General features: G+C 36.7%; 6 protein-coding genes, 1 long non-coding RNA gene and 1 other non-coding gene across 15 annotated transcripts; 5 read left to right on the forward strand and 3 right to left on the reverse strand.

Annotated features, from left to right (window-relative positions):
* The first annotated feature begins 6,463 nt into the window (after window positions 1-6,463).
* On the forward strand, window positions 6,464-8,627 carry LOC148210584 (protein SLENDER RICE1-LIKE 1-like). The gene has a single exon (XM_088126131.1). The coding sequence runs from the start codon at window positions 6,736-6,738 to the stop codon at window positions 8,338-8,340; it is 1,605 nt and encodes a 534-aa protein (XP_087982257.1). The 5' UTR covers window positions 6,464-6,735; the 3' UTR covers window positions 8,341-8,627.
* A 3,682-nt stretch (window positions 8,628-12,309) lies between these two features.
* LOC111014477 (protein argonaute PNH1) lies at window positions 12,310-22,255 on the reverse strand. 8 transcript variants are annotated; one of them, XM_088125106.1, is made up of 23 exons: window positions 22,116-22,255; window positions 20,977-21,036; window positions 17,698-18,041; window positions 17,396-17,604; window positions 17,168-17,314; window positions 16,930-17,063; window positions 16,697-16,806; window positions 16,247-16,585; window positions 16,047-16,163; window positions 15,743-15,850; window positions 15,584-15,655; window positions 15,386-15,508; window positions 15,129-15,288; window positions 14,678-14,799; window positions 14,450-14,587; window positions 14,231-14,373; window positions 14,074-14,136; window positions 13,871-13,934; window positions 13,642-13,777; window positions 13,456-13,529; window positions 13,236-13,330; window positions 13,118-13,149; window positions 12,310-12,810 (listed from the first exon to the last, which is right to left on the reverse strand). In XM_088125106.1, exons 3-23 carry the CDS (start codon window positions 18,019-18,021, stop codon window positions 12,641-12,643), a joined length of 2,880 nt encoding a protein of 959 aa, XP_087981232.1. In that variant the 5' UTR covers window positions 18,022-18,041; window positions 20,977-21,036; window positions 22,116-22,255; the 3' UTR covers window positions 12,310-12,640. The 8 variants fall into 8 exon arrangements, with proteins under 8 accessions (XP_087981232.1, XP_087981230.1, XP_087981233.1 ...); XM_088125104.1 differs by having other exon boundaries at window positions 17,698-18,090; XM_088125107.1 differs by lacking the exon at window positions 22,116-22,255 and adding an exon at window positions 21,827-21,844.
* LOC111014478 (uncharacterized) lies at window positions 12,697-23,896 on the forward strand. The gene is made up of 2 exons (XR_002601833.2): window positions 12,697-12,834; window positions 23,614-23,896. It is a non-coding gene; the product is annotated as an uncharacterized LOC111014478 (long non-coding RNA).
* A 5,329-nt stretch (window positions 23,897-29,225) lies between these two features.
* Window positions 29,226-32,707, reverse strand: LOC111014432 (myb family transcription factor EFM). Its single transcript, XM_022289154.2, has 4 exons — window positions 32,286-32,707; window positions 30,982-31,527; window positions 30,423-30,499; window positions 29,226-29,966 (listed from the first exon to the last, which is right to left on the reverse strand). The coding sequence occupies exons 1-4, from the start codon at window positions 32,506-32,508 to the stop codon at window positions 29,451-29,453; spliced, it is 1,362 nt and encodes a 453-aa protein (XP_022144846.1). The 5' UTR covers window positions 32,509-32,707; the 3' UTR covers window positions 29,226-29,450.
* Window positions 32,708-40,172: 7,465 nt separating this feature from the next.
* LOC148210585 (U2 spliceosomal RNA) lies at window positions 40,173-40,367 on the forward strand. Its single transcript, XR_015792088.1, has one exon. It is a non-coding gene; the product is annotated as a U2 spliceosomal RNA (small nuclear RNA).
* Window positions 40,368-41,933: 1,566 nt separating this feature from the next.
* Window positions 41,934-50,505, forward strand: ABCG38 (pleiotropic drug resistance 10). Its single transcript, XM_022289239.2, has 25 exons — window positions 41,934-42,322; window positions 42,424-42,550; window positions 42,657-42,777; window positions 43,383-43,471; window positions 44,271-44,355; window positions 44,471-44,630; window positions 44,720-44,796; window positions 44,869-44,922; window positions 45,010-45,100; window positions 45,189-45,490; window positions 45,603-45,884; window positions 45,964-46,280; window positions 46,367-46,527; window positions 46,616-46,719; window positions 46,845-47,001; window positions 47,098-47,241; window positions 47,323-47,423; window positions 47,508-47,840; window positions 47,938-48,228; window positions 48,324-48,407; window positions 48,495-48,628; window positions 48,721-48,948; window positions 49,027-49,198; window positions 49,619-49,873; window positions 50,157-50,505. Exons 1-25 carry the CDS (start codon window positions 42,184-42,186, stop codon window positions 50,412-50,414), a joined length of 4,266 nt encoding a protein of 1,421 aa, XP_022144931.1. The 5' UTR covers window positions 41,934-42,183; the 3' UTR covers window positions 50,415-50,505.
* Window positions 50,506-50,519: 14 nt separating this feature from the next.
* CRR21 (Tetratricopeptide repeat (TPR)-like superfamily protein) lies at window positions 50,520-55,266 on the forward strand. Its single transcript, XM_022289240.2, is given in 2 exon segments — window positions 50,520-54,429; window positions 54,924-55,266. A coding segment is annotated over 1 exon segment (2,511 nt). The 5' UTR covers window positions 50,520-50,846; the 3' UTR covers window positions 53,358-54,429; window positions 54,924-55,266.
* A 2,089-nt stretch (window positions 55,267-57,355) lies between these two features.
* LOC111014490 (putative inactive receptor kinase At2g26730) lies at window positions 57,356-60,365 on the reverse strand. The gene is made up of 2 exons (XM_022289241.2): window positions 58,739-60,365; window positions 57,356-58,359 (listed from the first exon to the last, which is right to left on the reverse strand). Exons 1-2 carry the CDS (start codon window positions 60,039-60,041, stop codon window positions 57,692-57,694), a joined length of 1,971 nt encoding a protein of 656 aa, XP_022144933.2. The 5' UTR covers window positions 60,042-60,365; the 3' UTR covers window positions 57,356-57,691.
* Between the last annotated feature and the right edge of the window lie 583 nt (window positions 60,366-60,948).

Genomic DNA, 60,948 nt, shown 5'->3' on the forward strand with positions numbered 1-60,948 from the left:
GGGTCCATCCATGAGGACTCTGGAGCGCCGATCTCCATCAGATCTGGCTCTGAGATCGAGGGATTATCTAAGATCTCGACGGGGACCGACCTGGCCAGGTCGGTCTCGTACGCCGATGCTAACTTGGCCAAGACGTCAGCATTAGAATTTTCTGCTCGGGGAACCCGGCTTACTTCGTAAGTTCGAAACTGGGCGAGGTACGATCTGACCTTGCCCAAATACTTCTCCATTCGGGAGTCATTGGCTTGGTACTCTTCCTTGATCTGGCTTACAACCAGCTGGTAGTCGCTGAAGACCTTAACACAAGAGGCCCCCAATGCTATAGCGATTCGCAGGCCGGCAATAAATGCTTCATACTCAGCCTCGTTGTTAGAAGTCCGGAAGCCGAACCGCAAGGCATACTCAAATCGCTCGCCTCCTGGTCCGAGCAAGAGGACCCAGGCCCCGCACCCCTTCTCATTGGAGGATCCGTCGACATAGATTGTCCACGGTAGGTCGGACTCGCTCAGCTCAGAAGGTGGTGTGAGCTCGGCTATGAAATATGCCGCTGCTTGTCCTTTCAACGCAGTTCTGGGTTCGAACTGGATGTCGTACTCACTTAGCTCCATTGCCCACTTCATCAGACGTCCAGAAGCTTCTGGCTTATGGAAGATGTTTTTTAGGGGCAAGTTAGTGAGCACCACCACAATATGGACTTGGAAGTATGGTCTAAGCCGTCGAGCCGAGGTGACTAAAGCAAGAGCCAACTTTTCCATTTGAGGGTATCTGGTCTCGGCTTCGGTCATAGCCTTGCTTGTGTAGTAGACCGGGTTTTGCCGCGCTTCCTCTGTCCTGATTAGGGCCGAGCTGACGGCGCTGTCAGACACTGCTAAGTACAATTGGAGCTTGTCCCTCGACATGGGCTTGGCGAGCAAAGTTGCCGAACAGAGGTAGCTTTTCAACTGCTGGAAGGCTTGCTCGCACTCCACTGTCCATTCAAACGGCCCTTTCCTCCGTAGGACTTTGAAGAAAGGGAGGCACTTATCTGTCGATCTTGAAACAAACCGGTTCAGGGCCACAATCCTGCCATTGAGGCACTGAAGCTGCTTCAGCGTCTTAGGTGCCTCCATCTCGAGCACGGCTTTAATCTTTTCGGGATTGGCCTCGATTCCCCGGTTGTTCACCATGAAGCTAAGGAATTTTCCCGAAGAGACTCCAAAGGCACATTTAGCTGGGTTGAGCTTCATTTGATATGTCCTCAGAACCTCGAAGGCTTCGGTCAGATCGGAGAGATGCGACTTAGACCGCTTGCTCTTGACAAGCATATCGTCCACATACACTTCCATATTCCGGCCGATCTGCTTGGCGAACATTTTGTTCACCATTCTCTGCTAGGTCGCTCCTGCGTTCTTTAACCCGAAGGGCATGACCTTGTAACAGTACAGACCTTGGTTTGTTATGAATGTGGTATGACCTTGATCTGAGACATGCATCTTGATTTGGTTGTACCCAGAGTAGGCGTCCATGAAGGTGAGCAGTTCGTGCCCGGCTGTAGCGTCCACGAGCTGATCAATCCTCGGCAGTGGGAAGCAATCTTTCGGGCATGCCTTATTTAAGTTCGTAAAATCTACGCACATTCTCCACTTTCCGTTAGATTTTTTAACTAATACAACATTGGAGAGCCACTCGGGATATGAAATTTCTCTTATGTATTCAGCATTCAAAAGTTTGCTAACTTCCTCAACAATTACATCACTCCGCTCCTTGTTTATAGGTCTTCTTTTTTGTTTTACAGGTCGGAATTACGGATCTATGCTGAGGCGATGCGTCATAATTTTCGGGTCAATGCCAAACATGTTCTCATGGGACCACGCAAAGACATCCGAGTTGGATCTGAGGAAGTGGATTAGCTCCTCTCTGTCGGTGGCCCCCAGCTTGGTTCCTATGCTTACTTGCTTCTCGGGACTAAGCAGAGGAACAAGCTCGAGCTCCTCAGTGGGCGCGGCAAACTCCCTCATCGGCAGGTCGGCCTTGAACTCGAGTGTCCCATCTCTACTGGCGAGAGTTTCAAGGGCGCAGACCGATGAGCCTTTGAGTGCGGAGGCATAGCACTCCCTTGAAGCGGTCTGTTCTCCTCGGACCGTGCCCACGCCATTGGGGGTGGAATACTTCAAAACTTGATGAAGTGTCGAGGGAATGGCCCGGAATGAGTGGATGATGGGTCTCCCAAAGATGGCGTTATAGGCCGATCTACCGTCAATCACCATGAACTCAACTATTTGGGTGACCCGAGTTTGGTCCTGCCCAAGCGTGACCGGCATGTCGATGCAACCCTCTGGGATGACCGATTCTCCAGAGAACCCAACCAGTGGTGTCGGGCTTTTCTTCAATTGCGACCTCGTCCATCCCAGGGCGAGGTAGGTCAGTAAGGACAGGATGTTAGCATATGCGCCTCCGTCTACCAGCACCCTCCTGACCACCACATGATCAATCAAGGGAGCGATCACAAGTGCATCATTGTGGGGCAGGTGGACCTCCTTCAAGTCTGCACTGTCGAAGGTGATTGAGCAGGTCGGCCTCTGCTCCCTGATGATGCACATCTCGCGCCTGGTTGCACGAGCTAACTCCTTTCTTTTATGTCCGGACTGACCCCCGCTTGGCCCTCCGAAAATGGTATTGATGACCGCAGGTCGGTCAGTGCGCCGGGGCGGCGTCCTCGAACGCTTCCGCTCTTCCTTTTTCTCTGCCGAGCTGGTCCTGGGCTTTCCCACAAATTTCTTGAAGTAGCCATCTTGAATTAGATCCTCAATTTGGCGCTTCAACTCCTAGCAGTCCGACGTGTTATGCTCGTGCTCCCGATGGAAGCGGCAATACTTGTCCTTGTGCGCCTCTCCGGGGCTCCCCGAAGCTTCTCAGGACGTTTGAGTAGTTTTTCCGTTCCAGACTCCTCGATGTTCGTTAGGATCTCGAAAATTGGAATCGTGGTCGGGGTGAAGCGTTCGTAAGGTCGGCTCCTGGTAGGTCCGTTCTCCGCCCTCCGATACTCAGCTCGGCCGCTGGAAAAGGATCCCTTGTCCTTGAACTTGGGATCTGTTCTGGTCGGCCGGTTTTGGTTCGGAGGAGCTCATGTCCATCGATGACTTTCTTCACCTTCTGAAGCACCACGGCGAAGGTGGTCGGGGCCTCCTCTCCAAGTTTCACCGTGAGGGCCTCGTCGGCTAGACCGGTGAGAAAATAGCACATGACCGAGTCATCAGAGTAGTGTGCGACCTTCAACTGCTCCTCCTTGAATCTGGTGACATATTCTCGCAGCGTCTCACCCTTCTTCTGTCTGATGGTGGCGAGATGGGTCGCTGTCTTTTTGTCATAATGCCGAGAAGAGAACTGGGCAAGGAACTCCCTTCTCAGCTGAGAGTAGGTCGAGATCGACCTGGCTGGCAGTCTCCGATACCACAATCGCGCGCTGCCAGTAAGCGCGATCTGAAAAGCGCGGCATTTGATTGCGTCCGATGCCGCTTGGAAATCCATGAGGCCTTCAAAAACCTCAACATAATCCTTGGGGTTCTTCGACCCATCATAAGGCTTCACGGTAGGAGCTTTGAACTTCGGAGGGATCGGTGCTTCCAAAACGTCCGAGGTGAAGGGCGATTCTCCCAAGTCGCCATCGTTTAGTGAACCTTCTTTCTGCTCACATTTGGCCTTCAAGGCCTCCACCTGAGCGTCGAGCTGGCCCCTCAACTGGTCGAACTCCTCCCTTGTAATCACTCCTGCAGGAGTTACTGGGTTGCGAGAGGATTCAACCTGCTGGTTGGAGCTTCTGTGTGAGCGGGATGGTCACTGTCCTTTTCAGAGAGATGAGCCTCTCTTTCTGTTGAGGTGTTCACGGAGGTCTCCTTTCTGGCGAGTGTGTCTCTCGCTCTCGTTGTCTTCGGGATGTTCCTCCTCGACTGGGCCGAGGTGGAAACCCCTTTGCTCGCGTATGCCAACGCGCGTCACTCGGTTCTCAGATCGGGACGCTGCGCCTGCAGTTAATATCATTTCGTTATACATTTCCTCCATGGACCGCATTTTTGTGCGCATTGCCTCCATTTCTCTGTGGAGTGCGTCCAAGTTCTCGCTTGTCGGGGCCGGGGCTGGACCCCGGGCGCCCTTCTTAGAGGTTCCACCTCGGCCACGGGTTGCCTTGGATGTCCTTGGGGGGTGCGCAGGTGGTAGTACAGGCGCGGTGATTCGTGCTGACCTGCGGAGGGGTTTTGTTGCTAGGTCGTCGTGACCTTGCCCTTCTACCACTGCTGCACCGACCTCCCTCTGGTGGGCATCGCTAGCAGCTAGAGTCCTTCGGTCTGCCGTATTGGTCGAGTTTGCTGGTTGAACCATTTTCGCTCGCGTATTGGTTTAAAAGGATTGGGATGACTTAGATTGTCGTTCCCACAGACGGCGCCAAATGTTTATGCAAGAATATGCACAACAGTGTATTTCAGATTGCAGCTCGAACTCGGCCTCCAGACCGATCTGAATACTTGGCCGGACCTGCACAAAAAGGTGAGCACTCCGACGATCAAGTCAGTATAGGTCGGATTCCCAGTTTAGTTCGAGGTCAGAAATCATCGTACCTGATCGTGGAGTGAGGTCCTCTACTTATGGGTGGTAGTCCCGCTAATCTCGCGATGGTTACACCCGGTAATCTCGGGACCGTCAGTTACACCCGATAATCACGCCGCTGACAGTAGCTCACATTGGCCCCTACCGAGCTTCTCAGTAGATCGGACCTCGGCCAGGTTCACCTCGGCCCTCATACTTAGCATCTGTCAACGCTAGTGGTGGTGATCTCGGCGGTCCGAGCTGGGTATAACTCATGAGTCATCTTGGAGCACCAATAGGGGTCCTCCACGTATCCAGGGTATTCTCTTCCCTAAACACATCGGGTCAAATTCAGACCACCTAATTCAATTGGCCTCGTCATCTTACGTTTTAACCATCTCTGTACAAAATTATCATTCTAAAGGTTTTCTTTTTTTTTTTTTTCTGAAAACAATCATTCTAAAGTTAGATTAATACAACGAACAATGGATGGACTAAAAATATGACTTGTAAAAATTAACAAATCAGTAATATTAAATTGATTACTCTCAAAGTAAATTAATTGATTATTGTTATTAGAGATGGATTTCATGAACCTATAATATAAACATTATATACCGATTTAAAAAACATTTTATTTTCTTATTATTTTTATACAAATAATATCTCAAACAAATACCAGGGTTGGCGTGGAGGCACCAAGCAGAACAACGTCATTCGGTATAACATTTTTTTTCCGTCCACGTGTGTCTAACTGCAGGTTGCATAGAGATTCTGTTTTGGGTTTTTTTTTTTCAACTGATATATTTTATTAAAAAGAGTACTTTTGCAGAATAAAATAAGTATTTGTTCATATTTTTTCAGCGGATATTCCGTATGCAAACGTATTTCAGACGGATTAGAATGCATAAATAATAACTTCTATGGAATATTTTGGTGGAAAAGTATAAAAAAAAAGGAGAAATGATTACCTACACACCCGCTAACAAGAGCTCTTATTAAGATTCAAGGTAGTGTAGTTTTATTGGTCTAATTCAAATGCATTAAATTTATGGGTGGATTATGTATTCAATTAATAAGATATTTATTATTATCCTAAAAATCAATAAGACCATAGTCTATTTTGAAGAAAAAATACATTAGTATTTTAAGTCATTTAAAATATAATTGTTGTATGCAATTATTGTTTAAATAATTAAATTATGCATAATTTCGTAATTAAAGCATCTTTTACCTTATTCCAATCAATAGATTTGAATATTTAAATATTATTTTAATTCATGTATTTTTAGATTTATTTCATTTTAGTTAACATTTTTTAAACGGCCTGTTCTAATGTTTGTAATTTCAATTTTTATTCATGGTAATTTATGTAATTTCAAATTATCCATTTTGATATATATACTTTATTTTGGTCCATTCATTTTTACATTATCTTATTTCTTTCGATAACTATTTTAACACAACAGTCATAAATTTATACTAAACTGTTTTTATCTTACATAAAATTTATGTTATAATTTTACAATTAAAGAATAAAATGGTCACTTTTTAAAACCAAATGAACTACAACGTATTCAAATAGATATTTTACAACTCACCAAACCAACATTCTTGATTAAGGAAAGTTTAACGACAGGAACCTATTAGAACTATTTTTTAAATGTCCGGATATTAATATCATTTTTTGAAATTTATGAACCAAATAGAAATATATAAATAAACCGTAAAAATTATATTTCAGTAGGACAAAAATGGATCGAAGTAAAAAATACTAGGAATAAAATAGTATTTGAATTTTTTTGTAAAAATTATATTAAAAAAAAAAGCAAAAAAAAACCAAGTTTGATCGGTGGTTAACTGGTTATTTCTCAATTCCCTATGGCGTTGTTAAATTGTTCAGATACAGCAACGCCACCTCTCTCTCTCTCCTGCCGTGTTTCTCTCTCTAAAATCGTTTTCGTCCTTTCCCTTTCAGCCATCGCTTTTCAGTCTCTCCCTCACTCTCACACAACACACAGCCCATACACACACCCTCCAGAGTTTCCCCATGGCCATGGTCAACTTAGCTTCTCCCCAAATCCCCTCTCCCTAATTCTCTCTTCTTCAATCCCAAACCAATTCCCCTCCCCGGCCCCTAAATCCCTCTCTCCCTCCCTCTTGATTATTTAATTTATGGGTCCTTTCGACTCCGCTGCCGCCTCCTCCGGCTCCGGCAGCTGCAGCAGCGGCAGTTCCTCCTCCACCGTCACCAAGCCCCACGAGATCGATGGCCTTCTCGCCGGCGCCGGCTACAAGGTCCGGTCCTCCGACCTCCACCACGTCGCCCAACGCCTCGAGTGCCTCGAGACCGCCATGGTCAACTCCTCCTCCGAGATCTCCCAGCTCGCCTCCGACGCCGTCCATTACAACCCTTCCGATATCGCCTCCTGGGTCGATTCCATCCTCTCCGAGTTCAATCACAATCACGCCGCTTCCCTGCCCTCCGATCTCCCCGATTTCCCCGATCTCATCAATCAGACGCCTGAAAATGTCCCCTGGACCGACCCCTCTGTTCCGCACCAACATCAGAGCCTGCCTCCGCCTCCGCCGATGCCTCCGCAGCAGCTAACTGTCGTCGCCGCCATGGAGGAAGATTCCGGCATAAAGCTGGTCCACATGCTCGTCACGTGTGCCGATTCGATCCACCGTGGAGACCTCCCATTGGCCGGCTCCCTGATTGTGGAAATGCAGACTCTGCTCTCCAGCATCAACACCGATTGTGGCATCGGAAAAGTCGCTGGCTACTTCATCGACGCGCTCAGTCGGCGCGTTTTCACACCGCATGACATCAGCAGCAGCGCTTGCGGTGGCACCGCCTATGAAAATGAGCTTCTCTATCATCATTATTACGAAGCTTGCCCTTACCTTAAATTCGCCCATTTCACCGCTAACCAAGCCATTCTGGAAGCCTTCGACGGTCACGATTGCGTCCACGTCATCGATTTCAACCTAATGCACGGTCTACAATGGCCGGCATTAATCCAAGCCCTAGCTCTCCGCCCCGGCGGCCCGCCGTTGCTTCGTTTGACTGGCATTGGCCCACCGTCTCCAGACGGCCGTGACTCGCTCCGCGAAATCGGACTACGACTCGCCGAGTTGGCCCGTTCGGTTAACGTCCGGTTCGCCTTCCGCGGCGTGGCGGCGTCGAGGCTGGAAGATGTGAAGCCGTGGATGCTTCAGGTGGGCCCGAAGGAGACTGTGGCGGTGAACACGGTGATGCAGCTTCACCGGCTGCTCGGGAATCGGAGCTCCGGCATCGAAATGGTTCTCGGGTGGATCCGGAGTTTGAACCCGAAGATCGTGACGGTGGTGGAGCAAGAAGGGGACCACAACCAGAGCGGGTTCTTGGAGCGGTTCACGGAGGCGCTGTTCTACTACTCAACGATGTTCGATTCGCTGGAGGCGTGCTGCCTCCAGCCGGAGAAGGCGCTGGCGGAGATGTACTTACAGAGGGAGATTATCAACGTGGTGAGCTGCGAGGGAGCGGCTCGAGTGGAGCGCCACGAGCCGCTCGTCAAGTGGAGGTCTCGGCTCCGGCAGGCCGGATTCCGATCCCTCCATTTGGGATCCAACGCCTTCAAGCAAGCCAGCATGCTCCTTACGCTGTTCTCCGCTGAGGGCTTCTGCGTGGAGGAGAACGAAGGCTGTTTGACGCTCGGCTGGCACAGCCGCCCCCTCATCGCCGCTTCGGCTTGGCAAGCCGCGCCGGATCCAGATCATTCATTTCGAATACTATAATTACTATTATAATAATAATATTTTCAAAAAAATAAAATAAATGCCATGTAAAATTCTTTTTTTCTTTTTGCCCCCTCCCTTTCATCGAACCCCAAAAAAGAAAAAAGAAAAAAAAAATTAAAAAAGCTACTTCCATCCATCACATTGCATTAAATTTTAAATATAAAAGAGTCGATGATATGGACTTTCCATCTAATCTTCTCTTCTTAATCCGCTCCTCCCTCTATAGAGTGGTTTAGCTTTACCCATCAAAAGGTTTATAATATTAATCCATTATTTCTTTTAAATTCATTATTGTCCAAGATGTTTATATAATATATTTCCCATTCCTGTGTATTTATTTAATGATTTCATATCACTGAGAAATATTCAGATAACATGATTTGGAGATTTTAGATGTAATTTTGATGGTCCATGTAGATCTAAATAGATGGAATACTTAGCATTAATTAAGTCTAATTAATGTCAAGTGCCTATTTGCTTATTTTTGTAAAAACAAAACTAATCATGTTTTTGAGAATATCAAGTGTACATTAAGATTTCAGTGTTGAAGCAGAGAGGCCTGCCCTTAATTACTGGGTTATCTCCATGTCCCTTTTATAGGGACAACTTGGATGTTGTTGGTACATTTCATTGTTCCTAAACTTACCTACATTTCCACCCCTTCATTTATTTGTTTTTTATTATTACAATTTCCAACCTTTTTCTTAATTTATCAACAAATTAGTAAGTAAACGTGGTACGAAGTAAAGAGTGAAAGATTAGTATTTTTGGACGTAGGGATTAAGATGAAATACAAAGAAATGGTAGAATGATTTAGTCCATCTACTCCAAAAAATTTTAGTTTTTAGTGATGGTTTAGTCCGCAACAATTTAGTTCCTAAATTCTAATATGTAACAATATAGTTTAAAGTTTGTAACGATTTACTTTTTATCTTAAAAAATTTTGTCAAGTTAATTAGATAGGGATTCTTATATGTGTAGATGGTTAATGAGTGACCAAATATGTTTATAAATTACAAATACTAAATTGTTATAAAATAAAAAATCAATATTTGAGTTGGATGAGATTTTTTATGGTTAGAAATTGAATTGTTTCATATTAGAGACTAAATTATTAGTGATTTAAAACTACATAGACTAAATCATTACGAAATAAAATTTATGGACGGGCCAATTGGGACAAGGAGAATATGGGGAGGAGGAAAAAGCAAAAAATAGGAGTGGGGGTGGGGCTGTGTTGGGGAAAGGAGACCCAGGAAGGGGGTTGATTGGAATAGGGTGGCATGTGAGATTGCCCGACAGTAAAGGAAAAACGGACTCAGCAACCACGCCAAAACGGGACCCCTTTCCGCGTAATAATGAGGCCTGGCTCGTTTAGATAGGGCTGTTCTGTGCTGTGGCTCACATGCAACACACGATACACCCAGCCGTCTCTCTCTCTCTCTCTGCAACTGTGCCATCAACTCACCCTGCCCTGTCCATGGCCCTTCTTTCTTCCACTCACTCACTGACTCAACCCTCAGATCATCAACTTGTGCTCTTCACCATTACATTTTGGGCCCCTGCAAAGTGTTTGATCAAATGTCTAAAAGAAGCCTTTTTCTCCTTTCTTTTCTTTTTTGCTTTTTCCTACGCAGATTAACTCTAACTCCGACAACCACCCTCCCTTCCTTTATTGGTTCTCTCAATTCTCACACTTTTGTTCGGATTGAAAAAAAAATTGACTTTACAAAAATTTATAATAGACAAAAGATCGGTGAATATTAATATGATATAAAAATCAAAAAATTCAAAGGAACATTCGATAAAAAAAAATAGAATCCGACTAAGATCGATAAGTCAGAAAAAGCAATATCCCAATTGAGTTGTTGAAGTAGAAAGAAGAACGAAGGTTTGATTAGCGAGGAATAAGATGGCTAAGGAAACAGGCTTCCGTGAGTCGAGGGAATCAAGCCGATAAAAAAGCGGGTCGAGCCGAATGAATCCGGACCCGGTAGACCCGAGCTGTGGCCTACCAGTCCCTAATTTCACGTGATCCCGTTCTGCGTGCTGACTAAGTCGGGGAAATCCCATGGCCCACACTCAAAAATATTTGGTGGGGACCACCTTTTAACCTCTGCATCGACCGGCACATTCACGTCTCAATTATCTCCCACGTGTCGATAGCGATATTACTCCCTTTTTTTTCTTTTTTTATTTTTCCCTCTTCTTAAATTCGTAAAATTAATCCATAAATTTCTCTCTTTTTTCCTTTTTACCTGGTACGGTCCCTCGTGGGTCAATTTTCGGTGAGAGAGACCCGTCTTAGCCTAAAAATTGAAAGAGCCATCATTGAGGATGGGATCCTCTGCGGAGCGCAGTACGGAAATATGGTGTGCTGTGGTCCATCCTTCTGTAATCTGAGACCTCTCCCTTTATTTTTGCTAATCAAAGCGTTTTATTTTTATTTCAAAAAATTAATTAATCAAAACAACCATGATTGAACTTTTCACCAAATCACACCTCTCGATATCATAAATTATGTGACTCAAATCAATAATTAATAAATTTTTATTATCTTTAATCATTGTCTACTTTACCTAATAGCACATCTTAATTATATGGCTGCTTTTTTCTGCCCTATTTTCGCCTTTTCTTTCCAAATATTTCAACTCATTATTCTATCCACTGCTACTGTCGCACATTATTTCAGATATTTAAGATTACTAAACCTTTTAAAATATGGTCCAACAAACTCTATTCAAATATTTAAATGTGGAGTTTTTAAATTGAGTTTGGTTATAATAAACTAGATTTAAATAAATTTAGCTTAGGTTGAGTTAAATTAATTCAAGTTGCTCGTTCAGAAATTTCAATTAAATGAAATCTATTTTTTAATAAAAATTTGCTTAGGCACACATCTCTTTGACTTTTGTCATATATTATCAATAACAATTTTAATTTACCTGGCCTTCAACAGTTTTTAGAAAAAACAATTGGATCAACTCAATCATTAGAGTGTTATTATTGTTTTAAGTAAAATATAAATAACCACTTTAACTCAATATATTAAAAAACGTAAATAAATTCTTAAAACACTATTATTACCACAATTTATTTAAACAAAATGTTTTGGAACAACAATTAGATTATGTTTTCCTTGAGAGAAAATGTTTGAACAACAAAATCTAAACATTTATAGAGATATTTACACAAATAAAATAAAAATAAATTCTTAAAACACTATTATTACCACAATTTATTTAAATAAAATGTCGATTAGATGTTTGTGAATAAATTTCAGCTAGAAACATCTATAATTTCTTTATAGTCAATGATCACGTCCAAACTTCAAAGATTGTTTTACGACAATTTACTCTCTATTTTCAACCCTCTAAACAATGTAATTCACGTGCCTAATTATATTATATTAGATAATTGTAATTGATTTTGAGAGTTTTTAGGAATGATTTTGATACGTAAACTCAATTTTACAAAAACCAAAATTATTTATATCTTAAAATAGACATATTTATGTGATTCTTAAGTAATTTTGGAAAAAAAAAAGAACTTATTTGTGGTCAATCATTGGGAGGTGATCATTATATAAATTAAAAGAAAAGTTAATTGTAGAAAATTAATTATTTAAATACTTAATATTTTAAATTAAATTATTTTTCATTTCACTGTATTTTCACCTTAAATTTCGATAAATTTTATTTTTTCCTTTCTAAAATTTGTATCTATCCGACTTTAACTTTAATTTGGTTTGTTCTGTCTTTTTTCTGTATAAGATTTTTTAATTTCTCTCTAAATTTTTAGTCCCTACCCCTTTCTAAGATTATTTCTCTCTCATATATTTTTCTCTCTAATTGTTTTCTATCTTCTAGATTTTTTTTTCCAAATTCTCTCTTTAAATTTTAAACATCAATCGTTTAAAATAACTTGTAATTATATGGCCAAAATAACATACAAACAAAAGAGAGGTATGTAAATTTATTCTTCATATCCGTCTGTTAGGGTTTTGCAAATTGCAATTCGCAGTCAAGTTCTGGGTCAGGGCCTTAGGGCTTCATAGAAAATTTCGGCCTGTTAGCAGGTCTCATCAATCCCTATGAACAGAAGGGACGGGACAGCTTCTGGATCAATTAGTCCAACTTCAATGTTCAAACCAACCACGAGGGAGATCGGCAATTCCAAAATCGTATGCTTGGTCAAAATTTTGATTGCGGACCCTGTTTCTCAAAATGTGTATATATATTGAACAAATCACTTTCCGATCGCGCGCGCTCTCTCTCTCTCTCTCTGTTTTATTGCGTCAACAATAGAACATCACATTTTTCACTCTCTCTTTCAGTGCAGGCAGAGGCCGGACGCAGGTCCCATTTGTGGTGCGAGTGCAGCACCTTTTGGCGTTCTCCTGGGCGTCGGGTTCCACATAGAATCGAGCTCTGTACGCTGCTAAATGAGCGTAGTATGCTGGAGGAACTGCACCACGCCATAAATGTCACTGTAAGTACTGATTATTCAATGCCCTTTGATTTTGATGTCTTTGAATTCAAGTAAAGTAGCCAAGAGAGAGGGGAATGGTAATTTTCAAAACGAAGGAACGGACTAGAAACAGAAAGCAAGATATGTTTGAAGTAACTTTGGGGTTAAATGCTCTTTTGGTACTGTATTTAGCATTCTAGCTTAATAATGGAAAATCTACCCTAGATTGAAACACCATTTGGCTAGGATATTGTGGCTTGAAACTGGAAATATTGGAACAAAATAGGTAATGTTATGAAATTACCTACTGACACTGATCTTGTGCACCGAGCATACCTGTAGGAAAGTCATGTCTTAAAGTACTGTAGAAGGAGAAAGAGCTATGTTGGGAAATTTTGTAAATATGGTTTCATGATCCTTACGTGTAGCAGAGGTTATTAGTCAGAGATTGAATATCATCTGCACTGAAGTTGTTTTCATCCCAAAGAACATGATAATGTGCAGGACGACTCGTTCCCTGAATGAATGCAAACCCAATGTAAATATCTCCTTAGTGCTTCGAGTTTTCACCATCAATATCTCATCTCTGTTCATATTTTGAGTGTTATGTTTTACTCGTTATGATTATTCTCTACGCCATACCTGGATCCCTGCATGACTGCATAGATAAAAGTCGAACTCGGTCGGATGACATATCTTTGAATCCACGACAGTACCTACAAGTTAAGACAAATGTTTAAAATTCTGAACGGTAAAGTTCAGAGAAGTCCCCTTCTCTTAGTCAAAATCACATAGCGTTCTGCTATATCTTGCTTGTAAATGTGTTACCTGGTAAAATATTACCGCTCTTGTCAGTGCTGCTTCTATCATTGTGATTGGATGCAAAAAGTCTGGTATGATGTCGCTTTTGGACAACGATAAAAGTTACTGGAGGTTGGTAACTGGGTTCTAGTGAAGCACAAGCCTAAATATTTGACAAAATTTAAATCAAAAGATGTCCACCTTGATTTCTTAGAACAACAGCAAGTGATCATAAGTTTATAACAGAGTCACAGACCTTGCGTACCGCATCAAGTTCATGCAGTAAAACCTGGTAGAACTGACCCTCACTGACACCATCCCTACAAGCATAAAATGATACAACTCAAATCATAATATATTATTAGCTGGTCCACACCACATACTCTGGTTTTACCCCTGATAATCAAAACAATTATCCAAGTGAAGTCTCTCATGTGATTGTTTTAACCCCTACATTACCTGTAGAATATTATCCTCAATGGTTTTTGTCCTGTGGCCTTCTTAAATGAAAGCAAGAGCTCCCTGAAAATGAATGGACTTTGTTAACAATAGGCAGCTAGGAGTATGTTGTTTTATGTTCGTCCAATGGAGACTCTTATTAAAGTCGACTATGCACCTTATCATGCCACCGGCAACCATGCCCCGGTGAGGATCTTTCCACGTTTTGAACAAATCTTGAATCAGTTCTTCTCGGTGAGGTTGAGCACATACTAATCCGGCATATTTTGTAACTTCTGGCCAATCTTGGGAGGCCACAACCTGTATGACATATCAAAATGGCTCAATATTACAACACATTAAGGAATTCGAGTATTAAGATTTTAGACAAGCTTACGGCAGCTATTGATGGAAGAGAATCCTCCCCTGATTCTGGATGGGTAACGTCAGCTCCAAAGATTATTGTTGGTATGTCACTGACTAGTGGAATTCTTGACCGCAAAGCATCTAAAAGAACAGTGTTTCTTCCCCCCATCTTTGTAGAACAGAAAATTAAATCCACTATTAGATAAGCTTGCTAGTTTTTTAAGGTAGAGTTGTGAGAGAAAGATAAACTAGTGAGTACCTTGACGTTGATCTTAAGTGACACATTTGCTAAATACTGTCTGCTCTTCTTGAAGACATGCTTTGTTAGACAACACTGGGAGATCAATCCCAACTCTGTTTCGCAGATCCTTTTAAGATCACCTGAATGCAAAGTTTACTTCACTTGGATAAAATGAAAGGTTATGTTTTCATTATTAGAAATGTTGAAATTTTTTTTAATTTTAGCTCCTTGAAGTTGAAGCCATTCAAGTGAAGTTGGGATGCTTTAGATGTTCATCAAAACCTAATCTTCTTACATACTTGGAGATCATACAAGTTTAATTTCAACAGAAGTGGTCTAAAATGCGGCAAATGCTGACTTGAAGTCGCTCATAGATTTTGGACAAGGATTAGATAATCTCAATTCTTTCATCGTTAAAAGTCCTTTTAACAATTCCATATCAATATATCACACGAATGAAAACACATACCATATAAAGAGCCATTGCTGTCGGGAAGAATAGCTATAAGTAACTCTAACTCTTTCCCTTCATGTTTGTTATAAACTGAACTATATACAAATTTTAAGGCCTTCTTCACTTGATCTGGTCTTGCTGAGTATATAGGAACCGCAGGATCTGGGTTAAATTCCTGATGGGAAAGAACAACAAAATTAGATCTCATGCAGGATAACAAGGCTGTCAATTCTTAATCATTGAACCGTAATCAAATACAGGCAACCGTTTACCATGCCAGAAATTTGGCACATCTGGACCAGCTGTTGACAGAAACCACGAGCAATGCTCTCTTGGACGTTGCGCGAGAAATTGATACAAGCCCAGTATCTTACAACACTTCCGTTTATTACTTTCTGCAATGGAGCAAGAAGGTAAGTTTCCTTCTATGATATACATAAAAACACATCAAATATTAAATAGTGACCAACCTTGTTCATCATATTCCACTGACCAACTTGTGGAAGATGTTCCTTTTCTTTTCCCGCGTCGTTAAATTTTAGCTAGAGGTAAAAGATGGAACATGAGAAATATGTTAAAACATGAGGCGGAATAATCACGTGCTATACATAAATTTACTTCTAAAATACCCATGGAGATGGAAGAACTCGTGCTTCAACTGATGTAAGCTTGTTGTCAATGCTGATTCCGAACTCTTTTGCATACGGATCTTCCTCATATGCATTCTGATTAACAGTCTGAAAAGCAGCAAATAGCTTTGAGATGGACAACCAGTTACAATTTGATCTCCTGTTGTTTTATCTTTTTCTTTCTTTTTGACAATCTACACAATTACATGTCTTCTTAATGAACTAAGAAGTTCACATATCTATCAATTTGCATGGTCCAAAACATTGATAATTAGCAAATTGGAAAACAAATTATGGTTTGGACCTGTAAAATGTCTATTTCTTGATCTGAGGGTCTTTGACAAGAAACTTTCAACAAGGAAGTTATTTGCTTTTCGTTTAGTCCTTTGGTGTATCTCTGTCCTTTAAGTATCTTACATGCCTGGGGAAAAACATCACGTAAATTCTCTGTAGGCGACAAACTCAAATGTCAAAGGTAATTGCAGGGTAGTTGGTAGAACTGACCTCCATGGGTAGATAATTCACCTTCTTCTGGTTTCCTACTTGAAGGCAAGGCAAATGTGTATACTGAATGGTATATCCATACTTCTCTTGGAAGTACTCAACTACAGATTTCATGTTCATCTGCTCATCAAGAGGGAAACTGTAGCAAAACAACTCAGTGGAAACAATATTAAAGAGCAAAAGACAATTAGAAATGCAGAATAAAGAGGAATGAGGCCAATATTTTATATACATTAGCTCTCTTGTAGGCTGTGATGTCAGTCCTGAAATTCGATATTTCCTTCTTACATTTCCTCGGTGTGTAACTTCAACTTTTACACCCCTTAGTACTTTTTTAACCTTGCAAAAAGGCACCATTACTTTGTTCAGTGCAAAATCTTTCAAACTCTGATGATATTATGATCTGAATTTCATGCTTGAGAAGCTTAAAATATCCAGAGCACATGATACCTTGATACGATCAGCATCGGACAATGGTCTAGTATACACATCTTTCTTCAGAATTTGAGCAACAAAATCAATGACAGGGATTGCTTCAAAGAATGCAGTGGATGACATGTCTGAGATACGAGATGCAATTCCGAAAAGACAACCGAAAGAGAAGTCAATTCAGGCTGAAAAACACAGCCAATGAAGAAGCATAGGAAAAGAAAACTCTAAATGGAGTGAAGTTCTATGCCCACCAATATTTAGTGACAATCCCATTTGAGTAGGTCGGATGCTTTGATAGAAACCACGCCATGCTTGCAAACCACCCCCAACATGCTGAGGTTTCTTAATGCAGGGAGAGTAAAAGAATCGCCCAACTGATATATATCTATAATTCCAGATTGAAATTTACCAAAGAATTGAAAACTATAAAGCAGCCAGAACAGGAAACCAACAAACAAGAACCAAAAAAAAGGGCCATTAGATTCCAACCTTTGAGCATGAAGCTCCCTCAAGACTATGTCAATAATGGCCAAAGCATCTTGAGGGTTATTAACTTGTTTGCCAGCAAGTAATTCTCGTAACTGGTGCATACTAGCCAAACTTACGAACTTTATCTGCACTTTAAATTCTCGTTCCCTGATACGATTACCCCAGATTGAGTCAAAGTTTTCCCACAAAGAAAAAGCAAAAATATGTGAAGAAAAGAAGAAAATTTGCCTGGGATTGGTTGTCCCCTCTTCCTCATGAGCCAAAATGACAGTGAACTCTTTTGATGTGAAAGGCAGCAATCCGGCTGTGTACAGGTTTCTTCCTCCATCATACACTGGCAGTCTCATCCCCAGTTCTGTGCTTCTATAATGTTTGACCAACTCAGTCAATATATTCTTCTTCATTTTTCGAGAAGTAACTTCTGGGGTTATCATAACCTGCAAGCTCAACAAATACACACAATTCATATTCATATTGCTTCATTTTGGAGAAATCTTCTAATTAATATTATAAAAGTGATTCCAACTTACAGTGTAGTGACTTATGTCTGATTCAGGTATTTTTGCCAGGAAGTGATTGGCTTTAACCAAGCATTTAGTCCCCAGCTGGCCAAAGCCTGGCCTGCTGGGAAACATTAAGCTTTTGCTGGAAGATGTGGAAGAGGGAAACTCCAGATTTGGATCAAGCTCCTCTTGCTTGAGTCCTTCCATGGCAGATCCTTTTGCTCTCCTCTTTCCTTTTCTTCTCCATAAACTAGTCTTTTCAGCATCCTTTAATCCATGTAGGGATTTCAACACCATTTGAGAAGATGGTATTACATGTTTCTCTTCAGGCTCCATTTGCATGTAGGGCATTTTTTTTTGTTTACTTTTCTCTGTCACACAGAGACCTATCGCTCAGCACAACACTTAACTAACTCAAAGCTGACAAAGGAAAACATGGCAAAGATTTATGTTGGTGTAAGAAGCCATTTCCATGTTCTCAAGGGGTGGTGCTTAACAGAAAGGCAGGAAGCATGCTAGCGGTCGCAAGATAAAGAAATAACTATCAGGAAGATAGAGAAGAGAGAAAGAGAGAGAGAAAGAAGGAAATAGCATAATATCTAGACAGCGTCCTACATATTCTTCAAAGCTTTATATATAGTGGAATTGTAATCAAATAGGCTGAACAAAGTTCTTCATCTTTCCCATCTTCGAAAGTGGTGCCTTGGCATCATATCAACCTGGTTAGTTGGCTAACCAAAACCATTCCGTTCAGAATTACAGAAAAACAGTAACATATATTATGGAAAGCATGCTTATATTGGTTGAATTCTGTGTTTCTATAGTAAAAAAGCAATGAGATTTTCTTAATGTATTATTGTTAGTCTTAACATTATTTTAGAATCAAAGTGAAGTGACTGCTGTCGGATGTCAATTAGATCATGCGGGTCAAACATAACATTTGACCCCATCTTACACACACCTCACCTCTTTGAAACAAGAAAAATTTCTCCCATAAATGGTATGAAAAATTGAATGGTAGGAGTATTGTTTTGAGGGAAAAGGAAAAGAAAAAGAAAAAGAAAAAGAGAAAAGGGTTGATGAGGGGGAGTGGTCCTAATGGAAATGGTTGGGGTGGAATGCTCTATTTATTCCCAGTGGTTTTGCAGGAAGAAGAGGACAAAGTTGTAAGATGGGCAAAGAATACAAACTCTTTTCAGCGAACAAAAAGGAGCTTTAACTCATCCCAAAGCCCACCCACAGTGCTAAAAGCAGACAAGTATTAAGACAACACATAACAAAGTAAGGGGGGGAAATCAGATGCACCAAATTAAACAGCTCCCTTAATTAATTCCCCCCAGCAGCATTTCAGTCTTATCTCATTGTTTCACTGTTCTTCACAAACCAGACACCATTAATGGCCCCCTGTTATAGCAGCCACACATGTCAAATTCTTTTGCCACCCACCACTCAGCTCCCAGCTTTATTTATTTGATTTTTTTAATATAATTTCTCCCAAGAAGTTGTAGCTGCCGGAGGAAGCTAAGCATCCAGTTTTGGTACTGAGGGCATCATCACAAGAGAGACATGAAGAAGGAAAAATAAAGATTCAGACCAAACTAAGCTCTTTGTCCCTTTCAATGGGGATTATTTAGCTTTAATTCAAAACAATTTCCTCAGTAATGTATAGCAGAAGAGTAGTGGGTTTGGTACTAAGAATGTGTTGTGTGTGTGTTGACATTTTGAAACTGTAGGACAGAGCATAAGGATGCAGGCTCTGGTCTGGCGAAATAAATGTCAAAGAAAGAGAAAAATGAAAAAGGGGAGACTGAGAAGGAGATAATCCGATCTGTCTGTATTTGTATTTTACTTTTCCCACTTCATATTTATTCGAAAGCTACGGATCAGACCAAGATTCATTGACCAACACAATACGACACCCAAACTGTGTGAGAACCACAACTCACTGCTCAAGTACCATAATTCTGGATTTTGGGAAAGATTCATCCTTCTTTCAATCCCCCTCTCTTATTTTTTTCACTTGATTGGTTATGTCACCAAATCTCAAGTGTATTATTATTATTTGAAAAATTATTGTAAAAGACTTATAGATAGAATGCAAAAATCAAATGAAGCCTGAAAGTAGACAATATCGTATCGTTATGAAGTATGAAGACTTTTAGATAGAATTAAGGTTTAGAAGCGGTTATTCTTCCAATAGAAATGAAAAGAATAACTTGAGTGCTTAGGTTGAATTCGAAGGAATTGTGTAAACCGAGTAATTTTGGAAGTTGGGTATCTAGAGCTTTTTAAGATGCAGTATTCAGAAATCCCTTCCTACTTGTAAAACAACAAATAATTAGTTAGAGAGACAGCTAGAGATTTTCGCAGGCACAAAAAGAAAGTCAATGCCTTATGTTCACAATAAATAGGAACCCCAAAATCAAAATGGAAATTGTATATGAATATGAAAGAAGTGGAGGGCAGAGATGAGATGAGAGACATCACAGAGAATGTTGTTGAGACATCTCTATGAGATGTCAAAAAGCATAAACTAAAGTGAAAAACAAAAACAAAAACAAAAAAAGCAGAGGCAAAAGTGAAGGGTTTTGAAAAGACAAGTATGGCCAAAATGTGTACAATATCTCCTCTCTGCCGTCACTTCACCAACTCTCTCTCTCTCTCTCTCTCTCTCTCTCTCTCTCTCTCTCATGAGACCCATCACGTGTGGTAGAGGTTGATAAAGTTAGGTGAAAAAGTGGAACATCCCTAATTCTTCTCACTTTGCAAACTCACCACAAGATAAGATATGCTTGGGACTTGAGAGCAATAACTCTTAAATCTCAACTCATATACTTACGTCTATTTCTATGCACATATCTCCCACCTCTAAACTTCAAATAATAGTTTCAATTTAGTCATTTTCTAAATATACCATATTTGTTGTGGATTGTAAGCTTACGTGACTGATTCTTATTGACAAAGTAGAAATTGAGCAGAGGAATTAACATAAGAGGGGAAAAAATATAAATTTGGAAGAGTTAGACATCTTATTTTCTTAGTTGGCCTAATTTATATGTAGATTTTTGACAACTCAGTAAGTAACATTCCATAAAACTTAGCTTAAGTTGAAATAGTATAATTGAAAAATGTTAGATCCTAAGTTATTCAATTTGTTTATAATAATTATGACATAAAAATACTCTTTTTAAGTTGTAACAAAAGAACCTACTACTACTGGATGGGACATGGAGTAGAGAGGGCAGTGAAGGAAATTAAAGCATGGTCTGAAAATCGCCGACGAGAGAGTTCATAGAGAGAACAAACCTTGAGGTCTACGCCAAGGACTGTGAAGAAGTCATTAGGCCAGCCATTAACTCAAGACTCCTGCCAAAACCACCGCCAAATGTATTAATTACACACCAAAAAAATACATTATAAAGACAATAAACCGCATTGATTTGCTGAAAACCTGAACTAATCGATCCTTTAACATAAAAGTTAACCAAGTATTTGACGTCTGGTCCAGAGACTGAGACTGAGGCAGCAAAAAGAAGAAGAAAGAAGAAGAAGATGTTGGAGGATCTGTTGGTATTTATGGTCAACCTTTGATTTGATTGGATTTTTCTCAGAACCCCAGCTGTTGAAATGTTGCCAAAAGCAAGTATGCAGGATAATGGCAAATCGAAACCAAACAAGCAGCACTTTTCTGTTCTATTTAGTATTTATTTCTGTATTAGTTAATTGATTCAATATCAGTAAAAGAATGGAAAAGAAAACGAAAACCAAAGACCCCAGATGAGAAGTTGAAGAGAACGACTAACTTTTTATACATATAACATTTTGCTTTTTAGAACTTGAGGTGTAAATCAGAAAGAACATTTTAAAAAACTTTTTAACAATTTTTTTTTATACAATTTTAGATTTAGATGAACCAATAGGCAATTGGTTTCTGTTTCTCTCCACCCTTTATTCGTTCTGCTCTGAAATAAGAAATGGGATGTTGTGAGTAACAGAGGAAGATGCGAGGAAAGGAGCAGAGTAAGTTGGAAGAATGGAAAGAGAACGTGGGGAATCGAGTTTTCTTTTGTTTCTTTAATGATATGGGGGACGGCGCCGTCTTGGGAAGAATTTAATAAAGAGTGCAAAAGAAAGAAAAAGGAGAAATAACAAAAACCTTGTGGCTTTCTGTTGAGAAGCAGAAGCAGAGGTGGATTGGCATATGGCATATGGCACTGCCTTTAAGAAAAGGAAAAAGAAAAACAAAAGAAGAAGAAAGAGGTTAGAAATGGGCTTTTTTTTTTTCTTTAGCAGAAAAAGAAAAGGCTAGCGTGCGCTACTGCCACTGCCTGCCCTTTGATTAAACAAATCAAAATTTCTCTCTTTTGAAAAAATGTATGTTGCAAAGGAACTGAAACCAAAGCTCAATGATGTGGGGCTGTGCTGAGGAATTTGATTAAACTAACCCGTAAAGGAGTAGGGACACCCCTGTAATTTCCTATCGCTGTCTGGGGTCGCGGACGGCGGCGGCGGCGGCCGGAGCTTTATTAATGGGACTGTGTGAAGCTATGACAGCATTGGTATGGGGCATAAGTTTATTTTTCCGGTGGGTTTGGTGTCTGTCCTTTGGACTTCGATGATGGGTTGTGAAGGAAATTAAAATGAAAAGGAAGGTGAAGACAGTGCGGCGGCCGGAATGTTCTGGGCGGCGGTGAAGGCGGTGGAACCGACCTATCTCACCTGCTTGGAAGATATGGGGTTGCTGCCGTACAATCTGACATTCATTCGCACAATATATAATTTAGCTTCAAATATATGCGTATATAAGATCATTTTTTCCAATTTACAAGGATGTCAACTTAAATATAGCTAATTAGTTAAAATATGTATTATGAATCTTAAGATCGATGTCCAATCTTACATATTAAACTAAAAATTAAGAAGAAACATAGGTAAATTAAGAAAAGAAAGTGTAATAAATTATTCTTAAATATAGTTCAACTAGTCAAAGTATGTATTATGAATCTTAAGATCAAATGTCCAATCTTACATATTAAATTAAAAATTAAGAAGAAACACTTGTAAAATAAGAAAGCAAGCGTAATAAATATTTTTACCACTTAAACTAAGAACGAAAACAAAATCTTCGAGAGTTTATATGTAATTTTACATTTAGATGGCGGTATAATTTACAATACTTTGGATTAACATGAATAGTATCTATTAATTATTTATTTTGAAAAGGACTAGCATTCATTTTTAGGAGTTTATAGTACTAAATAGATTACCTAAAAGTTAGGTTGGTGGAGAGTATTTGAATCTACAATTTTTAGAGACAAGTAATGTAATGACAAATTGAGCTATATATGTATGTCATATTTTACGTTTGATTACATCTTAGGTTTGGTTTTTTCTTTTTTCTTTTAATTTATTTTTTGTAAAAAAGATTTTAACTAATTTGAATATTAATGTAGTAGTACTATTCATCATCCATACAGTGGTGAAATTAAATACAGAGTTAAACTAAAAGTTAAAAATAAAAAATTTAGTTTTAAATATGAAAGTACCAAAATAAAAGGAAGTAAAATTTTTCATTTATTGGTTTAGTACGTAGACAGATTAAATTTTATCCTCTTCTTTCACTTTTATTTAATTCTTAAAGAGAGAGACTGGATGCCAAAATAATCAAATGATTACCATAATAAGCCAAGAAGTTAATTCTTAATGAGCGTGTATTAAACATAAACTTAATAAGTGGGTAATTATGTTGGTTTATTGATTATTGTACTTTAATGCACACACTAGAGAAAGAAGGAAAAAAAAAAGCCAATTACAACCAACCAATCACATTTACATTCTATAGAGTGTACCATGTCTGTGCTTTGAAAAAATATCAACATTTCCATGTTATCTATCCCCCACCACTAATTCTTTCCCTTTGCACTTCTCAATATACTACATTAGGTGTGAAATTACCACATCCAAAATTCAATGATTCAAGCCAAAAAAAAGCGATATGGGTGGAGTCGTCCGGAGCCATCCAGGTCGAACTACCCAACCAGACCAAATTTGAGTCGACCCAGTCCTAAGTTTGATTAAACCGGATTACATGAATCAATACAAGGAGATTTCCTCTATAAATAAGAGAAGAGAACAGTCTAGACGTGAAATATGCTCTCACAACTGTACTTTTTGATACTCTCGATGAAACTTTTTACTTACATATCAGAGTGTGTTGGACTTAGCACCAGAGGTGTGTAATTATTTTTGTGTGTAGGTATTCGCTCGAGATGTCGAACCCAAATATAAATCAAATCTATAACATAATATTTTTTACCTCTAAACTTAGCTAGTTGTTTTAATTCTCACTCTAAAACAACCCTTCAATAACTCTGTCAAAAAGTTACAAATTTCAAAAAAGAAAAAAAAAATACTCTAATGTTGTTTTTATATGAATCATATTAATTTCATACCAAATATATGTTTGATAACTTATAATATACGTTTTTCAACAATATTTCAAACGGAAGTTTCTAAAAGGGTAAAGATTGCAACATTTTTAAGTCTAAGGTGCAATTTAATGAAAATGAAGCCCTAACTAATAAAGAAAAAAGCTTATGGTAAGCCCTTGTCAATTTTAGAGTTTAAATTATCTTTTCCCTAACATATATCTAGTAGAAATTAAAAAAAAAAACATAAATTTAAAACATAAACCGCATTCTGTAACATTTTAAATATGTTTGTTTTAAAAAATTAAATTTTTTTTACTCCTCCCGAGGAAATGTACCTCATCATTGTGATGAAGGTTTCACTATTTAGGTTCTCAGAGTGTCTGTGTGTGTTTTTTTTTTCTCTCTTTATTATATTTATAGAGTGCGTTTGAAAATGCTTTGACAAATTTAAGTATATTTTAATAAAATATTTTAATTTCTATGCACTTTTAGTAAGACATATTTTATAAATACTTCACTTTTTGATGTTTGGTTCTAAGCTCTTAAAAATACTTTTGAAATGCATTTTATCAAATATTTAGGTTAAAATACTCTACAAAGTACTTTAAGATGCTTTTAATTTTTTTTTCAAAACTACTATTGTGTTACTCTCCAACATAATAATTTTGAATGATTTTGCCCACACCAAAAACACCTCCCAACATGCATATCGATGCATTAACCTTAACGTTAGTGGTTATATTTAATTTTTTGTTTTTCGTCTTTTAAATTTTAGTTTTATAACTTATAAATTTCTAGTGTTTGTTTTAAATTGTAGGTTGGTTACTAAATACGAAGTATTCTACCTATAAGAGTGAACTTCCATATGAGAAGTTTGTATCACCGACATTTGAATACATTTGTGATATCTTCTATTGATTTCTACTCTCTCACATTTCACATTTTCTCATTGTTCATCAAACACTAAAATTTTACTTGCTTCCGCATTGTTTTTTTTTTAACGCTTTCAGTTTCTCAACACCTTCAACTGAATCCTATTCTAAACAACCTCAATATAAATTAAGGATGATAATATTAATGAAAATGCATGACCCAGAAGATAGAATCCCCAAAAAATGACTAAAAATCACAGCTTTTTTTTCAAAGGGTACAGACAGAAATGTTAGTGACGAGTGAGCAGCAAAGAAACAGAGATTAGGTGGTGGCAGTGTCAGCATCAATAGAGGGGGAGCCATATTTTCTTTCTTTCTTGTTTTTAATTTCAAACAAAAAGAAAAAGAATGAAACTTTATCATCTTAGGAGAATTATTATTGTTAATGACAAGACATGGGTTGTTTGATACATCATATATATCAATCACCAAACTTTCCCTTTCTTTTTGGCAGAATATGGAAACAAAACAATTTGCTCATCATTCATTCTCCTCTCTTCCAATCCAACTTTGAAAATCTTTCAACTTTTTTTTCTTGTTCACTGACATTCTGTTTGCAATGGGTCATGTTTTTAGGTAGTTTGATGATGAAGACAAATGGTAGAGCCCATCAAACAGGAAAAAGTTTATAACACCACACGACTTCCCATATTTATCCGTCTCCATTTTTCTCAACTGGGATTCCAATTATTCTTTTCTTGAAGTGAAAGCTCACCAAAATCCACAGGGGATCAAATACTTTAGTTTATAAGTAATGACAAGATTTTTATTTTTATTATTTTTTTATTTTGTAAAAAGGTACGAGATTTTTGTCAACAGAACAGTTACTAAGATTTCTCAAATATTTGGAGTAGAAAAATAGAAAACGAGAACGACCCTTGAGATTCCCATAAAATTGAAAAAATGATGTGATTTTATTTCATGTGAATCCAAAAAGTAGGAGGCAATTAATTAGCCTGACGGCGGCCCATTTCTGACACTGTTGGCCCATTCTAATGGATAATGGGCTTCGTCCAAGATCCAATAAGTGTGAAAAAAAAAGGAAAAGGTTGAGCAATGGCCAAAGTTAGTTAGTCAGAAAATAGAAATTTGAAAACAAATTATTCAATAAAAAACAGAATTGTATTCTTTGTTATGTTTTGAGATAAGTGTTTAGTAGCAGATTTAGTAATTGAATCTAAATTTAAAAAATTATTCAACGTTTGTTGAACCATATATTTGTAAACTAGATTTAGTTATAAACTAAATTTAGTTTAATCTAAACTTATATTAATTAATTTAATAATATTTTTTAATGAATTTTGTATAATTATGATTTTACAAAGTTATATAATTTAGAATACATTACATTTTACATGTTTCAATTTTAACCAGCATAAAATGAGTTTATAATATGAATGTAGTATTTTTTTTAATTAAAGTTTTTTATCTTTTTAATGTAATTCTGCATCTTAAAAATTTCAAATTCTGAATCTGGAAACACTGTAAATATAAAAAAATTAATTTTAGAATTTCTACATTTGGATCACAAGAATCCGAGTTTCCAACCAAACAGACCCTTAATTTGAGATCAAAAGATTGAGCCTCTAATTTTGTGATTGAAATTTTCTTTTGAATTTGTAAGCAGCACCTGTGTATGATCAAGAGTTCATGAGTCCGAGTCCTGACGGCAAGTGCTAAATTTTTATTTTTTTTTCCTCTTTTTGAAATGACAAGAAGAGTTTGTATGTGTGTTAAGCTTAATACATCAGCAATTTACGATCTCCTGCCCATTAAGTTTCTTCCAAATCTTCATCTTCAAGTCCTTTATCTTTACAACACATCTGCCAAAACAAAACAGATAAAATTAAATTCCCATGGAATTCAATTCCAATTCCAATTCCCTTGCATGAATTATTTATATGGGAAAATACAAAAAATAAAAATAAAAAATTAGAACATAAAAACCTGATTCTAGTCAACAATTTCCCGTTGATCTCAGTTACAGAGAATTTTCCATTCACATACCCAAATCGAATTCTGGCATTGTCCCTAATTTGAGAGGTGGACAAAGACAAACATGTCGCAGCCTCAGCCTCTTCTCTACCTTGTACATACACACGTAATTTAACGCGACGATTAACGTTGTATCGGATTTTGAAGTCGCTGTGGCTAACGTCGACATGTCGGCCCGGAAGGATCTCGTGTTCCAGTACCAGAAAGTTACCGGGTCCTCGGATTACCCGGTACACAACCGGGTCCGAGTGGTGGTTCTCGAGCCGGGTTACCCGCGAAAGCATGCACCCCATCCAATGGCGGGGGAGTATTAATGCAACGTAAGTTATATAATTTCTGAAGAATTAAGAAAATAATTAACCATATAATAATTAAGCTGGAGACCAGAGCAAATGTTTGGTTTGGCACGTGCAGTACACGTGGAGAGTGTGGATTTTGTATTACAATGTGTGTGTAGAAATTCTAGGGACATTAACCTCGTCGAATGATGTCAGATATATTACGTGAGAGTTTTCTTGTTTCTTTTCAAAGAATTGCAGGGTTTAATAGTGTATTATTTAATAACTAGATTTATGGTACCACTGCAGCATAGTGTAATTGATTAAGAATCTGTTTAAGAATAACTTTAGAAGGAGTAATTTCAATAAAGAAAAATAATTGATTTTGTGAAAATGATCTGTATGATTATTTTAATATTTGGTTACACATTTTCAAATAATATTTATATATATTTGAAGTTTAAAGAGATAAATGGATAAAATAAGCTTAGAGGGAGAATACAAAATTTTTAGATTAAGAAGTTAGAGAAAATAAACTAAATTAAAGTTAAATAGAGTTAGATATTGACAAAAATTTTGAAAAAAAAATTTCAAATTTTAAGGTGAAATAGAAAAACAAATTTGAAATCTAAAATAATAATAATTTTAAAAACTAATTTCAACGTGAATGAGAGTGATTTTTTGTAGTGCAATATGTGGAGGGGTGAAATCAAAACTCACAATTTTTTGATTGGAGATATATGTCAATTGCTACTTAAGCATACTCATGATAATAGGTCGGGAGTAATTCTAAACCTGCTAAAATCACTTCCAAAAATATATTTAACTTTAAAGTGGAAGTTAAAATATTCATATGGTTAAAACTATATTTGTGATATTTTTAGGGGGAAAAAAAGTTGCACTAAATTTGTAAACTAAACATATGATTTGTGAGGGAAAGAGAAGGTAGAGCACGTGGTGTCACGTGACGCAGGGGTGGCACGTTCATGCTTATGGAGAGCATGCTGCAACGTGTTCGCGCCACGTTGCTCACTAGTCACGCCATGCACGCAACTACTCGGATCACGACCATTTCTAGAAGCCCAACTCAAAGTCTCAAAATTAATTAAAAAAAATAAAAATCATGCTAGGGATCACATAGGAGCAAAATTCAAACATTATACATTAAAATTATCATTTTTTGAGATCTTGAAAATCAAATAGCAATTTTAGGAACCAAATAAAAATTAAACCAAGTCCAAATTTGAAGGACTAAAATTATAATTTACCTAATAAAATATTATATTTTAACGAAAAAAATTGACATTTACCACTCAATTTAATAAGGTGAATTTAATTTTTATTTAAATTAGACTTTTCAGGCTTGAAAAGGTATACAAATTTATTATTATTATTATTATTTTGCAAGGGAAAGTATAGTATACAATTTTTACCCTATAACAGGTTTTCGTTTGAAAATTTATAAAAATAATATATTCCCACGGCATTCAATTAAATTATAAAACAGAGGTACAGTTACAGAATTTTATTAGTTATCAAGAAAATATGAATTAGAGTTGGACCTTTAATTTTTAACTATGGTAGGTTGAGTAATTGATCCAAAAAAGACTAAGATAAATAAAAAAGCTTTGGAGGAATAATTTCAAACCCATGATGCCTCCAAGTTAAGAATTAAGCTAGTTTGTTGTGAGATTAGTTGCTTAAACTAGCTTGAACAACTCATTGGACAACCCATTGATAAATATATAAATAAAAATCTATAGAGAGTTGGACATAAGCGAAAGCGAACATAAATTAATATATACCTCCAACTATAAAGTTGTGATTTCGATTCCCCACCCCACATATTGTTATAAGAAAAAAGTAAAGCAGAACGTAACAAAATATTTAACCAAATATAAAATTTGAAACTTTCTAATAAAAAAAATGTATCAACCATTTCAAGTTCATATAATTAATTTATTAAAAATATTTAATATACAGCAAAATAAACTACGTATACTAAGGCTCAAGATTTTGCTTTCAACTAATCCTTACAATTTTTTCTTTCTTCGACAAATTCAAAGGATATTAACTTATAGAACTCCTAAAACTTCTCAATCCAGAAAACAAACCAACAAATTGTAATTAATTATACGCTCCCTTTAAAATTTAAGAGTAATTTCACTTCTATTACTTTCTCCACCCTCCTCGGATCTCGATCTCCGCCCCTTAATTCTCTCGTCGCCATTTTCGCCGCCCTCGATTCTCCAGCTACTGCTCCCCGATTTCTCCTCCTGGAAGCTCTCCGACCGCTCCCTCGTGCCCCTCGCCTCCGATTCCGGTGAGCTTCCTGCAGTCTGCGGCGTCGGCCCCTTGTACAACTGCACCTGATGATGTTGCAGAGACGGGTGCTGAAGATGATGCGGCGGCGGCGGCGTTCTTGTATAAAACTCTTGCGGCAGTACTGCAGGCGGGGTGTAGAAGTGGGAAGGTGGATGGGATGTGGGCGGTGCTTGGCCGTACAGGGCGGGCGCCCCACCCTGCGCCACCGCAGCCGCCGCCGCGTACTCCGGCGGTACCCAAAGCCCGCCCAGACCCAGTACGACGAGCTGAGCCGGTGGCGGTCCGGATGCTACTTGTTGGGTTGGACCCGGTCTTCTCGTATGGAGCCTATATTTCTGCGAGTAAGAGAAAAATTAAGGAGAATTAAATATCAGTAATCCCGGATTTTTTTTGTTTTCTCTTTAGAAAATAATTTGACTCTTCGAGGCCCATCTTTTTCTCATCCTCTTGTAACTAGAAGTGGGAAATGTAAAAATAATTTCTTTAAAAAAAATAATGAGCCGTAAATTTTTAAATTGCAGTAAAAATCAGATTGGGTCAATAAATAAAGAGTCAGGTATTTGTAAAGAAAGAATGAAATTTTATGGTAGAAAATACTTGGCTACTTGAAGGTAAAAAAGAATATTGTCATCATTATCATTAAATATCTAACAGCAGAGAAAAAAATGAAAAAATAAACGTCTTTTTTTTAATAGAATGAGTTGTCAAATTTTTCATGATGGAGAGGAGAAGGTTCAATCCTCACCGTTAAGACCAAATAGACCAAATATTGTCCTTTTATGATTGATTACCTGCAGATGGCTTTTTACTTCGTCGTTTGTCAAGCCGTCAACTTTCATCAACTCTCTAATCTGCTTTGGTGTGGCAACTGTTAAATTTCAATAAAAAAAAAATTATAGTTAATAACTTAATCTCTGTGTTGTTATAAGTATAAACTTGTATGTTAAATTATAAGTTGGTCTCCCGTCTTTAAATTTTAAATTTCGGGTCATTAACTAACATAAATAGTATTATTTTAAGATTAATTACTTAGCTGATTTCAAAACAAATTTAAGAATTTGAGGTGTAATTATTAAGTTTTTATTTATAGCCATTCTGTTAAAGTCAAGAGCTAGCTTCTAAACACCATAAGTGTGTTTAAATCTGTTTTTTATTCTAATTTTAAAATTCAAATACTTTTTTATGAAAGATAAAAATAAAAAATAAAATTGTTAAAATACAGAGAACAAATAGAGAAAAGCTCGAAAATCTTTAGTAGACCCAGTTAAAATTTTTTTAAAAGTAATAAAAACCTAATTTTGGTTCAAGTTATTTTAGGTAATTTGAGAGTTGAGAATTATATATACATACCTTGAGAACCACCGAGCATCTGAAGAGCATTAACAAATCTCCGGTGCAAGTCCGGCGACCAGCACCGCCTGGCCTTCCGGTGAGTCTGACTCGTAGAGTTTGCATTAGAACTGGTCGTACAACTCGGCGTCGACTCAGTCAATAATCCCACCCGATCCCTTTGCTCGTCGCCACCGCCACCAATAATATTATTAGGTGCTTTCTCTAATAACTCCATTTCGGGCACTTTCTCGGCGGCGGCGCGTGGGCCGGAGTACGGAATGAAAGCTCCATTATTGTTATTATTATTAATAACGGATCTGTGGTTACTAGTTTCTGAAGAATTATTAGAGTCTTGTTTGGACTGGTGTTTGGTTGCGTCGCTCGCATCCTGACTCCAAAGCTGGACTGACGTCATCCAGTTTGCTTTGTCGGAAATAGTCGCCGGATTTTGATCCTCCGCCGGCGTTGAATTTTTCAGCGGCATGAATTCTTCAAGAACTGGCTTTGGTGTTGGTGCTTCAATCGTCTTGCAGGCTTGAAGCTGCCTCTTTGAGGTCTCCACAGCTAATTATTATACACCAACACATACCAATTTAGCAACCATGAATAATTAGTAGTAAATTAAAAATGGGTTTAAATCCCATTTTCCATTCGAATTTTCTAGGTTATTTCATTTAGTTATTTATACTTTATTTGATAACCATTAATTTTGTTTCTAGGTTTTTTGGTTTTAAAAAATAAGTTTAGAAACATTACTCTTTTGTTAGCTAGGTTTATTAACCATTTTAAAATCTAGGACAAATTTTTATTTTTTAATTTGGCTAAGAATATAAATATGTTTTCAAGCCAAAGTTGAAAAACTTAAAAATGAAATGGTATAAAAACAAGCATAATTTTAAAAAAACTTAAAACTAAAAATGAAATTAGTATCAAACCACACATTAACTTATGTAAATTTAAAAAATAATTTAATTATTTCAGTTTCTGAATACTTCAAATATATATATTCATATGTTGACATGGGATGTATTTTGAGCCCTATAGAATGGTTGGGACAGAGCTATATAGAACTAGAAATTTCTATAATATATGCAATTTCGAAAATTTAGAAGAAGCAAGCAAATTACATAGAAAAAGTTATACTTGAAAATCTTAACCTTTTTTATATATTTTTTTTGCAATGGCTTCTTTTTACTTCTTTTTTTTTTCGGCGACCTCTAAGCAGAGGCAAATATTAAATTATAGAAAATATCATGATTTTTTTTAAAATAATATTAGAATAGAATAAACTTAAAAGTTGGAGAAGAAGGGTTAATTAGTACCGTTGGTTAAAAGCTGCATGCAAAGAGGAAGCTCCCGCTTGAAGACGTCGATTTTGAGGCGCTCTTCCTCAAGGCGGGAGACAAAAGCCCGAAGCTTATCGTAGGACTGGTCGGCGGTAGCGACGGCGGCGGGTGTGTGCAGCTGGTGATCTCCAAAAGAATATTTAAGCAGCATGGAATAGCTTTGAACCTTGCATTCCAAGCTCAGTTCTGTGGATGCCATGACCTATTCTACCCAAACACAATTATTATTATTATTATTCAACATAATTAATTATCTTCATACCCTCGCCCACATAGTAACTCGATCTGAAACAAACAATTGGAAGAAAAAAAAGTGGGTCTTTGGCGTTTGGCCTTGATCTTGAGACTTGAGAGAGAGAAAGTTGGAGGATGTTGTTTAATGTGAGAAAATGGGAACGATATATTGTCTTCTTTTATGGGTGAGTTCCAAGGGAGGGAATAAAGCAATTTCTAGAGAGAGAGCAAACAAAAAAAAGGCCAAAAAAAAAAAAAAGAAGAAAGAAAGAAACGAATCTGACTGTGGTTTTTCGAACCTTTGGATTTTATAAAGAGAAAAAAGAAAAAAAAATCACTATGGCAGAGCAGAACCAGAAACACAAAAAAGACGATTCTTCTTTCCATATTCTGCCTTTTCTTTTTTCCTTTTTTCATTTTTATTCATCTCACCTCTCTCGAATGAGAGCTTTTTCTTCTTTTTTGCTTTCTTGCTTTATATTATCTGATAAAATTAATACCCATTATCTATGTACATTTACATGTGTATATATAATAAATGGGTATAAAAAGAAGGGTCTCTTTTCTCTTTTAATTATTTTATTTAACTTGTATGTTGATTAATTAATCATTAATTTTCATATAATTTCAAGATACAATGATTATTATATTTTGTAGAGAGAAATTGTGATGGGGTGGTAATTATATGATTTATTTGAATGGAGAAGTCAAAAATGGAAAAGGAATAAAATAATTGGAGCACCACACGAACATATACGGCCAAGTAGTCCTTTTTTTTTTTTAATGGATCAGATTTACAATGTTTTATTGACTAATCTATAATACAACTTTCAAAAGAGAACCCTAAAGTGTAGCATATACGGTAGAGAGAGAAGGGGGAATATTTAGTCGATAACGAAATATTCATGAAAATTAATTAATAATTTTATGGTCTCTGAAAGGAAGGAATAAGTAATAAAATCCAACTTTACTACAAGAAAAGAAATTAAAAAAATATATGGGCATACCAAATACAAGCCATAAAGCCCAAAAGTGGAAATTCCCTCTGGTCTCTAAATAAGAATGAGTTGTAAATAGTGGCGATTTAATTAAAGGATGGGAATCTTCGTCTGCTACCCACTTTAATGAAGTGGACTATAAGGTAAGAAGATTCTCACTAAAATTTAGACGAACCTTTTATCTTTTTGGGGTTCTGAACCATATTTGCATGGCTGTTTGGATCTGGCTGGAACTGGCACAACAACCAGAATTCACATTTTTACATTTCTTCTTTTTTTTTCCCTTCGACTATTAATTTTCATATTTTCTAAATGTTCTGTTTCCATTTTTTTTTATATCCGTGAGTGTCCGGGCCAACAAGATTTGCACTTATTCCCTCTCACTTTATCCTATCTAATCTTTTTAAACCAACGAGCCATTCTTATTGGTTACTCTATTTCAATTGTGAGGTTTATCTATTCTTATAGATAAGATAAAGCTATAATTCTAGGAACCACTGCTAAGTCAACTCAAGTCTGTCTGAGGCCTTGAGCGTAGAAATAATCCAAAAGGTCAAGTTTCTAGACACAAACCCGGTAGGTCCAACACATGATATAGGCTCGGTCATGTGCACCACAAGTAAGTTCTTAGGTACATATGCCAAGAAGTTCAGCAGTCTAATGGAATTGAGTTCGTTGGGCCACACTAATTCTGTGAGACGAGCAGAAGAGAGAATATATCTAGAAGTTATGAATAGAAACGATTGTCTCGAGGTGTGCTACAAAATTTTAAATTTTGCTACTATTCATGGTAATTTGGTTATGGGGTCAAATTTAGGAACATGAACCTACATAAATAAAATACGTAGATGATGAAAATGAAATATTTAGAGGGATTACTTAATTTTGTTTATTTATGTGTATACTTTTAGTTAAAAAATAATAATAAAAAGAAAATAAGCTGGGAAGGTAGCTTGTGGAACAAGCTCCAAGCAGCGACTTTTGGAGATTCTCTTGGGTGTCTTTTGTTTTGTATTCGAGAAAGGAAAAGGAGAAAAAAGAGAAGGTGAGGTAAAAGAGATTCTCCTCGTGACACGTGTCGCTATATTCTCTTTGAAATTGTTCCTCTGAATATCCTTTTTGCCTGGCGCCCACACCCAGGAATATTCCCTCCTCTTTTTTCAAAGAGTAATTTTGTCGAACTCCAGGTACCCCTAGCCCTATTATCGTAATTTCCCCCTTTCTGTTTCCCTCCAAATTCGCCCTTTACATTTTCAATATTCCGATGGCTACCCCCAACCTATAAAGACAAACTAATTTTCGAATACAAATAGAAATATAGATTTAGTTCATAATTTTAACTTTCATATATTTCTTGTTATTCTTCTTTAGGTTCAAATCAAGTACAAACACATGGAACGTGGCCTCCGTGTGTGTTCCGTGCTAAGGATAAGGAGGAAATTAGGTTATAGTGTCTACAAGTAGAGTTTAGCTCAATTTCAACTTAAAGAAGATCTTGATTGACATTGGATATTCAATGGAACGTCAATTCTATTAGTAGATAATCTTCTAATTGTTGAACGAAAAATCTGTTGAATCATAGACTACAATGATCATAGTTACGGAGTCATATTTATTAATACTCTCCCAATACAAGGAAGAGTCTTGCCCTCTCAAAGGTATGGAATCTCTTGAGTCTTGCATTCATATAAGCTTGAGTCGACAACAATATTAGACTAAGTACTCACTTGAGTTTTAGAGTGTGAAAGATCTAACTAGTTTGCTAAAATATTATTATATTTTTAACGTTTCAAATTTTTGGATCTTAGAAATTAAAACAATTAAACGAGATAACACAACGACGTTTTTAACGTGGTTGGTTTCCCAACCTACTCCACGAGACCATGCCCAGAGAATAAGATTAACAATCAAAAGTTAGTACAATTTACAATCAATATTGACTTATGCATAAAAGAACTCATTTCTTAAATCATGCCACAATGCTTGATCGACTCCTCCTTCGATTGAATCTTTTCAAACACAAACTCCCCTTGTGTTGTAGACCACCACTTGAACTCCCTTCAATCGTGGATGTGTCTTATCCAATACTTGACAAAAATATCACAAAAGAAAAACAACTCACACAATTGCATTTATCGAATTGCATAAAAAATTCTCTCTCAAAATTTTACACCATAAACAATAATGCTTAAACAATTTGAGAGAATAAAATAAACTTTGCTCCACACTTCTTGCTTGATATGTTCTAAGACTACACAATAAATAGACAAGAAAAATTGACATGAGAAGGAAAGTGAATTTATCACAATTCCAATTCAACCACAAATCTCTCAATACCATTAAAATACAATTTTCATATAATCAATTAGTAAAACATTTCAAGAAAGAAAACTAGCCGTTGGAAATCAAATTCAAATTCAAATTCAAACATACAAATAAATTGAATTATACACACAAAATAAATTAAATAGAGAAAATGATTAAATAAAATTTAATGTTTTTGTCAAAAATGCCAATAAATGAAATTCCTTTCAGAGAGTATGTAGTGGAGCATCCTATTGGTGCAAGGTTCTAGATCTGTTTGCAGGTTCACAGCCAAGCATGCAACATTAAATCGTCTGCCAGCGTGTCCCGTGGGCCAAAACACACCTCAACAATATTAATTTATGACATGTGCATTAAATAAATTTTAGCTAAGTTATTAATATTTGAATAAAACAATATAAATAGATTTTAATACTCAAAATTCAAGAATTAAAATGGCAAGTTAAGCAAAAAATAGAGTACAAAAATAAGGTAGATGTGTAAGAGTGAGAAACGTAAATATATTTATCTTTTTTTTTTACAATAAGTAGAGTATGGGGCAATCGACCTTAACTCTGGCTCAAAGACACATACTAATTACCGTTAAGCTAAATTTATGACGGTGATCATGCATTAATATTATAATTTATAAATATATGGGTTGGAAAGTAAAAAAGTTTTTCTTTTTTTTTTCTTTTTTGAAACAGATCATATATACACATATGAGAGGGAACTAATGGTTCTACTAAATTCCTTAATGCACTTAACTTAATAGAGAATATTTGAAACCTTTGGCATCTGAATTTAAATCTCAATTATTCATTCGTGGTTTCAATCTACCATGCTTTTTAATTATACTTAGATGCTTCTTTATTTTATCAGACTTTGTATTCTCAATTACAAATTCCTCTACTACTTTTATATTCCCCAATATCCGGTGTCAAATTGATAAAGACTTTATGTTATATAGTTCACTTTTGCCTCTTCAAACATTATCCTCGAGATTTCTTACATCATATTTGTTGTGAAGTTTATATGGAGATTGAATAATTATTAAATCATCATAGGACTCAAATTAAGCTAAATATATAAATAATTGATTGAAATAAAACAAGATCGAAAAATATGTCTTTTATTACACACTAACATATAAATTAGTTGATGCAAGATTTTGGCTAAACGTTGCATCGTGAGGTCTTCGACCATACATACACTCTAAAGCTTGAGATGGTACTTAGTCCAAGTTAACTTTCGAGTCCTACTTGAGTAATTGAATGAAAATAGATTGCAGATCTTTTACAATGGGAACATTGGAAAATGCAGCTCTGTGATTACAGCTTCTATTAGTAGGATCGATGTTTCGCTGATTGTCAGCGAAACTGAGCTCTGTCTCAACCCAAGAACCATCACGAGTATAGCTTAATGGTAAACGACATATATAATAATTTCGTAGCTGTTAGTATTAAAAATTAAATAAATATCTTCTTAAAAACTTGAAGCAGAAGGTGTGTGAGAGGGGTGGAGAATCAGAGAAGAAATTGTGGTCGACCTCTTAGGAAAAGATGGAGTTATAACACTAAAAAGGAAGAGGGGGTCACATGTTGAGTGTTAATGAAGCCTGGAATATAATTTTGTACAATACTCTCTCCAACAGAATCTATATGCCTTTCTTACCTTCCTTACCACACCACCACACGTGTTTTCTTTTCTTTCTTTCCTCCCTTTACAAATAGTTTATCAAATTTGTATATTTTGCATCTTAAAAAAAAATTTGAAATTATTTTGATGCACAAAACAAACACTGTTTGAGAAAACTTTTTTTTTTTGTTAACTTTTCAAATTATGCTAGTTTCTTTACCATTTCTTTGGAATGTTTTTAAAGAATAAAATCAAAATTTATAAAAAATATTTTTTTAATTTTCTAATTTGTTTGATAAAATTGAAGAAATTAAGATTGAAATTCCACATAGAGGTAAGAAAATTGATGTAAAAAAAAAAAGTAAGAGAACTAAAATTTTCAATATAATGTATTAACTAAAGTGTTAAAATATCTCAAGCTACTAAAGTGTTTTTCAAAATATTTTAAGGTCTGGTAATAATTTAATACCATATTTATATATATAAAAGAAAAGGTAAAGTAGGAGGGAAACTTCATTTCATAAAACAAACTTAATATTTAGTTTCAAAAAATGTCACAAATTTTCACTCTTTCATATATATGACAAGTTTGACTATTCTTAATGAGTTTTACACTACATTTGATTTGCGACACTAAACCTGACTTTAAATTTTGTGCTATATTTAAAAATATATTTACCTAACTAAATTCTAAAGAATCGATTATTGGAAGTGAGGCCGTAAAACTTTTAACTGACAGTAAATTGATTATTTTCAAATATGTAAAAAAATATCGATGATATTTGATTTTAAATTTTATTTTTCGATACAGATGTAAATCTGTGAGGAAAAGGTTTGATAATAGAAATATTAATTGCTTCTGGAGAAAAGAAAAATAAAACAAACAAAAGCTTTGGAGTCGCCACCAATCATGTTGAGGGTGTGATTGGTCGTCCAATTAGAAGAAAGATAAATTGGTCTGCATAAATTAAATCGAGTTCCGGAGTCATTTGTGAGTAGGGAAGGTACTAGCACCCTACAACACCCGTGAAAACAGTTGCCAACATTTTACTTTTATTATCCTATTTATTAAATTATTGAAGGTCTACAAAATTTTATTTTTAAATGTCTCAGGTTTATCGATCCACATTTTATAAATAAAACATGGGCTAATAATTATGAATGACATAAATACCATTGAAAATATGAAAAATTATTTTTGGAAGAAATTTTATGTATTTAAAGAATTCAACAAATTTCAAAAAAGAAAAACACTAATCAACCTCCCTTTATTTTGTTATTTTTTAAAAAAATTGTAAGTAGTTTTTAAAATTTATTTTTAATTGTTTTATGGAAAACGTTTTGAACCATTAAAAATTACATAAAAATGAGAATTTAATGTATTTATGGAATTTATAAAAAAAAACCATAAAGAGACACTACTTTATTTGTGAGTTTTAGAAAAATTCACAAAGTGAACCCTACTAGTTTTCAAATCTGGTTTTTATATTTGTGGAAACAAAAAGATTTTTTTTCACTTTATAAAACTAACTTGAAATAAATTAGCGTATTTATGACATTTTAAGAGGAAAGAGGAAAAAAACTATATAGAGAACATTACTGCAATTTCAAAATTTTAATATTTAAAATTAGAAACATTTACTACAAGGATGATATTTACCAAATCTCACAATTATAGCTTCAATATTGAAGATTTGAAAAAAGATTAAAAAGCTATACAGGATCTCTTGAGGTAAAATTTAGAAATATTTACCCAGCATTGCAATCTCAAAATTTTAATATTTAAAATTTTTTATATTTTATGTAAGCAAAATGATTTTTTTTTAGATTTATAACAAAATAATTTGGTGGAGAATTAAAGGTTTCAAATTTTGAAAGCATTTTGAAATTATTGGGTTAAATTGGGTTTAAAAGTAACATGACCCAAGATTAGATAATTATATGGTCTAAAATCCACAAAAATACAGTAAGTCAAGATTCAAATTATCTGCAGATTATTCAAACTACAAAAATTTAATGCATATCTCATACATTCAAATCTAAAATAGAATTGACATGGAAAATGAATTAGCAAATCAATTAAACAAATTCTAACTTACATGGACGAGAAAAAAATTAACAAAATAAGACAAGAGACATGGAAGGAAATATTAACGGCATACTAAATGAGACTTTTAAAAGAAGGAAGAAAAAAATTGCTGAAAAAATGTTAGAACAATCATACTCCATCATGACGTAGATTTTATGAATGGAAAGATAATGAATACCTAAACCTTTAGTGAAATTCTACCGAAATTTTGGAGGAAGGGTGACCCTGCAATCTCACCGGATAAATTTGAGATATAATCTTTTTCCTTCTTATGGAGATCCCCAGTTGAACCAAAAATCAAAGAGCTTCCTCCTTGAGGGAATTTTGAGGAAGAAATAAAGAATCAGGGAGAAAATGAGAAATTGGTGGGGAAGAAGAAGAATGTGACGAGGGAGAACGTGGGGAAAAGATACAAGAGAGAAGAAAAATTGTTTGGAAAATGGAGAATGTGAAAGAGAACGAGATATTGTTGGAAGAGATGGAGAAGTTAGGTAAAACTGGGAAAGTGAGTAACTCCAGCGCTTGTCCCACATTGGCAGAATCCCAAAAATGAGTGCCGCGAGTAAAATATAAAACCACGCTTGAGATACGAATTTAAGCATACCTTTCTCGGCCTTTTGGCTAAGATCAAGTGTAGTATCTGTTCTTATCAGTTTAATATCTGATACGTGGGCCATCGGCCCACATGATATTAAATTTATTTTTTTAGGGGGAGGGCCCATTAAGTAGCTTGCTACTGGGCCTCTCGCGCGTCGCCCGAGTGTTGCACTAAAGCTTGGGCTGGACGCACCCCTACAAACACAAGTGTTAATTCTTCTAATGTTGAATTATTTAATTTCTTTTATGATCATTATTAATTATTAATGTTCTGTAAATCCCATGCTACGTGATTTTTTTTTTTCATTTAGGTCATTGGTACATCAGTAGCTGTAGTCTTTTTTGTTTTTCAATTTTCATAAACGAAATAATTTAGTTTAGTTATTTCATTTGAAACTTTAAAATTTACATAAATAAAAAAATCGTATTTTTTAGCATTAAGTGAAAAAAATTTCTCCTTGATAGTAGTTTCTATTATTTTTGTAAAGACTATATATAATAAACCTTTTGAAACTATATCATTTATGCATCTTGTCTCTAATTTAGAGAGTTCGATTTTGATATGAATTCTCTAATTAACTACAATGGTGTCCTTTTAATTTTATATGAAAAACCGGCACTAATGTAATACAATGCATTGCAACCTTTGATACATTACTAACATTTTTAAAAATTAAATTTAAAAATAAAAAATGAATTTAATAGTCGATAACCTTTTATTTATTTTTATAAGTTTAAAATCAAGCTTCTAAACACTAGTTTCATTTTATGTGCTTTCTATTTTTGTTTAAACAATTTCAAAATCTAAGTATAAGTTTATTTTTAATTTTCAAAATTTAGCTGCAAAGGTACATGCATTTCAGTAAGAATGAAAATAAGATAAACAAAAAACTAGAAATTAACGCTTCACTAACCATTTAGTTTTTAGTTATATATTTTTTAAAATTAAATTTGTAAATATTATTTCCACCTATATATTTATTTGTTTTATATGTACTTTTTAAAAATATTTTTAAGTGCAAGATAAATTTCGAACTAATAACATTAATTTTTAATAACTTATTTTTTGAACTTGTCTAAAAATTTAAATGTCTTCCTAAAAAAAAAAGGTAAAATCATACTAATAAATTGTGACCAACGAAATATAAAGCTAAAAACCAAAGGATGATTAAATGGCTAAAATGAAAATTGGTCTAAAATTTTCACTTTTTATGTGATGTTATGACAATCTGTAACTGTAAGGATGTAAAAGTTACCTCAAAAAAGACAAAATACATATACGTATATATCTATTGCATACGTGACACGTGTCCGATTTACACACTATGGGATGTTTGACAATCTATAAAGTTGTAAACGTTACTTCAAAAAAGACAAAATATATATATCTATATTGCATACGTGCCACGTGTAAGATTTATATATTAAAAAATTAAAAAAATATATAAATAGAGAAAATGGACAAATAAATGAAGTGTGACATGTAACGTATCCCAAAAAACCAGGCGTAGTTTATTCAATACATCCAACCAACATCAGATGCATATAATAATAATTAAAGAAATAAAATCAATCTGAATTTAATGCTTTTGAAGTTTGAACAATCCACAAAAGGACATTTTGCTTGCATGCATGAAATGGAAGGCGCAGGGAGAAAGGCATCAAATGACGTACAATCACAAATCAAAACCTTCATTTAATTTTTTTAACTTAAAAACTTTTAATGCTCTATTTCAATTTTACTCAATTATGGTAATTGGCACATTTCACAGATTGAGAGATAACGGGTTTAAATCATCGCCTCCTACTGGAATAAATAAAATAAAATGTTCGAATCTTATTTCTACTAATCGTTTATTAATCATTCTTTTTGAACTGTTTCCAATCGTAGTATTCATTACTGATTGTATTAAAAAGTTCGTCTTTTTGGCAATATGAGCATAACTTTCATTCTTGGCCCACTACATATGTCTGAAATTGCCGCGCGATTTAGAGAGAAGTGTTGTACGCAATAATGGCGTTGGAGAGCTCGAGCAGAGGCAGCCATGGCTATAGACGAGACGACACAGAAGAAGTTGCTCTCAGGTGGGCTGCTCTCGAGAGGCTTCCCACCTATCAAAGGGCACGAAAAGCTATTCTACACGGTGTTGCAGGTTAACAACTAATACATTTTCTTCTCGATCTTCATCCGACGAAACTCTTTACTTTCTAGTCTCTCAATAGGTTTCTCAAAATGTGTTGCATTACGTTGCAGGAGAGTTGAAGGAAATCGATCTTCAGAAGCTTGATTTTCAGGAGACCAAAGAGATTTTGAACAGGCTGGTGAGAAGCGTGGAAAGTAATGAGGAATTCCTGCAGAAACTCAAGAACCGAATCGATAGGTTTCGAAATCGCTCGCCATTCTTCTATTTTGTTAGGTTTCAAATTGAGTCGGTTTTGTGCATTTTGTTCGCTGTTGGAAGATTGCTCACTTTTTTTTTTGGTTAGAGTTTCGCTTCGTTTGCCCACAATCGAAGTGCGATTCCAGAATCTTAACGTCGATGCTGAAGCATACTTGGGAGGAACAGCTTCGCCCACAATCTTCAGCTACTTTCTAAACCTTGCTCAGGTCAATATTGTATACGTCGATGTTAATCGAAATGTTACGGTCTCAATTTTAATTTCACAAAAATACTGTAGATCGATATTTTTTTTTGTGGGAGAGTTAAAAGAGAAATTAAAAAATCATAAAAATATTTAAATTAACAAATATACACTTTCTATTTTTAAATAAGTTAAAAATGAATCGTATTAATATTAGTATTACGTATATATAATGACATTTAATGACATTTTGTTGATATTTTCCATATTTTATCCACTTTTTTTTGCGCTATAATGAAGTCGATTTACCATTCGTGTTGATATATCAAATTCATGGATTCATGGACATGTCGATGTAAATGTCTGTCGACGAATATTTAATACCATGCGTATACCGGGAACTAGATGGTTTAAAAATCTTCAACTACTTTCTATTTTTTTTATATGCTTTAAATTTATAATACGTCGGAATAAAGTATCCATTACGGTTCATCCAGAAATTGTTTAAAAATTTTATTCATCTTTTTGTAACCTGAGTTATGTTCTCATTTTTGTGGACATTTATGGATCTTACAATTTACATTTTTTTTCTAAAGCATCATATTTATCTTAGAGTCTTTCTTCTTGTAGAGTGCAGCAAGCTGCATTCATCTATGTTCAAGCCAAAAGCAGCGATTCCCAATTCTTCGTGATGTGAGTGGCATTATCAAACCAGGAAGGTGAGGTAATAGCTGGCCATATACCTTTTATTTAAAAGGCACAGCCACGTAAAACATAGCCAAGTGTCGGTGTCGACTCTGACAAGCTCGGATGCATGTCTGACATGTTCATTTGAGTGTTTTTTTGATTCGAATAAGAAAAGTTCGGAGTCGAAAGAAGAAAGAATGGTCAAAAGAAGAAAATTAATAAAAAGAAGAATAAGAACGGTAGGAAAGAAAAAAAAAGGCAGAAGAACGAGAAAAAGAGGAGAAGAAGAGAAAAATCAAAATGACATGCAATATCTTTTTTTAAAAGGTGTGTCAATTAGGGTTGAGCTAAAATTTATGTTGCCATACAATATTTCTCCTTATACAAGTGAATTTTTTTTCTTCCAATAATTATGTCTTGGCAGTTTTTTTTTTTTTTTCAAAACTAACTAAAAGAAAAGAATATATTTTTTTTTTGAAACATAAAAGAAGAGAATATTTAAAGCTCGTGTTGTTTAAATTTTACTCATAAGAACCGTTTCTTACCGTATTTTTCTTATAAAAAAATCTTTTTCATCCGAATATCTTTATTTTTTAAAAAAAATATTTAAGTCAATTTTTATTCAAAATATTAAATAGTTTTGTTAATATTTAATATAAAAAAATTAATATGTCTCTTACATGTGGTCTCTTACGTTTTTAGAAATTGACATGTTGTGTGTCGTGTCGCGTGTCTTTCCTTTTTAGCCTTTTATTTTTCCTTCTTGGTTTAAGCCAATGTCCAAATTTTTTAGTTTATAACTGAAATATTAGCTCTTCAAATTCTTTGTAGAATGACTCTACTCCTCGGACCTCCAGGTTCTGGCAAGACAACTTTGCTACAAGCCCTGTCTGGGAAACTTGAATCAGAGCTAAAGGTTAAAGCTACAACTATATTGATTTAATGAATTATATAGAAAAGTCTGACCTTTCATCAATGAATTAAGGCATTCCTGTCATACAAACTAACAGTGGATTCTTGTTCTATGATAGTTTTCTGGGACAGTAACTTATAATGGCGATGAAATGAAGGAATTTGTCCCTCAGAGGACCGCTGCTTATATCAGCCAGTATGACATCCATGTTCCTTTGATGACTGTGAGGGAAACCTTAGCATTCTCCGCAAGATGTCAAGGAGTTGGCACTGGCTATGGTTTGAAACCCCTGTTTAGATTTTGAACTTGAAACAGTTTTCACAAATTTAAGTATTACATCATGAAACTGATTTCATTAATAATTTAGACATGCTTACTGAGCTTTTGAGGAGGGAAAAACAGCTGAATATCAAGCCAGACCCTTATATTGATGCGTTGATGAAGGTAAACTGAATGGATATTATCCAAACTGAACTAATACTACTTTGGCTCATAATATGATATTTTTTCATACAGGCATCAGTACTGAAGGGACAAAAGGAAGACATTGTTACAGAGTATATACTCAAGGTATGTTGTGAAACCCAATGTGTGACAACTACTATTGAATGCAACAAAAGAAAAATTTTCCTTAATTTATAACCTGTTGCCTCTCAGATATTGGGTCTGGATGTTTGTGCTGATACAATTATAGGAAATGAGATGGTAAGGGGTATTTCAGGAGGACAAAAGAAGAGAGTGACCACAGGTAGAGCATGAATGGTTAATCTAGCCTTGAAGTAGAGCAAAATCTAAGCTGAATAAATGACTGAATTTACAAAAATTGTGTTTTTAAGGCGAGATGTTGGTTGGTCCCGTCAATGCGCTTTTCATGGACAATATATCTACTGGTCTTGACAGTTCAACTACATTCCAAATTGTGAACTCCATCCGTCAATCTATTCACATTTTCAACAAGACTGCTGTGATCTCTCTTCTTCAACCTCCACCTGAAACGTTTGAGCTATTTGATGATATCATTCTTCTATCAGAAGGTCGTGTCGTGTACCAAGGTCCACGGGAATATGTTCTGGAGTTTTTTGAATCCATGGAGTTCAGATGTCCTGAGAGGAAGGGTGTAGCCGATTACCTACAGGAAGTAAGTCTACTGGTTTTCCCCATGGCTTCCATGATCTAATACTACTCAGTCTCCAAAGCTTCTTATTAACTTCTCATAACATGAGAACCTGAATCCTGATTGTTACATTTAGGTTACATCAAAAAAGGATCAGAGACAATATTGGAGCAATCATGATATACAACATCGTTATATATCTGCCGACGAGTTTGCTGAGGCTTTCAAGTCGTTTCGAATAGGCAGGGCCATACAGCACGAGCTTGCTATCCCATTTCAGAAGTCCAATAGTCACCCTGCAGCTTTAACAAGAACTAAATATGGAGCTACCAAGAAAGAACTAATGAAGGCGTGTCTGTCTAGGGAAGTTACGTTGATGAAGAGGAGTGCATCCTTGCACATTTTTAAGATGATTCAAGTTAGTTCTAAATATCTGTTTACTTTTATGTAGCCTAGTTCTCACATTTCAAACTGTGACATGAAGTTCTTTCTTTCAGCTTGAATTTTCTGCTCTAGTTGTTGCAACTGTGTTTGCTCAAGCCAGAAAGCAGCACGATAGTATTCAAGATGGAATTGTCTACTTGGGAGCTCTCTATTTTGGACTCAACACAATAACTTTTACTGGTTTTTATGAACTTCCAATGACAATTGAAAAACTCCCTGTATTTTACAAGCAAAGAGACCTCCTTTTCTATCCATCATGGGCATTCTCACTACCATCATCCATCCTTGGAATTCCCATGTCTTTTATTGAAGTAGCTCTTTGGGTTGCCACAACATATTATGTTGTTGGATTTGATCCTAGTTTCACAAGGTTGTAAGCTGATCCTAGCTTCCTGTATTTCTCAACTTCATTATCTTGGAGTCTTAAATTAACCCTTTGTTGAGTTATCTTTCCAGGTTGCTTAAACAATTTTTTGTTTACTCATTGAGTGGACAAATGTCATATGCACTATTCAGATGCATTGCAGCACTGGCCAGGAATAATGTTGTTGCAAATACAGGAGGATGCCTTGCTGTATTATGGCTTCTAATATTTGGCGGATTCATTTTATCTCATGGTATGATTCAATCTAGAAAGTGCAACGACCACATTACTTGCTGGAGCCTGTAGTCAAAATAACCAATTCTTGACTTCTTTTACTTTAGATAATATGCAGAAGTGGTTGGCTTGGGGTTACTGGACCTCACCACTGATGTATGCACAAACTGCACTCTCGACGAATGAATTTCTTAGCAATACTTGGAATCATGTAAGTATCATGTCAAAGCAGGAAAAGAGATCTTTGCAGCTTACTCTGCTTTACTATGCCGTATTACTTGTAAAATTTAACACGCTTAAATGCTAAGGATTCTGAATGTGGAGAGTAAATTTTAGGTTCGTAATGGATCAAAAGAGTCGGTGGGGATTTTGGTCCTGAAATCACGTGGGCTGTTCATTGATCCGAACTGGTATTGGATGTGTCTTGTTGCATTGGTAGGATTCATAGTCTTTTTCAACGGAATTTCTGCATTGGCTCTAGCATTTCTTAATGGTAAAACTTTCCATTCATCTAAACAATTTTCGTTCTGTATGTATCATTCTAGTTAAATTGATAGAATCCTAAAATAATTTTGTTTGATCTTTCCAGAATATGGGAAATCTCGGACAGTATTACCCTACCAAAAGGCTGAGAAGAAGGAACACCATGTCATATTAAGAGAGGAAAAGGCTCACAGATCATATGACACTGAACCAAGCTCAATCAGGACTAATACTAATAACTCATCTAAAAGTAAGCCACATTAATTGGCTTCTAAGGTTCCCGCTGGCTTAAACTTTATCTTTTCTGACATGCTCACTAGACCATTCATAGATTCCAGGGTCGACAGATATAAGAAACAAAAGATGCTTCTTCCATTCACGTCGCTCTCCCTGACGTTCGAGAATGTAAAATATTCAGTAGATATACCAAAGGTAATTATTTTGATGTAAATTAGCATGTTCTATGATTGCTTATTTACATCATAGCTTGAAGATCCAAAATAATGGAATTTGCAGGAAATGAAAGTTCAAGGTGCATCTGGGGGTCGGTTGGAACTTCTGAAGGGAGTCAGTGGGGCTTTCAGGCCTGGAGTTTTAACAGCTTTAATGGGTGTCAGTGGTGCTGGGAAAACAACACTCTTGGATGTATTGGCTGGAAGAAAAAATAGTGGTTACATTGAAGGAAGCATCAAAATCTCAGGCTTTCCTAAAAAACAGGAAACTTTTGCTCGAGTTTCTGGGTACTGTGAACAAAATGACATTCATTCACCATATGTAACCGTATATGAGTCCCTCATATATTCAGCATGGCTTCGGCTGCCTTCAGAAGTTGACTCAGAGACATTAGAGGTCTGTGGATTAATTATGTAACTGATTCTGAATTGTTAGTAAAACCTTTCTCTGAACTCTTCTTTTGACTTTAATTTCCAAAACTCATCAACTGCAGCTTTTTGTTGAAGAGATCATGGAGCTAATTGAATTAACACCATTAAGGGATTCATTGGTTGGATTTCCAAATGTGAATGGTTTATCCATTGAGCAGCGCAAAAGGTTAACCATTGCTGTTGAGCTTGTTGCTAACCCTTCAATAATATTCTTAGATGAGCCAACCTCAGGTTTAGGTGCCCGAGCAGCTGCCATCGTAATGAGAACGGTGAGAAATACAGTTGATACAGGAAGAACTGTAGTATGCACAATTCATCAGCCAAGTATTGACATATTTGAATCGTTTGATGAGGTATCAAATAAGATTAAATTGACACAATACAATAAACTTCTTAATATTTCCAATGCTATAATGAAATTTAATATATCTCCAATCTCTAATGACAGCTCTTTTTATTGGCAAGAGGAGGTGAAGAAATATATGTGGGTCCTTTGGGGCCACAGTCTTGCTTTTTAATCAAGTATTTTGAGGTTGGCCAAAGCATTATCATACTTTCTTTCCCTCGTGATACATGGTAGGAACTGTTTTCCACTGTTTCTCTCTCTTTGGTGTTAAAGGAAATCCTTGGAGTTGATAGCATAAGGGATGGATACAATCCAGCAACATGGGTTTTGGATATGACAACAGCAGCACAAGAAGAGGTTCGGGGCATTAATTTCGCTGATATATACAAGAAATCTGATCTTTATAGGTGATTCATTCAAACCGTGCTAGTAAACTCAATCAGAGAACTGTTGATCTTTATCTGCTTTAGATGATAATCTCTTGTCAATATTACTACAGAAGTAATGAAGCTCTGATTAGAGAGTTGAGCACACCTCTTCCAGATTCTCAAGCTCTTCATTTTCCCTCCAAATACCCACATTCCTTCCTGACTCAATTCAAAGCCTGCCTATGGAAACAACACAAATCATATTCCAGAAACACAGCATACAATGTCGTCCGGCTTCTGTTCAGTGCTTCAATGGGCATTATGTTTGGAACTATTTTTTGGGGGCTCGGTAGCAAGAGGTACATAAGCAAAACCGTGCGTACATACACTACTTTACTTAGATTTCCTCATACAAATATGTGATCTTTATAACTCAGGAGCACGAAGCAAGACATTTTCAATAGCATAGGTGCTATGTACATTGCAGTTAACTTCATGGGAACACAAAGTGCTCTTACAGTGCAACCTGTGATCATCACCGAACGAACAGTTTACTACAGGGAACGGGCTGCTGGAATGTATTCTGCTTTGCCTCATGCATTTGCTCAGGTATTCCTTTAATTGCAATTATGTGTTAGTGTATTGATGAATGATTAAATTTTTCATAACCCATTAGATTAAGCTTTTGGATTTTGTGATGATTTAACATTTTGATGGTAGTATCGACATATCTATCTCTTATTCTAAGCTCAACTATGCATTTCTTTAGAGCAGAGTTCATCAATTGAAAAATATCATCAAAACATCTTTGAACGAACAATTTTTTGACGCGAGAACTTATTGATACACAAGAAAGAGACACCCAGGAAAAATAAAACACGACAGTTTGATGACAGCTACCTGCATTGCTAAAAAATGAAGTGATTATATTGCAGAAAATAAAGTTGTTGGTCCTGAAGTTTCTATGAATTTGGTTGGTGATCTTTACTAATGAGACATCATCTCTTGCCTTGTATACTATTATGTCAGGTTGCAATTGAAATCCCATACACTCTGCTTCAGGCAGCCTTTTATGCGGTTATAGTCTATGCAATGATGGGATATGAATGGACAGCCACCAAGTTCTTCCTCAACTTCTTCTTCGTGTTCATCACAATTCTATACTTCATATACTATGGTTTGATGGTGATAGCAGTGAGTCCTAATCAAGCAACTGCTGCTGTACTTTCTGGGGTCTTTTACTCAGTTTGGAACCTCTTCACCGGTTTCGTCATCCCCCGAACAGTAAGGCCACGTTTTGTTTGTGATCCATTTTCATTTTTATGTTTTGAAAACAATGAATACAAGAAAAGAAAAACAATAAAAAAGTGTTTGGTGCACTTGTTTTCAAAAATATTGATCCAAAATAGCCCATTTTCGAAAACAACAAATGGCGCTTTTTTTGTTTTCTAAATTGTTTTCCCTAATCTTGAAACAGGAGATTGATATTTACTATATTATTATCACCCTTTTTTGATTCATGTTTCCCATCAAAGTTGAATTGGAACACCTTGTTGGTTGACTGCAGAGAATTTCTGTGTGGTGGAGATGGTATGCTTGGATTTGCCCAGTTTCTTGGAGTTTGTATGGAATGGTCGCTTCCCAATATGCAGATATACAAACTAAACTTGACACAGGAGAGACAGTGGCTGAGTTTATGCAGCAATATTACGGGTTTAGATACGACTTTCTGTGGGTGGTTTCAGTCGCTCTTCTTGGCTTCACTTTGCTCTTCGTCTTGGTGTTTGTTTACTCAACCAAGTCCTTGAACTTTCAGAGAAGATGAATCATAACACATGGTTGCTTTTAGCAACTACTGTTGATCCTGTGTTTTCATTACATGGAAGTGAGAATATTTATATTTGAACTTGAAAGTACTTAACTTGTCTACTTACCTTATTAATATCCTCAGGTTTGAAGTATTGAACCTCGTTTTCTACATTGTTATACCTTCCAGGGGTAGCAATTTGGTCCGATGTAACAGCAAATCTAGTACAAGCTAAAAAGATCTGTAAATATGGTATAATTTTCTCGCATGTCTATTAGTGATAGACGTCTATCAATGATAACGTCCGCCCTACAAATATGAGAGGTTGGGTGTGCGTGTCACCCAATCTGTTAATCGTTTGCTTTGGAAAAGCGGCCGCCCGCCAACGAAGAGAGACAGAAGCTGTTAATTTGTGCTGTTGCTTCATCTTCCTTTTCTTCTCCTCCATGTATGGCTGCTTTTCCTTGTGCCACCCAAGCTTCTCCCTACAGTATCAGAAAATTCCAGAACTCGCCGACCCATTTGGCGAAGTCGAACGAACATGCTGGAAACAATCGAATCTCCTATAAATCTTGTTTGAATAGGATATCTTCTCTCTGCAAAGAAGGCGACCTTCGAGTAGCTGTGGACTTGGTTGCTGATATGGAGCTAGAAAATATCTCAATTGGACCTGATGTATATGGAGAACTCCTTCAGGGCTGCGTTTACGAGAGAGCTCTTTCGTTGGGTCAGCAAATCCACGGTCGGATTCTCAAGAGTGGTGAATTCATTGCAAAGAATGAGTACATTGAAACCAAATTGGTGATTTTCTATTCAAAATGTGACGAGTCAGAGATTGCCAACCGGTTGTTTCGCAATCTTCGGCTACGGAACGAATTTTCTTGGGCTGCCATTATGGGATTAAAATGTAGAATCGGTTATAACGAAGAAGCTTTACTGTGTTTCTGTGAGATGCACGAAAACGGGCTGCTCCTGGACAATTTTGTTATTCCAATTGCGTTGAAGGCTTCTGGTGCTCTGCAGTGGATTGGGTTTGGCAAAGCAGTCCATGGCTATGCAGTGAAGATGGATCTAGGCAAGTGTATCTATGTTGCTAGTAGTCTTCTGGATATGTATGGTAAATGTGGGTTATGTGGAGATGCAAAGAAGGTGTTTGATAAAATTCCTGAGAAGAACATAGTAGCTTGGAATTCAATGATAGTTAATTTTACCCAGAATGGACTGAATGAGGAAGCAATTGAGACGTTTTATGACATGAGGGTGAAAGGCGTCGAACCTACTCAAGTGACTCTATCAAGCTTTCTTTCAGCTTCAGCTAATTTGAGCGTGATCGATGAGGGTAAACAAGGGCATGCCTTAGCAGTCTTATCTGGACTGGAATTAACTAACATATTGGGTAGTTCACTCATAAATTTTTATTCCAAAGTTGGTTTGGTTGAGGATGCTGAGTTAGTTTTTAGTGAAATGTTGGAGAAAGATGTAGTGACATGGAATTTGCTTGTCTCTGGTTATGTGCATAATGGGCTGGTTGATCAGGCGCTTCATTTATGCCGCCTAATGCAATCAGAAAATTTGAGGTTTGATTCTGTGACTCTTGCTTCAATAATGGCTACTGCTGCTGACTCAAGAAATTTTAAACTAGGGAAGGAAGGGCATTGTTTTTGTGTTAGAAATAACCTTGAGTCTTATGTTGCTGTTGCAAGTAGCATAATAGATATGTATGCCAAATGTGGAAAATTAGAATGTGCAAGACGAGTTTTTGACTCAACTATAAAGAGAGATCTTATAATGTGGAATACACTGTTATCTGCTTATGCAGAGCAGGGTCAGTGTGGTGAAACGTTAAAATTGTTTTATCAGATGCAGTTAGAAGGTCTGCCACCAAATGTGATATCCTGGAACTCTGTGATTTTGAGTTTTCTGAATAAAGGTGAAGTTAATAAGGCTAAAGACATGTTCTTGGAGATGCAGTCTCTTGGTGTCTTTCCTAATCTAATTACTTGGACCACTCTCATCTCTGGACTCGCTAAGAGCGGTATTGGCAATGAAGCATTCCTCATATTCCTGCAAATGCAAGAAGCCAGTATTAAACCCAACAGTTTGAGTATGAGTTCGCTACTTTCAGCTTGCACAACTATGGCATCTCTGCGACATGGAAGAGCTATTCATTGTTACATCATAAGACATGAACTTTCACTATCAACACCGGTCCTCTGCTCCTTAGTGATCATGTATGCTAAATGTGGTAATATAAATCAAGCTAAGAGGGTGTTTGATATGATATCGAAAAAGGAGTTGCCCATCTATAATGCAATGATCTCTGGCTATGCATTACATGGTCAAGCAGTGGAAGCTCTTTCACTCTTTAAACGTCTAAAAGAGGAAAATGTAGAACCAGATGAAATAACCTTTACTAGTATCCTTTCTGCATGCAGTCATGCTGGACTTGTGACGGAAGGTTTAGAGCTTTTCATTGATATGGTTTCTAATCACAAAATAGTACCCCATGCAGAGCATTATGGTTGTCTTGTTAGTATTCTTTCTAGGTGTCATAACTTGGACGAAGCTTTAAGACTTATTCTAGCGATGCCTTTTGAGCCAGATGCATTTATATTTGGATCTTTACTTGCTGCATGCAGAGAGCATCCTGACTTTGAACTGAAAGAACGTTTGTTCGAACACTTGTCAAAATTGGAGCCAGATAATTCAGGAAACTATGTAGCGTAATCAAATGCATATGCTGCCACTGGAATGTGGAATGAGGCATCAAAAGTGAGGGATCTGATGAAAGAAAGGGGCCTAAGTAAGACTCCCGGGCGTAGCTGGATTCAGATTGGAAACGAAACACATGTATTTTTCGCTGGCGATAAATCACACTCCAAGACCAAGGAAATTTACAGGATGTTGTCACTCTTGAGAATGGAAATGCAATTCACAAGATGTATACCTGTGATCAATTAAGCTGCTATCTTCAATTACCATTCTTCAGGATGGGGCTGTCATATCTGTACCGGTTGATGCATGTGCTTTTTGCATAAGACAAACAGAGAAAATGGTGATGGTTTAAATGATTAATGTTGAGGCCTCACGAACTTGAAAACAGCTACAAGGTATCATTTACCATGACTTGCAGCAAATCTTGGATGACCTGTGACATGGCTTGGAAAATGATACTATGAACATTGAATTCTCTGAAATATCGAGTGATGTTTGAACTGCAATTCCTTTCGAATGGCTAGAAATGCTACCCAGTTCAGGAATTTCACTAGTATTATAAGACTATTGCACTGGAGCAGCTCTTCCTGTTCCGAGTGATTTGGGACCTTTTGGTCTATGTTTTTTGCTATGACGGAAATCAAGGAATAACAAGAATAGAAGATAGACCAATTGCACATTTGAGTTCATCTTCAACTAAATTTGAGCGGATTAGCTACTATGGAATTCATAAATATCACAAGATGCAAATACTCAATGAATCCACCTGTCATTGTCAATAATGACACGCAATGCAGAGAACCAGTGGTGTGAAATTGTGCTGGATTGGGTAAGAAAGCTGTACGAGTTCCTCTGATGCCAAACTCAGGTTTTTTTTGTCTCTTTTGTAAAACCTGTAGATGACTTTGATTTATCTTTTGTTGTATATCATTCAGATCCTTTTGCCAATTGAACTGTCCACTAGAAACACATCACATTAGCTTGGTCTCTACTATGAATATACCTAAGCATATGAAATGAAATGTCCGTAACTTACTTTCTGCCTAACTTCTATTAGGTGCAAGATTATTGTGGGCTAGATTTACACATCAAAATTTTCAAATAAATTTGCCTAAAATGCTCGTCATTTTTTCTGTTTAAATAATGAAGATTGCTAACGTTTATACATCATGCACAATACCGGATGCTGTTATCTTCCTAAAGCAGCCAAGATGATGCACCCCCACGGGACTTGATTCATGGTGTTTGAGAAGTGAGACTAATGCGACAAAATTTTGGTTCCAGTCGGAACAGGTTACAGGAACTGAACTGGCACTAGGTAAGGATCTTTCAGTACAAAAAGTCAATGTTATTGCCCTTGTCAGGTTAGTACCTGTGAACATTTGTTATTTGTTGCTTATTTTCTTGTTCCCTATTCAATTACTCCAAGTCAGTTTGCTACACTCAGTTCTAGGAACTGCCAAGTTTTGATATCAGTATCATTCAGTGCATGACATCTGTAAAATCTCAAATGGCCTATTCTTTTTCATTCTCTCTCCCTCCTTTACTGAACTTTGATATTTACAAATCTTTATGATGAGCGTAAACACAGAGATGCTCTTTAGCTTTGTTGTAATTATCTTTACTTCAATTTATTACATAAGGTTGAAGATGTGGTCCTGGAACGTGTTTTGTTTACCTGTTTTGGACTCGTATCTTTTATTACATGCATTCTTCCAAGTCTTTTAGTGAAGTATCCTATGCTACTAACGAGTAACGGCCTAATAAAACTTGCCCTTTTCTTCTTTTTTTGGGTGATTCGTGCTATCCAAGGAAAGTGAAATGATGAAGAAACGACTTCTTGTTGCATTTTGTTCAGTGGACATCAACGAGTAATTATTATGCACACATTATTTTGTTTGACAGCAGAGACTTGGAGACCGTGCTGCTTTAGAGAAAGACATTCCTTGCTTTTGTTGGTATGTCCTCTCTCTCTCTCTCTCTCTCTCTCTCTTCTGTATTTAGATAGCCTTGCTTTCACTGAAGTAGTAACTCTATGGGATTCTTTCATCCTGTGCTCCATCCACATGGCTTTGAATTCATTGCAAAGTTAAAGTGACTCTCACATTGGTGCTTTGTAAAACCTTTACTTCAACAGAATTAAGAGTTAAAGATATGCTCTAAAGTCTAAATTCTCAGAGGTTGAATAGCCATTTATTTACTGTTTTTTCAATACAAACACAGTGGGGTTTCGAACTTACGGAGGAGATAGATGCTTTAATCCATTGGGCTATACTAAGATCGGTAACCATTTATTTACTGTTAATTTTTAATCAGTGAATTCCTAAGAAATCATGTTAGGAAAAATAATAAAGGATTGTACAAGTTAACATACATTAACAGGAACTTATCTTGTTTAATCAAATGATTAGATCATGAATTAATTAAGCTAACTGATCAGAAACAATAGGATATAAAAAGATAAAAAAAAAAAAAAGGTGGATTAGTAGGTATCTATATAAAAAGATAATACTTAGTTACTCATCGGTCAACACTCATTTTTCTGTTGATCGCCACTAAAAATTTGATAGCTTTATTAAAAAAAAAAGAGAGATAAAATATCCTTTTTTCTACCTTCCGCTCTTCTATCTAAAAAAAATTAATATTGGTTAGCAAGAGATAAGCACTAACTAGTAGCATTTATAAGTATTATTTTTACGGTGTGTTTGGGAGAGATGGTAAAAGGAGCGATTTTGGAAAAAGAGATTGAATAATCGATTTTCCAAAATCACCACTCAAGTGATATCTTAAAAATCAATTTTAAGTGATTTTATGTTTTTCTAAAATCAATTTTTTTATTTGACAAACACGATAAATGGAAATGGAAGTGATTTGGCAACAAAATAAAAATCACTTCCAAACACAGTCTTAGACAAAGAACAATACTTAAATACCTTAAATATTTATTCAGTTAGTATCTATCTCCAAACAAAATATATTCTCTTTTCTATTTTATCTTTCTCATTTATTAAATAAAATTTAATGGTGATAGGCTAGAAATGATTATTAATAAACAAATAGGAATGTAAGTACTATTCTTCAAAAAAAAAAATAATAAATAAATAAATACAAATGGGCATGGAGAAAATGGGTGTTCGAGAGACATCATTAAAGCTTTGCATGGATTCCATAAAGAAGTGCAATCAAAATCCCACCAACTAGTTGTTGGTTGCCCTTCCTCTAATTACATTAGCTTCTATTATTCTCAGTTTTCTTTTCAGTTTTTTTTTTAATTATTTTAGGACCTTTTTTTTCTTCTCTTTTCTGGTGACTGCCTCATTGAAATTATTGCTGCGGGTATGGCGTATGGGCCAAATCTTTTATGCTATTTGGAAAATAATTAAACAAAATGAAAGCAATGAGTTTATTATATTAATCGGACGGCTGTGATTGAACCAGTCTTCTGACGACACCATCGAGATTACTTGGGTTGAAACAAATCCAAGATTATGTCCTGACAACACCATACATAGTAGATAGAGTATAGGGTTTAATTTAGTTTATAGAACAAAAAAAAAAAAAAAAAGAGTCAAATTGGCGTCTGACCACAATTCCTTCAAACAAAGCTTCACGCTTTCGGTGCCATCTTAATTCTCAACCAAATTTGTTCCTTTTTCTGGAGGGTAGGCGCGTGCCTCGTTTGTTGCGCCACGACAGCTCGACGTATACGACAACTGGCCAACTCATCAACACGTGTCTGCTTATAATTGGATCCTCTCTGGTATGCTCTCTTACGAGATATTTTCCCTTCCTATATGCCACAACATACGTGTGATGTCTATTTGTCCTGTGATCTTGTGATTTTCTTTTCTTTTAAATTGGGATAATTTTGATCTACAATATCATATCTCCACCCAAATTAATTTTGAAGAATTTTTACAACTATAGATGCTTAAACATAATTCAACTAGTTAGAATCTTAGCATTTTTTCTTAAAGAGTTGTAAGTCAAATCCAACTTTGAATATGGTATACTCAATTGTTTCTAAAGACCTCGATTAGATATCTTAGTTTAGAATTTCATCTCTTGATTGAAGTAAAAAGATTTTGGACGATGTTGATGATACAAAAGTGTTGTTGGTAGTTCACCAATGCTTGATTCTTCATTATGCCCTTCTAATTATTAAAGGTATTAAAGGGTATTTGGTGCAATTAAAAATTATCCAAGGACTTGAACACAAGTAAAGAGGAAAGTAGGACAATAGGTTAAAGACAAGAAAATTTTCACGATCTATGATTCCATCAGTTTTTAAAAATAAAAATTAAAAAAAAAAAGAGAGAGAAAAATGTGAATCAATCATATGGTCAATTTCAATGTGACCAGGGAAACCTTCCACTCCACTCGCCCAATAAACAATTCAAATCCTCCTCCCAGCTGTTAAAGGTCCTGCCCAAAAAAATATTCAAAATGAACTAACAGGAAATTCCAAAAATACCCAAAACGGAACATCGCCGCCGACGACCCATTTGGCCGCCCACTATTTACGCACTGTGCACTAATCTTGGGCTTTAAAAGAAATTAAAAAGAACAAAAGGCAATCTCTACGGTGGTCCAGCGGCACCCGGAGGGATTCTGGCCTCCTGCGGCGGCGTCTGGCCTTCCGATCCTTTAGACGGGTCATCGGACGACGGCCGTAAGCCGTCATCGGTCTCCACCCGGTTCAAATCCTCAATCATCCGGACCACCTCCTGCATCGACGGCCGCTGGTCCGGTACGGTGGCGACACAGGCCATCGCGATTTGTAACAACTGAACCATCTCCTCTTCAATATTGTGGTACCTCATCAATTCCACGTCAAAAACCTCCGCCGTCCATTCCTCCCGGACCACCGACTGGACCCACCGTGGAAGATCGATCCCTTCCTCCCCCAACGACGCTTGATTTGGCGATTTCCCGGTCAATAGCTCCAAAAGCAACACGCCAAAACTGTACACGTCGGACTTGAACGTGACCTTTCGGGTTTCCACCACCTCCGGAGCGCGGTAGCCGGCGATCCGGTTGGGCGGCGTAGTGGTGCCGAAGAGCGGGTTCAGGCCGAAGTCGGAGACGGCGGCGTCGTTGTTGGGGCGGAGGAGGACGTTGGATGATTTGATATTGCCATGGACGAGTTTTCCCGACACGTGGAGGTGAGCCAGGCCTCTTGCCGCGCTTAATGCGATTTTCATCCGGTTGTCCCAGTCAAGTGGCGTACGGCCTGATCCCCTGCTCCCTGAGAATCACCGGAAGCTCAGGTCATCATAATGCGCAATAATTTTGATTCTCTTTCTTTTTCCCTTTTACCACTTTTGCCATAACTACCACCACTCAGTCAGAGAACTCAAAAAAAGCCCTTTTCTTAAAAGGAACGAAAGCAAATCAGAAAACAAGGAAAAGCAGAACAAAATATGGCATTATTAAACAAAATTGCTTGAACTGGGCTCTGCAAATTCAATCAGGACAAGAATTTTCCGGGAAAACGACCGAGAAACCATAAGAATCTAATTTCATTCAACACAAAATGTTGCTACGAAATAACTTATGGTTAATAAGAGAAGGAAGGAAATTAAATTTTATGGTGAAAAATGTAGGAGAGAAATTAGGGTTCATACCGTGAAGTGAAGCGGAAAGGCTGCCGGCGGACATGTAATCGGAGACGAGCAATTTCTCGTCTCTGGAATAGTAGAATGCTCTGAGAGGAACCACATTCTCGTGTTTCACAATTCCCAGAGCTTCCATTTGCGTTTCGAATTCCTTCTTCGCCAGCACAACGTCTTTCAATCTCTTCACTACGACGGTGGTTCCTTCCTCCAGCACCGCCTTGTACGACGTTCCGACGCTTCCTTTGCCCAGAACCTCCGCCGAAGCCCTCAACAAATCCTCCAAATCGAAGCTGTAAACCCCACCGTCGAAGAAAACTAATCTGTTCTTCTCAGCCTCGACGGATCCGCCGGTAATGTCGTCTTTCGAAGACGACGTGCCGGCTTCAACAGGCACGGATCGAGCGGCAACCACCGGATTCGGCGGCTTCGCCGGCTGTCTACGCTCGCGCTTTCGGAGGCAGAATATGAGGAGGAACAACAATATAAATGCGACTACAGCAGAGGCGACGACAATTCCGATAATGGCGGCGGTGGAGAGCTTCTTGGACTTCTTCTCGACGGGAATTAGTGGTGGTTTCACGGAGGACGTCGGTGACGGAGCTGGGGAGGGGAAGAACGGGTTGCACGACGGCAATGGACCGCCGCAGAGTTGTAAATTTCCGGCGAATGATGCAGCAGAGAATTTCGATAGGGTTTCAGGAATGGATCCATTAAGCTTGTTATTCGAGACATTGAAGCCCGTTAAATTAAGTGCAGGAATGCTCGGCAGCGAACCCGAAAATCCATTATTCTCCAGAAACAGTCCACTCAAATGGGTCAGGTTATTGACCGAAAACGGAATCGAACCAGAGAAGTTGTTGGACGAGAGGTCGAGTCGAGTCAACCGAGTCAACTGAGTCACGCTGACCGGGAAGTCGCCGGAGAGCTCGTTGTCCTGGAGATAAAGACTGCGAAGAAATGTCAAATTGGCGAAATCCGGCGGCAATCCGCCGGAGATTCGGTTAGAACGGAGACTCAGAACACGGAGGCGATTCAACCGACCGATCGTATTGGGCGGAATCGGGCCGACGAGTCCGACGCCGGGCAAGCGGAGGGCGAAAACGAAGGATTGAGTCGCATCACAGAGAACTCCGACCCAGGTGCAAGCAGAGGTCGAAGCATTCCATTGAAGGCGGCTCTCGTGGGGGGTTTTGTTGAAGAAATCGAGGAGAGCTTCCTTGTCGGCGGAAGGCTCCGATTGGGCTCGGTGAAGGAGGAGAAGTGAAATTAGGAAAATGGGGAGACAATTCCTAAAGTAAAAAACGGCAGCCATTAGAAAACAAAGGAAGAAATCTGGAGAAGAAAAAACAAGGATTGAGAGCTTGTTTTGTTTTGTCTTCTATATGGGGCTGGTTGTGAATGGAGGTTCCTGACGGTGGGGTGCAACAAAACCAGGAGAGGCTTCTGCAAAAGCAAAAGGGAGAAGAGCTGGATGATAACTAGAACCAGAAGCAGGCCTCTGCAACTGCAGTCTCTTCCGGAAGTTGTTTTAGATTAATCTTATTAATTTAAGTTTAAATATTTTTGTTTTCAAATCTAATTTAAGCTTAAAGAAAAGTTCCAACCAAAAAAACACTTTTATTATTTTACTTTTAATTTCATTAAAAAAGTCTTATTATTCGAGATACATCCTTCTTTTCTAGTAATCATTCACGTCTACCTAACTTAGTAAATACAATATTAATCACTCTTTTCATGTTTATTTTAAAATGGTAATTATTTTTTGGCTATACCTTCTAATGGATGTTTAAATTTTTTATTTTGTGTCTAATAACAATAGTATGGGACAATGCACATACTCTCACTTATAGAAATATAAAGGTCAAAGAATCGAGGATTCTTGGATAATAAAAAAATTAATAACATGTGACATGATTGTAATATTTAAAGTTTAAATTATATTCGAAATGTATGTAACGTTTAGAAAGTTTAGAATCTACTAAAGATGATATTCAATGGGCGAAATTTACCATTTCAACCTTAATTTTTGTTTGGTGCTTTTTTTTCGGTACAATTAATTTAATTTTGATGTTAATTGTTGGATATTTTATGGTTAATCAGTAAATTATGTATTTTCTAGAAAAACAATAATTTACGTATTTGGATCACTCGCGATTGTGGCGCGTGAGAATGGATTTGGTTGGGGAAGCGGTAGTGTAGTGTGATAGCCATGTGAGCGG

Source organism: Momordica charantia (genome assembly GCF_013281855.1).
Source record: "Momordica charantia cultivar OHB3-1 chromosome 6 unlocalized genomic scaffold, Mcharantia_2.0 BLBB01000006.1, whole genome shotgun sequence".
Taxonomy (NCBI): domain Eukaryota; kingdom Viridiplantae; phylum Streptophyta; class Magnoliopsida; order Cucurbitales; family Cucurbitaceae; genus Momordica; species Momordica charantia.

Coding starts and splice junctions, on each gene's coding strand:
- LOC148210584 (XM_088126131.1), top strand. CDS start 6,736: ATGGGTCCTTTCGACTCCGCTGCCGCCTCCTCCGGCTCCGGCAGCTGC.
- LOC111014477 (XM_088125106.1), bottom strand. CDS start 18,021: ATGCCCTACATGCAAATGGAGCCTGAAGAGAAACATGTAATACCATCT. Junction 17,605..17,697: donor CAGACATAAGTCACTACACT/GTAAGTTGGAAT, acceptor TTGAGCTTGCAG/GTTATGATAACCCCAGAAGT. Junction 14,374..14,449: donor CTCTTCCATCAATAGCTGCC/GTAAGCTTGTCT, acceptor TATGTCATACAG/GTTGTGGCCTCCCAAGATTG.
- LOC111014432 (XM_022289154.2), bottom strand. CDS start 32,508: ATGGCATCCACAGAACTGAGCTTGGAATGCAAGGTTCAAAGCTATTCC. Junction 30,500..30,981: donor GATGCTCGGTGGTTCTCAAG/GTATGTATATAT, acceptor GAAATTTAACAG/TTGCCACACCAAAGCAGATT. Junction 29,967..30,422: donor AAGTAAAAAGCCATCTGCAG/GTAATCAATCAT, acceptor TCTTACTCGCAG/AAATATAGGCTCCATACGAG.
- ABCG38 (XM_022289239.2), top strand. CDS start 42,184: ATGGCGTTGGAGAGCTCGAGCAGAGGCAGCCATGGCTATAGACGAGAC. Junction 44,356..44,470: donor AACTTGAATCAGAGCTAAAG/GTTAAAGCTACA, acceptor GTTCTATGATAG/TTTTCTGGGACAGTAACTTA. Junction 48,229..48,323: donor TATTTGAATCGTTTGATGAG/GTATCAAATAAG, acceptor CTCTAATGACAG/CTCTTTTTATTGGCAAGAGG.
- LOC111014490 (XM_022289241.2), bottom strand. CDS start 60,041: ATGGCTGCCGTTTTTTACTTTAGGAATTGTCTCCCCATTTTCCTAATT. Junction 58,360..58,738: donor CCTTTCCGCTTCACTTCACG/GTATGAACCCTA, acceptor GGTGATTCTCAG/GGAGCAGGGGATCAGGCCGT.